At 51.9% G+C, this 70370-nt stretch overlaps 1 protein-coding gene across 2 annotated transcripts; it reads left to right on the top strand.

Moving 5' to 3' along the window:
• The first annotated feature begins 29516 nt into the window (after positions 1–29516).
• On the top strand, positions 29517–57094 carry TRIM29 (tripartite motif containing 29). Of its 2 annotated transcripts, XM_006044897.4 has the most exons (10): positions 29517–30518; positions 39872–39967; positions 40401–40634; positions 42163–42361; positions 44953–45051; positions 47591–47674; positions 49821–49916; positions 51170–51268; positions 52716–52792; positions 55869–57094. In XM_006044897.4, the coding sequence occupies exons 1-10, from the start codon at positions 29715–29717 to the stop codon at positions 55929–55931; spliced, it is 1851 nt and encodes a 616-aa protein (XP_006044959.4). In that variant the 5' UTR covers positions 29517–29714; the 3' UTR covers positions 55932–57094. The 2 variants fall into 2 exon arrangements, with proteins under 2 accessions (XP_006044959.4, XP_006044960.4); XM_006044898.4 differs by lacking the exon at positions 51170–51268 and having other exon boundaries at positions 29523–30518.
• The last annotated feature ends 13276 nt before the right edge of the window (positions 57095–70370 follow it).

A 70370-nucleotide genomic window follows, 5' to 3' on the forward strand; every position in this document is an offset into this window, starting at 1 on the left:
ATAAAAGCTGCATATTCCCCAAAAGCAAGTTTTGAAAATGCTAGACTCTTTGAAGCTCGGTGTTTAACTGCCACTCCTTCCCCGCACTTAATAGGCAACCAAGCCCCTTGGCTTGCTCACAGGGCTCCCACCTGGGGCAATTTCCCTCCTCCGAGCATTTGAGGCCCTTGTGTGCTTCTTGCAGCTGAGCATGAAAGGGAGGCCTTGGTCCGCACACAGCGAAGAGTAGCCACCCCCAGGGGCAGTGGTTGTGGAGCAAACAGGCTTGGAGGCTGGAGTGGATGAGAGCTGGGTGGGAAGGAAGCAGGGCAAGGCTTTGGAAGTCGGAAGGCGAATGGAGGTGAGAAATGGGACTGAGACCAAGAGTTCTTTTTCTCCTCTTCATTTATCTGAAAAAATTAGCATATATATAAATGCTAAAATAGGAATCTACTGAAAAGCAAGTCCCCTTTTATGAAGACTACCTGCCTCTTAAACTACTAGTAACAGCTTTTTGGGTACCATTCAGAGCTTTTCTATCCTTAAATGTATTTACTTTTTTTAATCTTTTGCTTCCCAGGTAGTGCAGTTGTAAAGAATCCACCTACCAATGCAGGAGACACAAGAGATGCCAGTTGGATCCCTGGGTCGAGAAGATCCCCTGGAGTAGGAAATGGCAACCCACTCTAGTATTCTTGCGTGGAAAATCCCATAGACAGAGGAGCCTGGCAGGCTATAGTTCCTGGGGGTCACAAAGAGCCAGACACGACGGAGCAACCGAGCACACACACACACAAATGTATTTATTTCTTTTATTTTTTGCCATCAACAAGAACACAGAATACTCACTCTTCCATTATGACTTGTTCTTTTATTTTTTGATTTAAAAATTTATTTTTAATATCTTATATATAGTTATATTGCCATATATAACTTGTTCTTGGTATATCTTAGAGTTCTTCATATAAATCTACTTCATTTATATGCACGAAGTAGATTTATATGAAGAACTCTAAGATATACTAAGACCAAGTCATATATGGCAATATAAATATGGAGAAGGGCATGGCAGTCCATTCCAGTATTCTTGCCTGGAGAATCCCAAGGACAGAGGAGTCTGGTGGGCTACCATCCACAGAGTTGCACAGAGCTGGACACGACTGAAGCAATTTAGCATGCACACAGGGGTCACATTATTCCTAGATGGGGTAGGGAAGGGATGGAAGGTTGACAGACAATTTTCCCCCCACTTCGGTTGCAATCTTGGCCAAAAAACAACCTGAGCAAAGTCTGTGAGCTTAAAGGACACACCTCTGACAAGGCAATTCCAGGGGATCTTCCCAACCAGGGTGGGATAGTTTCCCAGCGGGTAACTGATGAATCATCTCCGGCTTTAGGATGCACAAAGAAAGATGTTCTTGTTTGTTTTTTGGCTTCTTTCTTCTTTTTTTTCTCCCCCTGTGGAATAGTCTGTCCTCTTTTTTTTTAAGTTTTATATTAGAGTTGATATATAAGAATCTATCCTCCTAGTGATATTTTTCTGGGCTGAGCACTTCTTGCTTCTCCTGAACAGACCTACACAGAGGAGGGACTGCCAGGCTCAGGAGGTGCCAGCTGGTCTAGCGAGCCCTCCCCCACAGGCTTCCCAGCTCCATTCACCGAACGGCAATGGTGCTGGGATCATTGTAGGATTTAACTTTTCAAAGACTTTCGTAGTGGAAGTTCCATTGCATTTCAGCTGTGCTGCTGCTGCTGCTAAGTCACTTCAGTCGTGTCCGACTCTGTGTGACCCCATAGACAGCAGCCCACCAGGCTCCCCCATCCCTGGGATTCTCCAGGCAAGAACACTGGAGTGGGTTGCCATTTCCTTCTCCAATGCATGAAAGGAAAAGTGAAAGTGAAGTTGTTCAGTTGTGTCCGACTCTTAGCGACCCCATGGACTGCAGCCTACCAGGCTCCTCCATCCATAGGATTTTCCAGGCAAGAGTACCGGAGTGCGGTGCCATTGCCTTCTCCGTCAGCTGTGAGGGAAGTCAAACAAATACTGTTAGGTTAGGTGAGAAAACAGACCCAGGAAGGCTTCGTGATGGGGTGTGGCTGTGAAAAGGTATGGTTTGCCTGGTGAGAGTCTTGGGTTGAAGTCCTGTTCCGGCACCCAGGTGTTAGCAGGGTGCTCTGGGGCCTCTGGGGAAGCTTTTGGACAGGATGGTCTTGCAGGCTCTCCCCATCAAGGATGTGGTTTGATGACTATCCAAGGGCCTGCAGTTAGCTTGGGGGCAAGCTGGCTGTTCCTGGTTTGCTGGGCCACAGGGTGAAATCCAGCCTACAATGGCTCCAGGTGGCTACCACATCCTGTGTGGCTTCTGTAGAGGAAGCAGAGGGTCTGTCTCCTTTGGGTGACGGCAGACGGGTTTGAGGGGTGTGTGGAGAGGGGGCCAGGAAGCACAGCAGGGCTGGAACTGATGTCACTGGGCCAGGCTGCTCGGGAATATGCCACATCCCAACCCCTCGGGAAGGCATTGTGGGGAGAGCCCTGCTGGCCCATTAAAGCCCCTGTAATTCAGGCCGTCTGCCACCCCCCACCCCCCACCATAAAACCAGCCGGTCTCCTCCAGAGTCTGGTTCTCCAGATGGCCTTAGAACCTAATCAGAGCCAGACCCCTCCCTGGCCCCTTCCTCTTCCAAGGTCCGGTTATAGCCTTTGGCCATCTTGGCTCCCAGCCCCCTTAACCGCTTCTTCCCTGGCTCCCTTCCTCTTCCCAGTATCTCTGTTCTGTGGTGCCTTCACCACTCCGGTCCCCCAGATGAGGGTCACATAGAGGAGCCCATTCAAAGCCAAGTGTGATGTCCTGAGAGACTCTATTAATAGGTTGGGATTGGGAGGCCAGAGCTCCTCCCCTCGGGAAAACCCTGACTTGCCATGTGGCTTCTGGAAAGTTATTTAACCTTGTGGAACCTCAGTTTCCCTATCTTTGGCAACCAACATTTACATTTTAATAAAGAGCTTTCAAAAATGTTTTTCACCTGCAGAGCCTCATTTAATCTTTCAAAAGATAATTATGCTCTTTTAATTACCCTCACAGGGAGAAAGTTCATGAGAACGTGGGTTGTGGAGACTAGGAAGCAATACGTGGGTGACCAGTTACTCTGCCAGGCTGGGGAGGGCTCCCCACAGCAGGTGCCACAAGCCTCTCTGCAGGACGGTCAAGGCCGTCTGGGGGAGCGGGTGTGTGCTCAGTTGCTCGGTTGTGTCCGACTCTTTGCGGCCCCATGGACTCTTTGAGACCCGCCAGGCTCCTCTCTCCATGCGTTTTCCAGGCAAGAGTACTGGAGTGGGTTGTCATGGGAGGGGGCAGAATTTCCTAAAAGCTGTTCACCCCTGAGGAGGTCAGACAGCATCCAGGGGGCCACAGTATGTGAGTCCACACAGACAGTGACCTCCAGGCCACTCAGCTTAACCCGACGGAGTGAGGCATGGGTCGCGACAGGCCTTGTGCTTGCCAACAGTCACAGCCCATCTCCCCCGAAGACAAAACAGGCAGAAAGACGCTAAATAGTAGCAGCAAGGATTGACGCCAGACTCAGGAAAGTGAAAGCGTTAGTCCTATCCGACTCTCTGTGACCCCGTGGGTGATGTAGCCCACCAGGCTCCTCTGTCCGTGGAATTCTCCAGGCAAGAATACGGAGTAGGTTGTCATTCCCTTCTCCAGGGGATCTTCCTGAACCCAGGGATCAAATCTGGGTCTCCTGCATTTCAGGCAGATTCTTTACCACTGAACCACCAGGCAAAGCCCCTCAGACTCACCAAGGGCTCTGTCAAAGGGAGCCTGGGACAGCTGGTTGAGCAGGGCTGTGGCGACACCCTGTGGTGGGAATGAGGAACCACAGTCTGGTTCCCTGGGCTCGCTGATGGGGTAAAGCAGGGATGCGGCTTATTTGAGTTCACACCTGTGCTGGGCAGGTACTTTCCCCAGCCAACCCTTGAATCTCCGAACTGCCTGCTCCTCTGTGTTCACTCTGATGTTCAATTACACCTCCTCTCTCCTCAGCTTTAAGACAGCCTTCCCTGGGCCAACTGCAGGGAGGAGAGTGAGGATCCAGTCTTCACCACCCCACAGGCCAGAGCTAATGACCAGCAGGAGGGATTGTAGTTAGATACCAAAGGGACTTACTGGGTGGAAGATGGCTCCGTGGTGGCAGAGAAATCCTTCTGCCTAGGTCAAGTTTGGTGACAGAAGGTAAAGGAAGGGGACAGGCTGTTTCTTAAGTGAAGTCGCTCAGTCGTGTCCGACTCTTTGCAACCCCATGGACTGTAGCCTACCAGGCTCCTCTGTCCATGGGATTTTCCAGGCAATAGTACTAGGGTGGATTGCCATTTCCTTCTCCAGGGGATCTTCCCTACCCAGAGCTCGAACCCGGGTCTCCCGTATTGTAGACAGATGCTTTACCGTCAGGCTGTTTCCTAGGGTGCTGAGATGACCACCTCAGGCTGGTCCCATTGCCAGTGGCCTGACACTGCTGTTCTGATGGACAGGATGAACACAGCAGACCATGTAGGCATTGCCTACCTAGTCCTCAGCCCTTAAATGTCAAGGCCAAGCTCTTCTCAGCATCTCGCTGTAGCCAATGAGCCTCCTCCAGCATCCTTGCACCACAGACTTGCTGAGGACACTGACTCAGGCTGGGAGCTGACTGGGAGGGGTGAGCTGGGTACCTTACACTGGCTGAGGGTAAGGCTGCTGAGCTGTGTGGGTTGTGGGTCATAGTAACAAGACTAACATTCACCATGCACTCTCCTGTGCCCGCAGCTGTGTGCCCACAATCCCTCACGGTGACCCTATGCGGTCGATCTGTTATTTCCTCCACTTTACAGATGAGAAAGTGAGACACAGAGAAATTAAGGAGCTGGCACCAAGCTACACAGCTGGAAGATGGTGGGGCCACGATCTGACTCCCCAGCCCACACGTGTCACCATTACACCTGCCTGCCAGATAGGATGGTTGGGCTGGACCACAAGTGGGGCTGTGAGGTCAGCAGAGGCAGAGCTGGAGCAGGAAAGGGGGCTCCAGCTCTCGGTGGGCAGTAGGGTCCTGGGGAGATGGGAGTGGGCTGTGAGGGAGGGAAAGGCAGCCATGGCATTGGGCCCCTTGGAGAGGCTGAGCACTCATGCTCAGAAGGGCTCGAGGTGGTACAGTCTCACCGGCCCAAGAGCAGAGTTCCCACCTGTGGGGAGGGCACACCCATGTTCCAAGAATGAGTTACAGGTGTTTTAAGACAGACCTCTCCCCCATCCCATCCTCCAGATGGCCGCAGGTTCCTGGGGGACCTGCTGCCCCTCCCCCAGCATAGCCTCTGGCTGGAAGCAGCCTCTCACTTAGCTTCAGTGGGCCACGCCATGCCCCACGTCATCACTTTCACATGTGCCGGCCTGTGATGAAGTTCGGGAAGCTCTGGCTTAGCCAGGAGCCCACATGGTCTCTGAATCCTTCCAGGAGCTCAGAGCAGTAGATGCTGCGTCAACAGCCGCCACTACGGCTTCTCCAGTGCCAGGCACAGACAGTCATCCCTACACTGGAGCGCCTGGGGACCCTGTGAGGTGGGTGGGGTTGGGGAGGACTGGCTGCCAGGGGGGCTTTCTGCCCTGGAGTTGAACTAGTTGAAGTCCATGAAGCTCAGGGCATCTCCTGTGGGAAGCTTGTTTCCTCCATCCAGCACCTTCTAGCTGTGTGATCCTGGGCAGGTGACCTCCCTGGGCCCAGATTCCTCATCAGGAAAATGAAGAACCCCCATCCACCTCTGGAGAGTACTTGTGAGCATTAAATGAACTTTCCAGTCTTGCTCTGGGCCAGCCGATGGTTGGTGTCAGGGATGGGAAGTGCGTGAGTATACCGCGGGGCTTGTGGACAGAGACAGGAGGGGACCCAGAGGCCAGGAAACGGACCCAGAGACAGAAACCGAGGTATTTAATGAAGGAATGGAGCTGGACACTGAGCCCGTGCAAAGCGCACCACCGGGTAAAAAACCTGCGGGACCTCCCTTTAGAAGAGGAACGATCCCCATGCTCCGGAGTTTAGAAGCGCCCTCTGCCTCCCTGTTTGGCTTGTCAGTCTCCTCACCCATCCCAAACTCTTTTGGGGGGCCAGACAAAACGTCCTGGAGTCTGGGCCCCTGCCACCCTGAGACGCTAACGCGGCAGCAAACTCAGGTCCCCGATTCGCCCGTCGCGGGAGAACCCGAGGGCACACATAAGCCCCATTCCAGCGTTGGGGGATGAAACAGGCCTCTGTGAGGGGCGGGAGCAGCCATCAAAGCCGAGCGAGCCGGGGCAGGTCTGGAAGCCATGAGAGCCTGGGCGCCGCCGGCTTCCCACCGCGGCCACCGCTCCCACGTGCGCCGCCCCAGCCTCGCCACACGGGGGCGCCCAACCTGCCGTGCGAGCCCTCCGCTCTACTTCTCTGCACCTCCCTCCTCCCCCTTTTAACTTCAGAGATGAGGCCACTCCTTACTTGGGTGGCGGGCTTCCCTGGTGGCTCAGCTGGTAAAGAATCCTCCTGCAATGAGGGAAGATCCCCTGGAGAAGGGAACGGCTACCCACTCCAGTATTCTGGCCTGGAGAATTCTATGGACTGTATACCCCATGGGGTCTCAAAGAACGGACAGGACTGAGCGACTTTCACTGCTTGGGTAGCACTTTTACAGCTTTGGGGAGCACCTTTTGCTCCATTTGACTCATTTGCTCTGCATCATAAACTGAGAACATATGAGGATGCCACTCAGCGATGTCAAGTGGCCCCTTTATTCAATAAGCATCTGCGGTGTGCTAAGCTCTGAGGACCCAAAGACCTGGCTGCACTTTGCAGGGCGTGGGGCTGTCTTAAGGACTGGGGTCTTATTCCTGAGGGCAGTAAGGAGTGCTGGAAGAATTTAGGTAGGCCAAGCATGTGAAGAAGGGAAGCAATGGCAAGTTCAAATGTATGTTTCAGAAAGATCCCCTGGCTGCTGCATGGAGAATGCTTTGAAGTGAGCCAGAGGCATTGTGGGGAGGGCAGCAGGAGGCTCCCGAGAAGTCCAGGGTCACACAAATGCAAAATCCAATGGAGCATCTCAGAGTCCTGTGGGACAACATTAAGCAATCTAGCATGAATGTATCTGGAGCCCAGGAAGGAAAGGAGAGAGAGAGAATGGATATGAAAAATATTTAAAGAAATAATGGCTCAAAACTGTACAAATTTAGTGAAACACCTCAATTTAGAGACCTAAGAAGCTCAGTGAACCCTAAGCAAAGTAAGCATATGGAAAACCACATGTAGGAACAGATGATCAAGCTGATAAACCCCAGAGTATAGAAAATATACTAAAAACTTCATGAGAGGAACAATGATACAGGGTTGGCCAACTTCTCATAAACGATGGAGGCCAGGACACAACTGAGCAGTGTTTTCAAAATGCTGGAAGAGAAAAGGAAAAAAAAAAAACCCTGCCAACTCAGCATTCAGCAAAATTGTCCTCAGTAATGAAGGACAACTGAATGAATTTTAAGAAACACAAAGTGAATTCATTAACCATCACATGTAACACTACAGAAAATGTTAAAGGAAGTTTTTCAGATGGAAAGGAAATGATACCAGATGGTAAAACAGATTTATAGGAAAAATTAAGATCATTTTTAATTGATAAATATGTGGGTATAATATAGAAGACTATATGTATTATTTTCTTTTCTTAAATTCTTTAAAAGGCATGCTGCTGCTGCTGCTGCTAAGTCGCTTCAGTCGTGTCCGACTCTGTGCGACCCCATAGACGGCAGCCCACCAGGCTCCCCCGTCCCTGGGATTCTCCAGGCAAGAACACTGGAGTGGGTTGCCATTTCCTTCTCCAATGCATGAAAGTGAAAAAATAAAGTGAAGTCGCTCAATCGTGTCCGACACCTAGCGACCCCATGGACTGCAGCCCACCAGGCCCCTCCGTCAATGGGATTTTCCAGGCAAGAGTACTTGAGTGGGTTGCCATTGCCTTCTCCGGCTATTTAAAGCAAAAATTATAACACCGTGCTGAGGGGTCTGTTACATATGTAGATTAATATATGTGGCAAATGCAACACAAACTATGAGGGTAAGTATAAATGGAAGTGTCTTGATACAAGATGCTTATATATTCTTTGCGTGAAGCAGTACAATATTAACTCTCTCCAGGTGGTGCAATGGTAAAGAATCCGCCTGCCAATGCAGGAGACGCAAGAGATGTGGGTTTGATCCCTGGGTCAGAAATACTCCCTGGAGTAGGAAATGGCAACCCACTCCAGTAGTCTTGCCTGGAGAATCCCATGGACAGAGGAGCCTGGTGGTCTATAATCACAGTTGGACATATCTGAACACATACACACACACACACACAGATTGTGGTAAATTAAAGATACATATTATAATACCTGGAACAACTCCTAAAAATGCAAAGACATATAGTTATAAAGCTTATAGAGGAACCACAATAAAACCTTCTAAAATATCTTATTAATTCTAAATAAATCAGGAAAGAACAAATGAACAAGAAAACAGATGAAATAAATACAAAACATACAGGAAGTGGTAGACCTAAACCCAAATTTATCAATAATTAAATGTAGTTTGATTAATTATTAATAAAATTGGTGAATTAAACATTTTAATTAAAAAGTATAGATTGTCTGACTGCAGAAAGAAGCAGAGCCCAGGTATATATTGACTGTAAGAAGTGCACTTTGAATACAAAGAGACAAAATGGGAGTAAAAGGCTGGAAAAAGATATACCATTTGTGATAATTAGTTTTATGTGTCAATTTGATTAGTGACTAATTATTTAATTAAATCTAATCCAGGTGTTGCTGTGAAGGTATTTTGTAGATGTGATTAACATCTACATTCAGTTGACCTTGAGTAAGGGAGATTACCCTCTATAATCTGGGTGGACTTCATCAAATTAGCTGAAAGGCCTTAAGAGCGAAATTAAGGTTTGCTGAAGAAAGAAAAAATTTTGCCTGTGACCCACAGCTTCAACATCTGCCTGAAAGTTTCCAGCCTTCCAGCCTGCCCGATGCTACAGGTTTCAGACTTCCCAACCCCTACAATCACATCAGCTAATTGCTTGAAATAAATCTCTTATCAATTTCTCTTTTTATATAAGAAAATACGGATAAAGAAATATTGTTATAGATCTCCAGAAGGTTCTATTTCTACTAGATCTCTAATGTAGCATTTATACACAACTCATAGGAAAGCTGGAGTGACTATATCAATCTCAGACAAAATAAACTTCAAGCCAGAGGTTATTACTGGAATTAAAATGAATATTTCATAATGATAAAAGGGTCAATACATAAAGAAAGCATGATAATTATAAATCTGTAGTGAAGTATAGTAACAAAATAATTATGTATAATCTGTACTAAATTTAGTAACAGAGCTTCAAAATACATGAAGCAAACATGTATTTTGAGAAGAAAAGAGAGAAATACACAAGCTCACAATCATAGTTGCAAATCTCATCACTCTTCTCTCAGAACAACTGGACAGAAATTCAGTTAGAATATAAAAGATCGACTTTTATAGAATATTACCCATAACATTTTTCACCCAAGTGTCCATGGAGCATTCACTGAGATGGATCATATGCTAGGCAAAATAGGATCCCAGTAAATTCCATAAGACTGAAACAAGATTGAGGATGTTTTCTGACCAAAAGGGAATTAATTTGAAAGTCAACAAGATATTTAGAAAAATTCCAAATATTTTAAAGTGGAATAATACAGCTTTGAGTAACTTGTGAATCAAAGGAAAAGGGCTTCCCAGGTGGCAGAGTCAAAAGAATCTGCTTGCCAATGAGGGGCTCGGGAGATGTTGGTTCAACCCCTAGGTTGGAAAGATCCTCTGAAGTAGGAAATGGCAACTCATTCTAGTCTTCTTGTCTGGAAAATTCCATGGACAGAGAAGCCTGGCAGGCTACAGTCAATGGGGTTGCAAAGAGTCAGACATGATTAGTGACTGAGCACACACACAGGAAAATCTAAAAGGGAAAATAAAGTGTTTTGAACTAAAAAATAATGAAAATATATCAAAATTCATAGGATGCAATATTTAGAAAAAACTTTACACTTTTAAATGATTCTGTTAGCTAATAATAATGGCTTAAAATCAATCATCTACATTTTCATCTTCAAAAAACTGGAAAGAGAGGAAAAATTTAACTGAAAATAAGTCGAAGAAAGGAAATAATAAAGGGGAGAATCAATAAAATAGAAAACAAAGGATAGAGAAAAATAATGAAACCAAAATTTGGGGGAAAATTAATATGATTAATAAACCTCTATCAACTGACCAGGAAACAGGGAGACAATATCAAGTATCAGCATCTAGAATTATAGAGGAATATTCCCACAGATCCTACAGGACATCAAAAGGATAATGAGGGACGATTATGAATAACTTTATGCCAGTAAATTTGACTGCCTAGATGAATCACATTCTTTGAAAAAACCCAACATACCAAAACAGACATAAAAGAAATAGAAAATCAAAATAGTTCTATACCTATCCAGTACCTTGAATTTGTTCAAGGTACAAAACTTCTCTGCAGAGGAAATGCCAAGCCCAAGTAGTTTCACTGGTGAGTTCATCAAATATTTAAGGAAGAAATTGTACCAACCATCTTTCAGAAACTGTGGTATAAAGGAAAACTTCTCAGTTCTTTTCATGGCTCCAACATAACCCTGAGCCCAAATTTGACAAAGAAAAGAAGATTATAGACCAACATCTCTCATAAACATACACACAAGAACCCTAACAAAGTATTTACAAATTGAACTGAACAATATATAAAAAGGATCATACATCTGACTGTATGATTTATCCATTTCACATTTGTAAATCAATTATTATAATCCACGTATTCATAGGATAAAGGAGAACATCCATATCATTATCTCTATAAATGCACACAAAAAACATTTGACAGAATTCCACCTATTCATGATAAAAACTGTGAGAAAACTAGGGTAACAAGAGAGTTTCTCTGTCTGATCAAGGGCACTATATGAAACCTACAGCTAAAGCCAACTTTATTGGTGAAAGATTGAACGCTTTTCTCATAAGATCAGGATGTCTACTTTTATTACTTCTGTTTAACATTGTACTGAAGATTATAGACATCCTTTTACAGATGATGTGATAGTTTATGTGAATAAAAACCTTACTAGAACTAGTGAATGAACCTAGCAAGTTTACTTCAACAGTATTATACAGAACAACAGCATTATACATAAGAAAATACTTAGGAAAATTTTTAACAAAAGATATTCAAGAACTATGTACTGAAAATTACAAAATATTGCTGAGTAAAATTTTAAAAGACCTAAATAAGTGGAGAGTTACATAACATTTATGAATTGAAAGACTCAACCTTGATGTCATTTTTGCCAAATTAATCTGTAGATTTAATATATTAAATAGTTCTATTCATAATCCTAGAAGTGTTTGTTAATAACATTTTATAAGCTATAGAGTTTAGTCTAAAGTTCAAAGGACCAAAATAATCCTAAAAAAGCAAAACAAAACGGAAGAGTTTATACTAGATTACCTTAAGTCTTACTGTAAAGCTGCAGCAATTAAGACAGTGGTGTATTGATGTAAGGATAGACAAATTGATCAATGAAACACAATAGAGATTCTAGAAAGACTTGTACTCACACAGTTAATTGATTTTGAACAGAGGTGTAAAAGTAATTATGAGAAGAAAAAATCTTTCAATAAGTGGTCCTGAAACAGGGGATGTCTTTATCCAGAAAAAAAGCTTTGACACCTGAACTTTATATCTTATATCAAAAAATTTGAGTTGAGCCATAGACCTAAATGTAGCAGCTTACACTATAATTTTTTTTGTTTAAATTCAGCATAAGAGAGAATATTTTTGAGACCGAAAAGTAAGCAAGGAGTTCTTGTGTGTGTGTGTGTGTTTAGTCGCTCAGTCATGTCCAACTCTTTGTGACCCCACAGACTGTGGCCCAGCAGGCTCCTCTGTCCATGGGATTTCCCAGGCAAGAATATTGGAGTGGGTTACCATTTTCTCCTCCAGGGGAATCTTCCCTGAACCGAGGATTGAACCTACTTCTCCTGCGTCTCCTGTGTTGGCCAGTGGATTCTTTACTGCTTGAGTTATCTGGGAAGCCCAAGAGTTCTTGAACAAGACCCAAAAGTCGATAATCAAAAAAGAAAAAAAAAAAAGATAAAATATGTTTCAATAAAATTAAAAGAAAAAACTTTACTCATCAATAAACACTTCTGCTTTCATCATGATGGAGTGACTTGGACCAGATCTGCCTTGTCACCTTAAACAACTAGAAAACTGGAAAAAATATATGAAATAATGTTTTTCAAGTATTAGAAGAAAATAGTCAGCACAGGGCTGTAATAGTTGAGATAAGGGAAACAGCTGAAATGAGTCCTACAAATAAATACCTTGCTTTATTGCCTGGAGGCAGTTTCCAGGTCATAGAAGAGGAAGAGAGAAGCTGAGTAGGGCCTGGGTGAATTGAGGAGACAGTGACTGGAGTTGAGGAAAGGCAAGGAGCAGGACTTGGAGGACAGAGTACCAAAGAGGAGGAATCTACGCAGACAGAGTTCTGGAGATGTACAGAGGTGTCCCTTGCTTCACTCCTCGATCTGCAACCTGTGAGAGGAAATGACCCAAAGCTTGGGAAAGGATCATCAGAAAGCAATGGGCAAAACAATTTCTGCTGCTGCTGCTGCTGCGTCACTTCAGTCGTGTCCGACTCTGTGTGACCCCAGAGACGGCAGCCCACCAGTCTCCCCCATCCCTGGGATTCTCCAGGCAAGCACACTGGCGTGGGTTGCCATTTCCTTCTCTAGAGCCCGCATAAAAATTAGAACTTGTGATCCCACCAGCCCGAGTTAAGAAACCTTACACTACCTGGGACATTGGGTAGAATGGTCAAAAAGGGTATTGTCTTAAGAGTGCAGCTAAGTCAATTCTATCTAAAGGCTGCTGTGGACACACTTTAAAGAAGCTTAAATGCAAGTCTTGAAATTTTTAATAACAGCTGAATTTAACAACAGGTTCATAAAATTCCTAAAAATTTAACAGTAGACTCGCATGAGTCAGTACAAGCCAGTTCTGATATACCAATGATTCTACTAAACATTTAAGTTAAAAATAGTACCAATTCTATAAAAAACTTTTATAAAAAATAAAAGAGGAAGGAACATTTCCAAACTTATTTTAGAAAGCCAGCATTATCTGGATACCAAAATGAGACAAAGACATTATAAGGGAAAAGAACCGCTAAGACTACAAAGCACTGTCACTCAATAACATAGGTACAGAGGGCCTTTCCTGGTGGCCCAGTGGTTAAGAATCTACCTTTTAACGTATGGGATGAGGGTTCAATCCCTGGTCCAGGAACTAAGATCCTGCATCCCGTGGGGCAACGTAGCTGCAACTAGAGAAAGCCTGCATACCTCAACAAAGACCCAGTGCATCCAAAAAAAAAAAAGATACAGGAATACTTAATACAATTTTAGCAAAGAAATTTCAACAATATGTAAAAAGGATAACAAACCATGCCCAAATGGCCTTTAATCCAGAATTCAAGGTTGTTTTATTTATTTATATTTTTTAAAGATTTTTTGATGTGGACCACTTTTTTTTCCCTGGTGGCTCAGTTGGTAGAGAATCCACCTGCAATGTGGGAGACCTGGGTTCAATCCCTGGGTTGGGAAGATCCCCTGGAGAAGGGAACGGCTACCCACTCCAGTATTCTGGCCTGGAGAATTCCATAGACTATACAGCCCATGGGGTTGCAAAGAGTAGGACACAACTGAGCAACTTTCACTTTCACTTTCTTTCACTTTTCAAAGTTCTTATTGAGTTTGTTCTGTTTTACATTTTGGTTTTTTGACCTTGAAGCATGTGAGATCTTAGCTCTCTGTGCTGTGTTTAGTTGCTCATTGGTGTCCGACTCTTTGTGACCCCATGGACTGTAGCCCGCCAGGTTCCTCTGTCCATGGGATTCTCCAGGCAAGAATACTGGAGTGAGTAGCCATTCCCTTCTCCAAGAGATCTTCCTGATCCAGGGATGGCACCTAGGTTTCCTGCATTGTAGGCAGATTCTTTACTGCCCCCCTCCAGGGTATCTTCCCAACCCAGGGATCAAACCCAGGTCTCCCACAGGGCAGGTAGATTCTTTTACCATCTGAGCCACCAGCAAAGCCCCAGAATACTGGAGTGGATAACCTATTCCTTCTCCAGGGGATTTTCCCAACTCAGGAGTTGAACTGGGATCTCCTGCATTGCAGGCTGATTCTTTACCAGTTGAGCTTACCAGGGAAGCCCTTAACTCCCTGATCATGGGTCAAACCCATGCCACCTGCATTGAAAGGCGATGTCTTAACTCTGGACTGGCAGGGAAGTCCCATCAAGGTTGCTTTAATATTCAAAAGTCAATCTATGCTCTATCATATGTGGTAGACAGAATATCCACGTCTGAATCCCAGAACTGGTGGACATGCTGCTTTCAGTAACATAAGAGATTCTGCAGACGTGATTAAGGATTTTGAGATGGAAGGGAATTCTCTCTTAGAGCCTGCAAAAGGAAGGTAGCCCTGCCAACGTCTTGACTTTAGCCCAGTAAGACCCATTTTGAACTCCAAATCTCCAGACTGGTAAAATAATAAATCTGCGTTGTTTTTTAAGCCACTAAGTTTGTTACAGCAGCAGGAAGAAGCTAAGTAGAACACAAACACACCATTTAAACAGTCTTAAAAGAAGCAACACATGGATCATGCCAGTTGATGCCAAGGAAGCTTTTGACCAAATTTAGCATAGATCCATGACAAAACCTTAGCAAACTGGGAATAGATGGAAACTTACACAACCTGAGAAAAGGATGTCTACAAAATATCTTAAGAGTTAACCTCATAGTTAAGTGGTGAAAGTCTGAATGTTTTCCCTCTCAGATCAGAAACAAGGGAACCTGTTAAAACTATTCTCTCCCTCCAGTTTTATTGAGATATAATTGGCACATAAGATTGTATTAGTTTAAGGTGTATGAGATAATGATTATATGTATATATATATATTGTAAAATGATCACCACAATAAATTTAGTTAATACCCATCACTTCACATAGTTAAATATTTTTTTCTTGTGATGGGGATTTTAAGATCTGTTCTCTAAGAAACTTTCAAACATACATTGTTGTTACCTGTAGCCACTGTAGTTGAACATTACACCACCAGAACTTACTAATACTATAAATTGGACATCTTGACCACCTTCACCATTTCCACCATGCCCGAACCTCTTTTATAACTATTATTTATTACTCTATTCAACAGTGTACTTAAGGTCGTCGACAACATGATAATTCAAGTAAAAGAATTAAAAGGCATGTTGTTTTTAAGGGAAGATTTGAAATTTTCTTTATTTACAGTCAACATGATTGTCTATGTAGAAAAAGCTTAAGGAATCTATAGAAAAGCTAGGGGACTAGAACTAACAAATAAGTTTAGCAAGGTTTCAAGATACAAGCTTGATATACAAAAATGAATTGTATTTCTATATACTAGAAACTGGAAATTTAAATTAAAAATAACATTTATAATAGCATGAAACAGGAAACATTTAGGGACAAATTAGCAAAATTTATAAAGTATGCTGAAAACTATAAAATATTGCTGGGAGGAATTAAGATTTAAGTAAATAGAGAGACCACGTTCATGAATCAGAATACTTGATATTGTTAGGATCTCAATTTTCCTCAAATCAATCTACGGATCTAACATATTCCCAGTCAAAATCTCAGCAGGTGTTTTGAAAATTTGACAAGCTGATTCTGAAATTTATGTGGAAATGGAAAGGACTATAATTGTTAAAACAAATTTTATGAAAAACAAGGAACAAGATTGGAGGAATTACTACCTGATTTCAAGACTTACAATAACGTTACAATGATGAAGACAGTACATATTGGTGTAGAATAGAAATTTGGATCAGTGGATCAGACTAGAGTGTCCAGAAATACTTACACATCTAAAGCTAATTGACTTTTCACAAGGGTGCCAAGGTAAATCAGTGAGGGAAATAGCAGTCTTTTTCAACAAATGGTGCTGGAATATTTGGATGTCTATGTATAAGAAAAAACAATGACTCTTGTCTCATACAATCAACAACAACTTGAAATGGTGGGTCAAAGACCTGGAATTTTTGTGATCTTGAGTTAACCAAGACTTCTTAGGATTCAGAAAGGACAACTTCTAATAAGAAAAAAAATCAATGTATTGGACTTCATCAAAATGAAAACATTTTGCTTTTTTAAAAAAGACATTGTCAAAAAAGTAAAAAGGCAAGCCACAATGGGGTAGAAAATATTGCAACTCATATGTCTAATAAAGGACTTGGATCCAGAGTATGCATGAGAAACTTCCCACTCAGTAGCAAGACAAATTAAAAAGTGATCAAAAGATTAAAAATTGAGCAAAAGATCTGGCAAGACATCTCACCAATAAAGGCAAGCAAATAGCAAATAAGATGTGAAAAGAAGCTAGACATCTTTAGTCACTGTGCTTTGTAGCTCAGTCATGTCCAACTCTGTGACCCCATGGACTGTGGCTCTCTCTGACTGTATTCTCTCTTTGTAGACCCCATAGACCAGGCTCCTCTGTCCATGGGGATTCTCCAGGCAAGAATACTGGAGTGGGTTGGCATTTCCTTCACCAGCCCAGGAATTGAACTGGGGTTTCCTGCATAGCCTGTGGGCATATGCTAAGTTGCTTCAGTTGTGTTGGACTCTGTACAACCTCATGGACTGAAGCCCACCAGGCTCCCTGTCCCTGGGATTCTCCAGGCAAGAACACTGGAGTGGGTTGCCATTTCCTTCTCTGATGCATGAAAGTGAAAAGTGAAAGTGAAATCACTCAGTCGTGTCCAATTCTTCTCGACCCCATGGACTGCAGCCCACCAGGCCCCTCCGTCCATGGGATTTTCCAGGCAAGAGTACTGGAGTGGGGTGCCATTGCTTTCTCTGCTTATCTAAATTATGCCTTGATAAATCTGATAAAAGGATACCATTAAGAAAATTAATAGGCCACAGATTTGGAGAAAATATTCAGAAAACACGTATCCAACAAAGGACAGACTAGAATAAACAAAGAACTCCTACGATTCAATAATAAAAAGACAAGCAAGACCATTAGAAATGGGCGAGAGGTTTGGATAGGTTCTTCACAAAAGATGTACGAACACCAATGGCACGTTAAACATTGCTTGACATCATTAATGTAGTGCAAATTGCAAGCGATACATACCAACCTTAATGGCTAAATTTAAAAGCCTGACAACCACTGAATGTTGACGAGACTGTGGAGCAGCTGGAACACACACAAGTTGCTGGTGGGAATGCAAACCAGTGCACCCACTCTGGAAAACGGTTTGATAGTTTCTCATAAAGTTAAACATACACCTATACACCTACTCTTGGACTTGGTAATTCTGCTCCTAGGTATTTATCCAAGAGAAATGAAAACATATGCCCACAAAAACAACTGTTCATAAAAGTTTTATTCATACTAGTCACATACTGGAAACAGGCCAAATGTTCATCAACAGGAGACTTGCTAGATAAATTCTGATACATTCCTACCCTGGAGTACCAGTCAGCAATGGAAAAGAAATTAACTACGGATGTATGTGGGTTTCCCAGGTGGCTCAGTGATAAAGAACCCACCTGCTAATGCAGGAGATGTAAGAGACATGGGTTTGATCTCTGGATAGGAAAGATCCCCTAGAAAAGGAAATGGCAACCCACTCCAGTATTCTTGCCTGGAAAATCCCATGGACAGAGGAGCCTGGCATGCTATAGACCATGGGGTTGAAAGAGTCGGACATGACTTAGTGATTAAACAACAGCAACTGATGTATGCATCAAGATGTGTGAGTCTCAAAAATAATATGCGGAGAGAAAGGAGAAAGACACTCAGGAGTACATATTCTATGATTCCACTTATGTGAAGTTCCAGATTAGGCAAAACTATTGTTAGCTACAGATTAGGTCAGTTTAGGGTGGAGGTAGGTGGTGGGCTTGACTTGAAATGAACATGGAGAATTTCCCTGTGAGATGATTATGTACCATATTGTGACAGGATTGGGGGTTACTTGGATATAAACATTTATCGACGTGATACACCTATATTTGTACATTTTAATGCAAGTAAATTTCCCTAAAAAACAGACATGTCAAAAAACAATAAGAATTGAGTGGGTGAGAATATAATGAAAGAAAAATGGCACAGTGAGATAATTGTTGCAGCGGGGCGATGGGTGTACAGGGATTTAAATTATATCATTATGTTTACTTTGTGTATTTTTGAAGTTTTCCGTAATAAAAAGTGAAATAAAATAAAAGGAAAGAAAAGCATAATGATGCCTCCTGGAGCCGTTGTGCGTTCATATGAGACATCGTTGGGAAAAGGATTTTGGAGGCTGGGGAGTGTATTTTGACATGAGCTTTCTCCGTTGGATCTGCCTTCCTTTCCGTCTCATTTACTCTAGTTCTTGCTGTCTGCTGCACTCTTGTTCTTTGTCCTTCCTGAAGCTCTGCTTTCTTTTCTCTTTCCAGCCTGCCTACTCCCTTCCTTCTCCTGTTAGCCCATCGCCTTTTGTCCATTGATGGTTCCAGATCTGCTGCAGGGGGCTCTGGTGGCACTGGTCTGGGTGAGGGTGATGTCTTTTTTTTTTATGTATTTTATTTAGGGACTTCCCCAGTGGCTCAGTGGATAAAGAATCTGCCTGCAATGCAAGAGACACAGGAGACCCGGGTTCGACCCCTGGATCAGGAAGATCCTCTGGAGGAGGAAATGGTAACCCACTCCAGTATTCTTGCCTGGAAAATACCATGGACAGAGGAGCCTGGCATGCTATATAGACCATGGGGTCGCAAGAGTCGGACATGACTTAGTGACTAAATAACGACTGACCTCAGGGCTACAGTCCGTGAGGTCACAGACTCAGACACGACAGAGCACCTAAACATGCACATATATTTATTTATGTGGTCTTAGTCACAGCATGTGGGATCTTCGCTGTGGCATGAGGGATCTTTTTTTTTTTTTCTTTCTTTTTTGAAGTTGTGGCATGTGAATCTTTAATTGTAGCACATGGGATCTAGTTCTCTAGTTCCCCAACCAGGGATCGAACCTGGGCCGCCTGCATTGGGAGTGTGAGGTCTTAGCCGCCGGACCACAGGGAAGTCCTGAGGACGGTGTCCTGAAGGCGTGGCCGCACAGCTAGCAGCCTGCCGTGGGGAGGTCAGGGAGGGGTGCTGCCGCTCGCTTTCTCCTCTCGCTCCCAGGGCTCGGCCACCGTGTGCCTCCCGGGGAGGAGGCTGGCTGCTCCTGCTGCTTTGCTGTCCCAGAGCCAGCACGGCAACCGGACGGACGGGCTGCCTTTGCCCGGACACGTCTCCTCTACCTGGCTTCTCTGAAAACTCTCAGATTTGAGGGAAATTTGAGCCAGGTTCCCAAGCCCTAAACCCCAGCTCATCTCCTTTCTGGAGCCGCCCTGCCTTATCCCGGCTTCCAATGGGTCACTGCCTCATCAGCATCTCAGCCCTGGTACCCTGAGTTGTTCTTGCCAAGACCAGCTGAGTGCCCGGCGCTGTTGCAGAAACTGTGGGCTTTAGGGGGCACGGCACACAAGATGCCTAGAGTCTGCTCGTTCACTTTTTCTGTTCTGTTTTAATCATCCAGGAACTCAACAGATATTTATCAGGCCACCCACTGTGAGCTGGGCACCCAGTGAGACCCTGATGACCATAGAGATAGCCTGGTGGCCGGAGGAACGGAAGGTTACAGGGTGGTGTGATGGGGTAGCCGCTGGGGAACTAGGAGAGTGGGGGGAGAGGGCGGGATGGGAGGAGGGGGAGGGGAGGAAGGGAGGGGTCACACGGCCTGGCTTGGGGTGAGGGGGTGTCAGGAAGCGATTCTTGGAGGAAATGCCAACTAAGCTAAGCCCCAAAGTGGGTGGAGTGGCAAAGAGGCTTGTGAAACAGCTGCAGGCTGAGTGCACCTTGGCAGGGCCTTCTGGGAGCTGCAGAAGTTTCAGTCTGGCTAGACTTCAGGTGTGAGGGGTGGGTCGGGCTGGGAGATGTGGGCTGGAGAGCCCGCGGCTCCCCCCCCAGAGCTGCCAGACCCGTGTGCCTCTCTCAAGGCAGTGTTGCTTCTGCCTGAACCACAGGGGCTCCAGGGTGGCTGGAGCCAGCCTCCCCTGAGCAGCACAGGACTTGAGTGGGATGGAGCTGAGCGGGGGCGCCTGGGTGCTCCCTGCTCCCCCTCAGCGGTCCTCCCCGCCTGGAGCCCTCAGGCTGGGCAATGATTCAGGCAGAGCTGGGCTTGCCTCCTTTCATGTGACCCACGCCTTCTGCCTCTGTGGGATCAGGGAGACTTCTCTGCCCCCTTTGCCTTTCAGGGAACACTCTGGTTTCCGTTCCGGTTCCGGTTCTAGTTCCAATTCTGATTCAGGTTCCAACTCTGGTTCTGGGCTCAGCTGGACCCACAGGTGAGGCCAAGCACAGGAGCCAGGTCTTGTCAAGGCCAGGAAAGCAGATTCTGACTTCAGCGCCTTCTCCTGGGGAAGGGCCTCCCCCATCCCTGAGCCAGGATGGTGAGACAGGCTGTGGGTGAACTTCTCAGCAGTGGAGGCTGGAAAGAAGAAATAGAAGACGTGGAAGGAGTTTTGTGAGACATCACAAAGGTAGCTGTTAAGACTCTAAAATCTTGGCTCAGAAGAAGCAAATTTAATAGTCCAGTTTAAGGGATTAGAAGGAGGGTTCTGGAGTCAGATAATGTACAGTTCAAAACCCAGTTCTGCTACTTATTATCCTTGTAACCTTGGGCAAGCTACTTAGTCTCTCTGTGTCTCAATCGCCTCCTCAGTAACATGGGGAGAATGAAACCTCATAAGATTATGGGAGGGCTGAGTCAGATAATCCATGTTAAGCGCTTAGCATGGTTCCAGCTACATGGTCAAGTGTTACTCGCTCAGTCGTGTCCGACTCTTTGCAACTCCATGGACTGTAGCCCCACCAGGCTCCTCTGTCCATAGAGTTCCCCAGGCAAGAATACTGGAGTGGGTAAGCCATTCCCTGCTCCAGGGGATCTTCCCAGCCCGGGAATTGAACCCTAGGTCTCCTGCATTGCAGACAGATTCCTTACCATCTGAGCCACCAGGGAAGGCTTAATAAGTAATTAGGATGCTATTTATTGATATTATTTCCTGCAATCTCTCTGATAGACAGGTGAGTGACCCTTGCCTGCCACCTAATGGGGGCCTCTCAGGGGTTTATACACACCCGAATCAACCCCTCCATGGAATGAGAGAGCTGCAGAATGGGGGTGCTCTCTAGCCCTCGGAGGTCTCAGGAGCATACCCAGGCAGAGCCTTCTCTCTGTGACCGATCCCTTTGCTCCACAGGGCTCCTGCTGAGTGACCCCCTCAGGGCAGCGAAGGGCTGCTGAATCAGCCTCACCACACCCGTTCTGTCTGCTCTTGGGTTGTTGTTTTTTTCCTTTCTTCCTGTACGGAGGTCATCCAACCCATTTCCTACCGAAAGGCAGGTCTGTGACAATCCCACCCTGCATTCCCTGCCCCCCGGCCCTGCACCCCCCAAGTCCTCTAAAGCAGAGGGTATCTCATGCAAGGCAGACACCCTGCAGTCTGACTTCAGTCCCTCTAGATGGGCTGTTAGCCTGGGCCCTCTTGTTTGGGCCTCTAGAGAGGTGGAGAGAAGCTGGCCAGCCTTCATCCAAATAACCCTCCTGAGGTTAGGAAGGGTGTCATTAAGCCATTCCTCTCCAGGCTAAATAATCCCAGGGGCCTTTAACCCTTTCCTCTCAGGTTCTATTTTCTAAGCCTTTAATTATTTTCACTGCCCTCTCTGTATTTTAGGATGCCACCCTACAATCATGGAATTTCAGAGCTGGAAGGTACATAGGAGAGGCATGGAGGAGCCAGACGCAGAGGGTCAGGCCCTGCCCGGTCCAGTTGCCAGCATGGGAGTGAAGTCCAGTCAACCCCTCTTCACGACCCCCTTCCCCATCCTTCCTGCAGCCAGGGAGAGCTCTGCTCATTTCCCTTTAGAGCACAAATTGATTGAGCTGTTCTGGGGAGTTATGTGCTGTCAAGGCATTTTCAGAATTGTGACCTCCTTAATCCCTCCACGGTCCTGCCAGGCAGCCTCATTTTGTAGGCAAGGAAACTGGCTCTGAGAGATTAAATAATTTGCCCAAATTTACACTCGAAGAAAGTTCCAGAGCTCTCCTGCCCAGAGTCCCTGCTCCTGCTACTCCCACCCCAGATCCCACGGTGCCCAGAGAGAGCCAGTTCCCATGGGCCTTTCTGGAAGCATCTCCCTCGAGGAGAGCCTGTCAAACTCCAGGGAGGCCAGCGCCAGGCTGCAACAGGAATCGGTCAGGATTCAACAGAGAAACAGACCCAACAGGAGATATGTTTGTCTCTGTATCTCTCTATATTTATATAAAGAGGTTCATTTATACATCTTTATCTTTACATCACCCCTTCATGGGTCACAGCCTTGCCATGATGTGAAGGGGCTTGTGTAACTCAGTGAAGCTGAGAGCCGTGCCGTTCAGGGCCACCCAGGACGGACGGGCTATAGTGAAGAATTCTGACAAAACGGGGGCCAGTGGAGAAGGAAATGGCAACCCACTCCAATATTCTTGCCTGAAGAACCCCACGGACAGTATGAGAAGGCAAAAAGATATGACACTGGAAGATGAGACCTCCAGGCTGGGAGGTGTCCAATAGGCTGCTGGGGAAGAGCAGAGGTCTGTTACTAATAGCTCCAGAAGGAGTGAAGCAGCTGGGCCAAAGCAGGAATGATGCTCAGTGGTGGATGTGTCTGGTGGTGAAAGTCATACCGTAAAGAACAATATTGCATAGGAACGTGGATAGTTAGATAGCATCACTGACTCAATGGACATGAATTTGAGCAAAGTCCAGGAGACAGTGGAGGACAAAGGAGCCTGGTGTGCTGCAGCCCGTGGGGTCACCAAGAGTCAAACACAACTTAGGGACTGAGCAACAATAGCAATTTTTATATCAAGGGATTTATTTCAAGGAATTGGCTCATGCGATTGTGGGGGATGGTAAGTGGCAGGTTGGCAACTCAGGCAGGAGTTGATGGCAGGTTTTAAGGCAGAATTTCTTCTTCTCCAAGAAACCTCAGTTTTTACGGTGAAGGCCTTTCCAATGATTTGATGAGACCTGACCACATTAAAGCAGATAATCTTCTTCACTTAAAGTCCACTGACTGTAATGTAACCACATCTACAAAATATCTTCACAGCAACACCTAGATTAGTGTCTGACTCAATAACTGGGTATTATAGCTTTAGCAAGTTGACACGGAAAACTGCACATCCCGCCCTCCTTTATGAGTGTCAATGGAGAGAAGTTGGCTTGATCCAGTGGGTATTTTCCCCAGAGTTCAAGGCAAGTGCTGGGAAGGTGCCAAGGATGGCAGAACCCTCCTGGGCCTGCCAGGAGGCAGGTGCTAGGTGCTAGGTCCCAGGTCAGGGTTATCCCAACCAGATCTGTACCAGACTTCTTCTCCCTGGGGAGGCCCTGATCTCTATTTGATAGCTTCGTTTAAGACTCGGTGACTTTTAAGGGGGCAGAAGACTAGTAAGGAGTAAAGGGCAGTCCTTGGAATAGGATCAAGAGGATTTTCACCTGAATCTGAGGGACTGGGCAGGCCAAGAGTCCTTGAGGGTGGGAACCATGTCTCAGCGCTCCGTATCCCAGGGCTGGGACCATGGCCCATGGGAGAGGTGCTACACATGTCTGTTTCTTTCCCTTCATCACCCTCCCCAGCAGGTGCCTTAAATATTCTAGGCAGGTAGAAATTAGACCTGTTTTTAAAGTTCTTCCTGTAAGAAAATTTGATAGCAGAAACAGTAGTTCCTGATCTAGAGAGTTATTTTTCTTTTTCCTCTGTCTCCTTCTCCCTCTTCTTCTCTTTCTTCTCATTCACCAAAAGGTTCAACCTTTAGTTTTAGAATAAATAAGTCCCAGGAACATGAGGTGCAGCATGGTGACAATAGGTAATAATACCATCATGTATGTTTGAAAGTTTTTAAGAGAGTAGATCTTAAGAGTTCTCATCACAAGAAAAAGAAATTAGAGAGTTCTTAGTATATAATTGAAACCCCTCCAATTTCACAACAAACTCTGTAGGACTAGAATAGCAGAAATGAGTAAATAAGACCTCAGAAATTCTAGTGTTGCTATAAAGTTTTGAGCTCAGACAGTAAAGAATCTTTCTGCAATGCAGGAGACTTGGGTTTGATCCCTGGGTCGGGAAGTTCTCCTGGAGAAGGAAATAGCAACCCACTTCAATATTCTTGCCTGGAAAATTCCATGGACAGAGGAGCCTGGAGGGCTACAGTTCATGAGGTCGCAAGGAATTGAACACAACTGAATGGTTAACACACAAAGTTTTGAACCACCACAGCCTTCTGGCTGCTGTCTATAACCAGAGGCACAGAAAGACAGAGATACAGGCACAAAAGACCCGTGCCAGCACTGAGAGTGGACCAGAGCCCTCCTCTCTTGGACACAACTGCCCCTTAGCTTAGCTTTCTCAGGGCATGAGGCTCAGATAGATTCAAAGAAGATGTTCCTGCAGCAAATAGTCCCAAAGCTTGAAACTGAATGGCTGAGGGAGGTCGTGACATCTTTTTCTTTGCAGATCTTTTAGAGAACGTTTTTAGATACAGTTTGCTCAGAGGCAAGGGATGGACCCGCTGGCCGCTCCCTCCCAACCTTGGGATCCCAAAGGGGCGGGAGGAGCTTTCTCTTTTTAAAGGGGTTTCCTCTTTCATCTGAAGGTGACTGGGGAGGGAATCAGGTGCCGCCAGGCTGCAGAGGTGGGTGGGTGCGGCTGCTCCACCCGCTGAATCAAGGGAGGCTTCCAGGAGGGGAATGGCTTGGAGATGCCTCATGAAAGAAGGCTGGAAGGAGGCTTGGGATTGGCTGACCAGTGTGCGTGGGAAGAAGGGACTCGGTGGGGGCTGGCTAGCTGGACATACTTAGTTTGAAGAAGAAGGATTCTCCCTGGCTTCACAGGACTCCTTTGGAAGCCACACCTGCCAGCTCTTCTCACCTCCTAACCCTTGCAAGGGATGGGGTTGGGGCTGGCAGCCACTCACATTCCACCATCACTTGGTATAGGGAGAAACATTGCAGCAAGAAGGCTTTAAGCCAGACCAGAGGGAGGACTGGATAAGGAGGGAGATGAGTGATGGAGGGGCTTCCATGGACCCCTTTCTTTCAAAGCCTTTAAAAACAAAGTTTCTTCTGCTCCCAGGAGACCCCTTGCCTCCAAGCCACAGTGATGGATGTGACAGCCTTTGGGGGCTTTTGGCCAGCTTGCATGTGACACATAGGTTCTGCTAGCATCAGGAAATGCCCTTTTGCGGAGCCTGTGCAACAGATTTGGGATCAAGAGCAGCTAGTTCCTAGCAGATGGTGCCACATGTTGTTTTGGGGGCCGCAATGGGAGAACTGGAGTGAGGGTTTGGGGGAGCCCTGGGAGCAATCATGTTGCCGTGGATGGTCCCCAGTGCCCACCCCAAACCTCAGTACTCCAGAAGTTAAGGTAGGGGTTAGGGTAGAAATCCTTCCTCTTTAGCTCAGCCCTGGGGCTGGTGTGCATGGAGTCATGGTGTCCCTGGAGACACAATTGTTTCTTTGGCTTTTCCTTTTCAACTTTTGGATTCTAGGGGATTCCTAGGACACTCCAACTAGAGTCCACCATACATTTGGAGTGAGGAAGGGCTGGTGCCCCGTCTGGGTGGACCAAAACTCTGAGCAACCAACATGGACTGAGAATTCAACTGAATAAATTATCTGCTGAGTCAAGTCAAATGCTGCCTCTGTCTGGTCAGAGAGGACACCTCTGTGCATGGGAAGTGAGCTGTGCTCAGCCTGGTTGGAGGGATCGCCTCTCACAGCACGGCCTGGACTCTTCCCTCCCCTGGGCAGCTCAGGCCTCTCACATGGATTTCTCTCATTCACGGTCATACCAGATTCATATGATTGACTCGCTGGTTTGTTTTCCCACTGGATTGGAAGCTCCCCCACCACGAGATCTGGGATTCATTCATGCAGTGTGGTCAGTCCCTTGTTTAGAGCCTGGCATGTGGTAGGATGCTGAAGAAATATCAATGTGAATGAATGAGTAATTAACACCATCAGGTGATCTGAGACAAATACCCCTGAGTAGGACAGACAGTGATGTTTCAGGGGTTCAGAGGAGGGAGCAATCTGTGTGCCTGGGTCAGGGGGGAAAGCCTTGTGGAAGAGATAAGGTAGCCTTATCTTCCACTGCCTTGAAATCACTTGAACCCATTTTCCTCTCTCAGGACAGTTGAGAGTTGAATTCTCCATCATCCTTTTTTTTTTTTCTGTCCCCCCACTCCTACATTAATTCATATACCCAGTTACCCACCAATCCCCTGTGATGTTCTGGACTGGCTCACAATTGCCTGACCCTGTCGGGAGCTGACCGTATTCATGTCTTCCCAGCCCATCTCACGTTGGTGGCTTGAAATTGGCCAGGGTAGAAGAAACTGGCAAACACTATAAACCAGTGCTTTTTTTGCTCTGGAAGAGATAGTTGCTAAGTGTTTATCAGCACATTTGCCTATCTACTATCTGTCCATGTGTTACTGTCCACTGCCTTCCTTCCTTTCTCTTCCTTCTCTCCTTTCCACAAATCTTCCTTCCTTCCCTTCCCTTCCTTTTTTAAAATTACTTTATCCAGTTCCCCACTTACCTACTCATCCATCCATCCACCATCCTTCTGCCATCCATCTATCAATCCTTCATCCTACGACCCACTCACCCATCAGCCATACATCCGTTAATATTATCCATCCATCCACCCATTCATTTCCAACTGAGATCCATCTAACTTTTGTTTCTTCTATATATTCACCCACATATCCATCCATCCACTCATCCATCCATCTATCCATCCATCCTTCCACAAATGCTTTCTGAGCATCTTCTCTGTGTCAGCCTATTTTTCAGGTTCAGAATCTTTCCTAGACTTCTGAAAGATGGAGCGTGAACTCTAAGACTAGCAGAGGCCTCCTCATTAGGGAGGGGCAGCCGGCACTGTTGTGGGGTTCATAAGCAGAACACTTTGCTTTTCCCCTTCTGCTGCTGCTTGCCCTCTCTGCTTTTTGCTCCTTACAGCCTGTTCTCGCAGGGCCCAGGAGACACCAGCAGGGGAAGGAGCAGTATGGCTCCGCCTCTGTCTCTCTTCCTTTCCCTCCACACCTCAGCCAAGAGCCCAGTGGAAGTGGGCCTGACTTAAAAAAAAAAAAAAATTTTTTTTTTTTAATTTATTTCGGCTGTGCCAGGTCTTAGCTGCAGCATGTGAGATTTTTGTCGTGGCATGCCAACTTTAAGTTGTGGCATTTGGGATCTTTAGTTTTGCGGCATGTGGCATCTAGTTCCCTGACCGGGGATGAAACCTGGGCCCCCTGCCTTGGGAGTGCAGAGTCTCAGCCACTGGTCCACCAAAGAAGTCCTGAGCAAGACTTTTTGAGAAAGTGTTTCCTGCCCCCAGAAGCCCCCATGAACTCTTAGACTACTCACCAGTGACTTCAAACAAGACGGGGCTCCTATGGAGCCTGAGAACAGAGACACAAGGTGAGAGGGAATGCCCATGATGAAGCAGCACTCTCCACCCCCACACCTCCTCTTAAAACTCTGGCTGCTTGGGGAGCTAAGCTTGTCTCTGCTCTCCTTCCCAGGAGCTGTTGTTGCAGAGGATTAGCTGTTCGGCCTGGTGAGCCAAAGGGGCGGGGGCTCCCAGAGTTTGACCTGGATTCAAGGGGAAGGAAACCCACTCCCCTACACACAGCCTGGAACCTGCCACCCCAGCCACTCCCACCTCTGCTCTGTCTAGTCCAGCCCGCCTGGGAGAGGCACAGCCCTTCCCTTGGTGGGGGCCCTGAGGACGCTGCCACCTGGCCTGGCACTGCTTGTGTTCCTGTCCCTCACTACTGTCTCCCTGTCCTTTGGATCCAAGCAGGTTCTGACTTGCTCTGATAGAAATAACATAAAGCCATAAGCATCTCGTTAGGGCTGCTGGGTGGGATGTGACTTCCTGAAGCCGTCTTCCATTGAGATAGTCAGGTGGCTGTTGGTTCTCAAAGGCCCTGGGTTCAAGTTTTAGCTCCACCACTTGATGCAGGCCAGCATGTTGCCTTCTTAGAGCTTCAGTTTTCTCATCTATTAAATGGAGATGTTTGAATATGTTGTTGGAAGCTTGCATGTGTGTGTGTGTGTGTGTGTGTGTGCACTAAGTCGCTTCAGTCTTGTCCGACTCATTGGGACACTATGGGCTATAGCTGCCAGGCTCCTCCGTCCATGGGATTCTCCAGGAAAGAATACTGGAGTGGGTTGCCATGCCCTCCTCCAGGGGATCTTCCTGACCCAAGGATTGAATCCATATCTCCTGTGGCTTCTGCATTGCAGGCAGATTCTTTAACACTGAGGCACCAGGGAAGACCCTTGAAAGGTTTATATAAACTTTCAAGGTTATATAAGTGAGCTCATATAGGTAACATACATGACACAGTGCCTGGAAGTTGGCACATAGGGTTCCAGAGTCAGTAACTGCTGCTAAGTCACTTCAGTCGTGTCCGACTCTGTGCGACCCCATAGACGGCAGCCCACCAGGCTCCCCCGTCCCTCGGATTCTCCAGGCAAGAACACTGGAGTGGGTTGCCATTTCCTTCTCCAGTGCATGAAAGTGAAAAGTGAAAGTGAAGTCGCTCAGTCCTGTCTGACTCTTAGCGACCCCATGGACTGCATCTTACCAGGCTCCTCCGCCCATGGGATTTTTCAGGCACGAGTACTGGAGTGGGGTGCCATTGCCTTCTCTGGAATCAGTAACTACCTCACTTCAAAGCCTGAAATCCAAATCAAGTGGAACCCATCATTCCTTTTAAGACAGGAAGTCAAACACAATATTGTAAAACAATTATCCTCTAATTTAAAAAAATACTAAACTTTTTGATGGAAATTAAAAAAAAAAAAAAAAAAAAAAAAGATAAGAAGCAACTCCAGTGTCTCAGGGCGGCAGGGGGATATTCCTCTGAAACCCAGGCCATCAAGTTACAAGATTGTTTGGCTTGTGTGACCCAGTTAAATAGCCCTGTGTCCTGTGGGCCTCTGTGGACACCTCACCTTCTGTCCCACGGCTGGCTTGGCTCAGCGAAGCCTGCCCACCTGTGAGGACAGAGGCTCCCGCTTTCCTGATGAGAAGAAAGTGCATCAGAAGGAAGCAGTCCAACTGGTTGCTGAGCCGTGGAAAATAATTAAACTGGGGAAGAATAAAAACACTTCTTTAAAAAACCAGGTTAGGTATGAATGTGCAGGGCGTGGCCCCTCTGTATAATTAGCCCCTCTGCTGGCTCTGGGAGCCGCCTGCCTCTCCCGCCTGCCCGTTGTGTCAGGCCCTCCTCTCGGCTCCCGGTAGGTGTGTCTCAGGCTCCGTGGCTACCTGTCTCACTCCTGCAGAGGTGCCGCCGCCCAAGAGGTCACCCACCCGAACCCCCAGCACGCCGACACAGACCAGCCAGGTGAGCCGCGATGGAAGCTGCAGGCGCCTCCAGGAGCAATGGGGCCAGCCCGGAAGTCAGGGATGTCCGCAGCCCCCTGAGCACCAACGGCAGCCTGGAGAATGGGGTCAAAGCTGAAGGCAAAGAGGCCAAGACTGCCAACGGGCACGGCGGGGAGGTGGCCGAGGGCAAGGGCGCAGGTGGCGCCCTGAAGCCGGGCGAAGGCAAGAGCTCCCTGTTCTCCGGCAGCGAGTGGCGGCGGCCCATCATCCAGTTTGTCGAGTCGGTGGATGACAAGGGCTCCAGCTACTTCAGCATGGACTCTGGGGAAGGCAGGAGGTCGCCCTATGCCGGGCTCCAGCTGGGGGCTGCCAAGAAGCCTCCTGTCACCTTTGCCGAGAAGGGGGAGCCGCGCAGATCCATATTCTCAGAGCCCCGGAAGCCCTCGGTGTCCATCGTGGAGCCCGGGGATGTCCGGCGGAACAGCTACCCTCGGGGCGACTCCAGCACCCTCCTGCGCTCGAGGTCGGGCTCCGAGGAGGTCCTGTGTGACTCGTGCATCGGCAACAAGCAGAAGGCCGTCAAGTCCTGCCTGGTGTGCCAGGCCTCCTTCTGCGAGCTGCACCTCAAGCCCCACCTGGAGGGCGCCGCCTTCCGTGACCACCAGCTGCTCGAGCCCATCCGGGACTTCGAGGCCCGCAAGTGCCCCCTGCACGGCAAGACCATGGAGCTCTTCTGTCAGACAGACCAGACCTGTATCTGCTACCTCTGCATGTTCCAGGAGCACAAGAACCATAGCACCGTGACCGTGGAAGAGGCCAAGGCCGAGAAGGAGGTAAGAGCTGGCCTCCCTCGCAGTAAGCTCCCACCTCATCTTCTCCACTGGGCGCTCCCAGGGTCTGGGGCTTACCTCTCTGCTGTTCCTGGTTCTTTCAGGAAACAGTTCTTTCCCCTCCTACCCCCAGAATGGGAGTCAGAGATGGTTCCCCAATCCTCTACGGCCTCAGAAGTCAAGTCATCTCCTAAATGAACAAAGAGGGGCTCAGCAAAGATGGGGGCCTTGGCCAAGGTCATAGGATAAATTCAAGTCAGGCCAGGAAATCAGCATTCCATCCTGGGCTCTCTGCCTGGCTGGGTGCTTCTTCCTTCCTTTCTACTTAGGTGCTAAGTCACTCAGTCGTGTCCAACTCTTTGTGACTCCATGGACTGTAGCCCACCAGGCTCCTCTATCCATGGAATTATCCAGGCAAGAATACTGGAGTGGGTTGCCATCGCTTTCTCCAGGGGATCTTCCCCACCCAGGGGTCAAACCCGGGTCTTCTGCCTTGCAGGCAGATTCTTTAGTATCTGAGCCACTGGGAAAGCCACCTCTTTCTACTTAAGGGAGAGAGAATTCTTCCTAGCTGAGGAGGACTGGCTCGTGGGGATTAGTCATGGGTGAGGAGGAGGGAATTTGGGGACCACATCAAGACCCTTTCTTCCCTGACCTCGGAGTTGGTCTCTGTAGGACAGTGGCTCCTTTTTGTTCTGTCGGATCCCCCAGCCAGTCTTGACACACCCAGCAGCCTCCTTTATCTTTCCCTCAGCTGGACCTTCAGTGCTTTGTGTGTGTGGCCATTGCCTATAGGTGGACACTCGTAGTGAGGGTTGGAGTTGGTGGGGAGGGGTGTACATATGTGTGTGTGCGTGTGTGTGTTTTATATGTACGTGGTGTTTATATCTGTACATGGATGTTTGCATATGACTGTATATGTGGCAGGTAAGTGTGTTTGCATGCGTTCTGTGTACGTGATTCTGCCTGTGCTTCTGCGGGGAGGAGCAGAGGCGTGTGGAGGCTTGTGAATGTGGTAAATCTTTCTCCTGGAGAGGGTGTGCTGGGATAAGGGCTCGTCTGTGGCTCCACAGATGCTGGGACTGCTCCCCCCTCAACAACACAGCCCCCTGACACGGGGCGGCCAGGGGTCAGCCGGGGTCAGCCATGCTCATTGTCAAGGCAGGGGACTCTGCTTTCTGCACCCCACAGAATGGGGCAGCATAGCCCCCCGCTCTGTGCCCAGCCTTCCTGACCTGAAGTCTGTGGGTCACTCTTTCCTATCCATACTCCTGGGCAGGAGAGACGAGTCAGAGATGACAAAAGACTCAAAGAGCCTTTTCAGGAGCCTTATTTGGCCCAGGAAAAAAAGGTGGTCCGAGTCTCCCTAACTCCCTGACCCCAGCCTGGCTTCAGGCTTCAGACAGGGAGATGGAGATGGGGCAGGGGCCATGGATCTCCTCCAGGATTTCACTTACGGAATCAAAACAGAATGCGGGTTAATTATCCTCAACCACCACAATCAAGAAATTGCAGAGCCCCAGGCTGGGTTTTAGGAGACCTCAGCTCCAGTTCTAGTTTTTCCTCGAGCCAGCTGTAAGACAGGGGGCAAGTCCCTCATGTTCTCTCAGGCTTGGTTTCCCTTCCCGTGAAACTAAGGGATTGGACTAGATTGGAAGTTTTCAAATGACCCCCTGGAGTCTGAAGATTCTTAGGAATGTCTCTGAGACGTCAGGGATGAGGAGGGGGGCAAACTGAGGCCAAGAAGGCAGGAACCCGGGTTCCTATCACTACTGCAAGCAGCTGTGCCATGCTCGCGCTCAGTCATGTCCGAATCTTTGCAACCCTTTGGAAGTAGACCGCCAGGCTCTTCTGTCCATGGGATTTTCCAGCACCTGCCCACTCTGGTAGTGTTGACTGGAGAATCCCATGGAAACAGAACCTGATGGGCTACAGTCCATGGGGTCACAGAAGAGTCGGACACGACTTAGTGACTGAACAACAACAACTCTTATTTATTTGTTATATGTGTAGGGCTTGGTCCCAAATTTTATTTGAAACCAGGGTATCTCCACTTAAGAAAAGCCTGAGTGCCCCAGAGGACAGGACACTCTTGGGCAGTTTTCTCTGGCAATACCTGGGACTTGGAGTTCATACTCTAGGGCTCGTGATGTAGGTCAAGAGGCAGAGCTCACACGCACAAACCAGTCTGGGGTGCATCCGCCTAGTTACACAGCAGCGGCTATAAGTAAACACCAACTTGCAGAGGACAGAATGCTAGGCTGGATGGAGAATGAGCAATCTTGCCATCTCCTCTCCACCTTGCATGGGGACATAGGCCCAGAGGAAGGAAGGGACCTGTCTAGGCTCAGTGCTTAAGGAAGAAGCCCCCTGAGTCCTCTTCCAGTGTTTGAGAACAACTGGGGGAAGAGGGATGGGATTCAGGAGGTGTGTGCCTTACAGGGGCTCAGGGAGAAATGTCTGATCCATTGGAGTGACTTAAATGGTGGGAGCTTCAGACTGTGTGTGTGCGTGCGTGTGTGTGTTGCAGCATAGGTAGGCAGGGAAGGGTGGTGCTGAGCAGCTGAGTGGAGACAGAGATGGAGTGGAGCTCTTTGTCCAAGCCTAGCCCCGCTGGAATGGCAGACACTGGGGGCGTTGGCACAGAGCAACCTTAGGTAGCTTGACAGATCAAAGTGAATGAGCCTGTCAGCCCTGACATCTTCAGAGGCAGCCCCTGCAGACCCAAACATCAGCCTACACACAACTTTTTTTGCAAGAAGTCCTGTCCAGAACCTGTTCTGCAGGCTGGTAGGTGAGGCCCCTGATGAGGCCATCACTGATCTATCATGGTTTCTTGCATGAGACTGTAGACAACACCCTGGGCTGCAGTGCGTTTGGGCCTCCTCTCTGCAGAATCCGAGCAGAGGTGGTGTTGGAGAAAGGCTACTCGGCGTGCCGCCAACATGACAGGCCTTCCTCTGCCGACCCAAGATCAGAAGGTTTCCAGTTCCACTCTGAATGTCACAAGGAGGGTCCACAGATGTCCTGAACTGTACTCCTCTGCCTCTGGCTTAGACTGATGAGATTTCTGTTGTTGTTTAGTTGCTAAGTCGTGTCTGACTCTTTTGTGACCCCATGGACGGTAGCCCCCCAGGCTCCACTGTCCACGGGATTTCCAAGGCAAGAATACTGGAGTGGGTTGCCATGCCCTGCTCCAGGGGATCTTCCCAACCCAGGGATCAAACCCACGTCTCTTACGTCTGTTGCATTGGCAGGCGGGTTCTTTACCACTAGCACCAACTGGGAAGCCCTTGCAATGTATACATCCATCTTTTTCTGTATCTCAGGGTCTGTCTTCTGTCTCTCCCAAGTACCTTCTGCTGCATCGGGTCAGAGTGGAGGATTCCTGGCCACGACAGGGTAGTCTGCCATTTTGTGGGTTCTCTGGGCTCTAGGTTGGCAGTCTGGCCAGGCATGGGGAGGAGCACTCAGGACAAGCATTGCTCTGGAGGGCGAGGTCCTAACTCAGAAGTGCGGCTCAAATTCAACACCTCGGCCGCTCTCCTGACGCCATCGCTTGGCTCAGCACCTTTCTGCTGCAGTGTCTGTGGCTTTGCCTCTGGTCTCGTTGCTCAGTTTTTTCATGAGCCATGGCCAGCTGCTGGCCATGGGCAATTGCTGGTCTTTGAGCTTTGGGAGATGTGCTGGTCTGGGCTTTGGGGGCTCTCTGGGTGGACCACCATGACCAAGTTCAGGAAGAGGAGCCAAGTGGCTAAAGGCCTGGAATGGGGTTGGGGGGTGTCTGGGACCACTCTTCTTGGAGATATTGGGGGGAAAACTGCCCCTGGAAAGGGTGAGTGAGAAAGGAGGTGGGATGACCTCTGTGGGTGCTGAGGAGGAAAGGACCAAATGAGAGAAGTATAGAGATAGGAAATGGAGAAAGAGAGTGCCAGGCAGGAGGGCAGGAGATGGCTCATCTTTTTGGAGTACATTGATGTGCCAGGCGCTGGCCTGGGCATTTACACCGTTACTCCTGACAACAGTCCCACGGATGGGAGTATCTGCACCTATATTATAGGTGACGAAATGGGATCTGAAATGCCTAGAGACTTAACCAGTGTTACAGCGCTGGGGGTGGCTGAGCTGGGGGTGGCCGAGCTGGGATTCAAACTCAGTGTGGCCATAGCCCAGCCTGTCCTCTCTCACTATTTTACATGGTTGAGGCCATGTAACCATGTAACATTTTAAATGTTGTTTTCATAGGGTTGGCAGAGGCTCCTCGGGGTTCCCTGGGAGGTTCTGGTTCAGGGTACGAGATCTGCATTTTTAAGTTACCCTCAGGGATTCTAATGTGTAGCCAGGTTGGAAATCAGGAACCTAGTCCAGTTTTACCAAGACGAAATGGAGGCCTGGGAGGTGGGGTAACTTCTCAAGGGCCCACTGCTGGTCTGGAGTCCACTTGAATGATGCTTTTCCCTGCCCCCCATCTTGCCCCTTCCGCATCCTGACGTTCAAGGAAGCAGGAGGAACGGTGAGTCCAAACGAAGCCGACGAATACTGGGCTGGTTGACATCTGGGTGGGAATGGGGAAATCTATCCAGCATTTCAGATTCTTATCTAGATAATTACCATTTGTCTGGAAGTACAAATTTGGCAATTAACTGGCTCATTTGGCAAATGCCATAGCCAATGGCCCGTGTGGTTAATTCAGACCAGAGGAGGATCCTGGGCCCCATTTCCCCTTCCCTGGGGCAGCACAGGCACACCTGTCCAGGTGAGTGCTCTGGTGTGTCTGCACCTGAAGGCCCTGTCTGTCCCAGCCGAGGCACCACCAGCTGCTGGCCACCACTTTGCTCCCCCAAGGCCGGAAGGATTTCAAGGCTGGGTGGCCTACGCAGGGCCCGTCCCAGCCACAGAGAGAGAGGCAACAGGCGGAGTGTGGGAGAAGGGAACAAAGAAGGCATTTAGGGGCAGGTCTGGGCAAGGCAGAGGGGGTGAGCAGAAGGAAGTCAGAGGGAGGTGTAGACGGGGTGGAGCCGACAGGAGCTGAGGCCCCATCAGACATCAGGGGATTTAATCAGATTCCTAGGGAGGAGGGAAGGGCTTCCCAGGTAATGCTAGTGGTAAAGAACCCACCACCTGCCATGCAGAAGGCTTGAGAGACACAGGTTTGATCCCTGGGTCAGGAAGATCCCCTGGAGGAGGACATGGCAACCCACTCCAATATTCTTGCCTGGAGAATCCCATGGACAGAGGAGCTTGGTGGGCTAGAGTCCATAGGGTCGCAAAGAGTCGCACACGACTGAAATGACTTAGCAAGCCCAGGGCAGAGAAGGAGAAAGCGGGGCCTTAGGGGGTGATGGGGAGGTGTGGGGAGGACAGGGAGAAAGGCAGAATCCATGAATTGCCCCACCTATGAGGTAGCGGGTGGGGAGGCCTGGCACTACGACGTCCTGGGTGATACAGAGAACAGCCCAGGGGTTGAGGCCATGTAACCGAGCCGAGTCCTGTCTCTGTGTCGTGGTCCTCCCATTTCCTCACTGGGAGAACTCAGGCAAGCTCCTCAATCTGCCTCGGCCTTGGTTTCTGTACCTGTACAATGGGGACAACACGGCTTACCTCCCCAGGGGGCTTTTGAGATGAAAGGAGAAATGCAGACACACAGTGGATGCTCAGCAAAGCAGTTAGGGTCCTTCCTTCTATGGTGGCAGGAGAACCCAGGATTTCAGAACCTTCATATGTTACACTGTTTTCTGACTCCTGCCTCATCTAGCTTTTGTGCAGCCTGGCCAGAGGGAAAAATTGCCAAGGACTAAATGGATGCTGTTTACATCCCCAGAGGTCTCAGCCCCAAACCCTTCTCTCCTAACAGGGTAGCACCCTTCTAGTAGCACAGAACTCAGAGCCCAAGGTCCCTTCCAAGATGCCACTGTGCTTGGCAAGTCAGGGCTTGCGAGGCCTCCACTCCACCCGTGTTGACTTCCCCAGTGCCCCAAAGAAACCAGGAGACCGGTCTCCCCCGCCCTGACTGATGCGTCCACCCACGGCTGCAGACAGCAAGGCTCCGCTTTTAACCCTGCCCGTGCATATTTCCAGATGGCTGGCAGCCTCTCCCTCCACCCCTCCCAGGTCACTGGCCAGCATCTCTGGCTCTCCTCGGCACATCCCCTCCTACTAGCCTCCCTCTTCCCAGCCTCTCTTACACAGGCTGGACCCCAGGGGCTGACTCCTGCTGCCCTTGGCTGAGGCTCTTCACTGTTTTAAAGCCCCTGGACTCCCCCTCCTCTGGATTCAGTGCCATCTTCCTCCCTCTTGGCCAGTGAGTCTGTGCCCTTGTGGGTAAGACATTCCCAATGCACAGACCTCTGTGCGTTCCACTGGCTCCTCACCTCCCCCTTCTCTAGGAAAACCTTCTACCACTCACAGGGGGTAGCCCGCCTGCACCCCGTTTATCTTCCTTCTGTTCTGTTTTCCCCCAACATCCTCCAATCTTCAGTTATCCACCATCTAGTCTCTACATCCTCAGGGCTTCCCTGGTAGCTCAGATGGTAAAGAATCCACCTGCAATGCAGGAGACCTGGGTTCAATCCCTCAGTCGAGACGATCCCCTGGAGAAGGGCATGTCTACCCACTCCAGTATTCTTGCCTGGAGAATCCCATGGACAGAAGAGCCTGGTGGGCTACAGTCTATGGGGTCACAAAGAGTCGGACACGACTGAGCAACTTTCACTTCAGTTCACATTCTCAGCCTGATGTCTTGACCTCCCTCCTTTCTGTACACTTCACTCTGTATCCTGATGGTGTACATACCACACCTGGACCCCAGCACACACCATCCAAACCACTGAACACCACCAGGACCCACCTGCTCATCCCTGCCTGCTCCCCCACTTACCTGTGCTCTGTGGGCCTGCCTGCCTCCCTGTCCTCTCCCTTCCGAGCTCCAGCCCATGGAAGGTGCCTGACAGAGCAGTGGTGATGGGAGCAGTGGTCAGTGCTTTTCTCTAGAGTCTCACCTGCCTGGGAAGTGGTCCTCTTCCTACCTCCATGAAAGACGGAGTGACTGGGGCATGGAGGAGTTTAGTAACTTGTGAAGGCCACCTGCCTGGAGGTGGTGGTAACTGGATTCGAACCTCTGGACTCCCAGTCCTGGGATTCCCCCAGGCTTGTTTCATGGAAGAGTTGCCCTGTCACCGCTGCCCCAGGCCTGGGGAGTGAATGCACGTTTGCTCTCTGCTTTCCTTGTTCTGGGTGCGAGGTGGGGGTGAGGAACCCCAGTGCCAGCCACTCATCTCTGAGCTGGTGACAACATCTCAGCTGCAGGGGGAGGTGGATTCCAGCGTCCCCCACCCAAACCCTCCTCAGGCCTCACTTGCTGCAGATGAGGGGGTGAGGGGGTTATCCAGGAATGGGAAAGTTGCCCAGCACTGTTCAGCCTTTAGGCTTCTTTCTCACAGCTTGGACCCATTACCAGTCCCAGGCTTCTCAGGAACCTTCCAGGCCACCAGCTCTGCCCACCTGTGTTTTGGGCTCTTGGCTCTGCCCGCCTCCTGCAGAGTCTCCACTGTCCACGTGGGGTCTTTTTGTCTCTGCTCTCCACCCTCCCTCCACCCTGTCTGTGGACAGCTGGCTTCTCCCAGCCTTTGTCCAGAGATTGGGCCAAACCCCCATCCTCATCTGCTTTTATTCCTCTTTACAAACATTTCCTGTCTTGGCTGGTGGCATTTTCCATGTTGTGGGATTTCTCGTGTGTAGCTGGTGGGGCGCTGGCTTCCTGAGAAGAACTGAGAGTCTGCAGCCCAGAGAGCCCCAGGGTGTGGGCAGAGGGGCGGGGTGGGAATCTGGGGCTTCGGGTCTGGGAGCTTTTCGGCTCCCGCCCCAGTCCTTCCCACCTGCCCCACCAGCTTCTCAGTGCTTTTTTCCACAAAAGCCAGGATGTTCTCTCCTCCATCAGTCCACTTCCCTGGGTCTCTGCACCAGGGACCCACCAGCACCCCCTGGCCTGGGGAGGCATCCAGGAATTGTGACGTGTGCGCACAGCTGCTCAGGACTCCTTGCCAGCACAGCTCACATTCCTGGTAGTTTGTGGCATCCACATCTTGATTCTTCTTGTGTTTCCTCAAGGAGATGGCTGGAAAGGGTTGGGACTCTGTTCAAAATCCAGTGTAACGGGGAGACCTTGAGCACTCTGGGGTGCTCTCAGATGCTGTCTTCCTGCTTTCAGGTGGAGATCATCCACCTGCCTTTCAAACTGGAAGGTGTTTTGGGAGCACCAGTGGGGAACCCACAGAACCAAAGAGGTGCCTCTTGGCTGGACTGGATTGGCCTTAGCTTCATGAGGGCTTCCCCAGTGGCTCAACGGGTAGAGAATCTGCCTGCAAAGCAGAAGATGTGGGTTCGATTCCTGGGTTAGGAAGATTCCCCTGGAGAAGGAAATGGCAATCCACTTGAGTATTCCTGCCTGGGAGATCCCATGGACAGAGGAGCCTGAAGGGCTACAGTCCACGGGGTCACAGAGTCAGACTCAGCTGAGTGACAGCATCCATATGGTTCATGCTCCCCCTTTTGTGTTGTAGCTGCTTTTCAGAGAAGGGCGTTTCTCCAACAGAAGGAAGGAAGGAAGCTATTATCCACACTTTCCATATCAGAACTTATGTCCCAGTTCACTCCTGATAGATCCTCTTCCCAACCCACCCCAGACCCTGACAGCCCATATTCTCTTCCTGAGCAGGGAACCTAGACCCTCTCTTTCCCTTCTCCCATCCACCCTCACTGCCTCGCTCACTGGCCTCTCTCCTCCCCCAGGGATTCGAATAAAGTCCCAATCTTGCCCAGACTGCAAACTGGGCTCCATTTCCCATAAACAGGTTTATAGCTGTGCCTGCCCAGACAGACTCCCCACTGGCGGCAACCCAGACTCCTGCTTGCAACACAAGCCTCACGTCATGTCATAGAAATGCTGTACCCTCTTACTGCCATGGGACGCTCCCTGGGCTGGGCTGGGCTGAGCTGGGCTGGGTCCCCTTTCTCCTGTAAGCTGCTCTCCAATGGCTCCAGGTCCATTGAAAGGAGTGGGAACCCCCTAATGAGCTTCCTTCCTGCTCACATTGGGTGGAGGGCCTGGTAGAGGGTCCGCCTTACAAAGACATGGCTGGGTTGCCCAGTCTCAGAGCCCAGAGTTTACAATGAGGTGGCGCTTGACTTGTTGCTGGATCCTTGGTGACTGGCACAGTGCCTGGCATATTCAAGGGCCCAGTGAGTGTTGGTTGAATGAAGGGCAGAGTGATGATTTGTGGGCCCTCCTCCCTGACTCTCTGGATCTTTTCCACTTCCTCCCCCTGACTTCTCCTCCAACCCCGGCTCCTTCCCTACAGACGGAGCTGTCACTGCAAAAGGAGCAGTTGCAGCTCAAGATCATTGAGATAGAAGATGAAGCTGAGAAGTGGCAGAAGGAGAAGGACCGCATCAAGGTGAGCAGCGCCCAGGGTCTCCCCCCCAATTGGTGTGGCCTGGAGAAGGCAGGCCTGGGCCTGGGCTCTTGCTCTTGAACCTGGCTACATAAACAGCTCATCAGTTCACTTTCTGAATGATGCTTGGTTCTGGCTGAGGCTTCAGTGGACACACCCTGACTCCTCTGGAACTTTTGGACCCATAGAGTTGCCCAAGCGTGGAATGATGGTTCATGTCAACCCATTGAGTGGGGGGAGCTGCTGATGGATAAGGAAGGGTGAGCTGTAAAATCACCCTGGCCATCTCTATCAAGAGATAGGATCCCTCAGTGATGCCTTTGAATGAGATTCTTGGCTGAACAGGCTTGCAGGGTGGGGGCAGTAGAAATGCCCTGACTCTATGCTGGGAACATAAAGATGCACCCCCTCCCCTCTCCCCTCACTCTGGACCCAGAGCTTCACCACCAATGAGAAGGCCATCCTGGAGCAGAGCTTCCAGGACCTGGTGCGGGACCTGGAGAAGCAGAAGGAGGAAGTGAGGGCTGCGCTGGAGCAGCGGGAGCAGGATGCAGTGGACCAGGTGAAGGTGATCGTGGATGCTCTGGAAGAGAGGGCCAAGGTGCTGCAGGACGACAAGCAGATCAGGGAGCAGCTGCACAGCATCAGCGACTCTGTGCTGTTCCTGCAGGTAATGAGCAACTCTGCTGCCACTCAGCCCCTCACTCCTTCCATCCCACTCAGCCCCCGACTCCTTCCATCCCATCCAGTCCCTCACTCCTTCCATCACACTCAGCCCCTCATTCCTTCCATCCCATCCAGCCCCCCACTCTTTCCATCCCACTCAGCCCCTCATTCCTTCCATCCCATCCAGCCCCTCACTCCTTCCATCCCACTCAGCCCCCCACTCCTTCCATCCCATCCAGCCCCCCACTTCTTCCATCCCACTCAGCCCCTCATTCCTTCCATCCCATCCAGTCCCTCACTCCTTCCATCTACTTACCCAAACCCTCATCCACTGTCCATCCATCCATGTATCCACCACTCATCATCCATCCATCCCTCTAAGCTCCATTCCATCTGTCTACTTAATTTCCATCTGAGCCATCCTGCCTACTTTAAAGATGGCACACAAAGATCACCATGTACCAACTATGTATTAATAGTACTTCAGGCTTAGTACTTCAGGAAATAGCTCTGTGATAGATTAGCGATGCCTGCTTTGGGTATGGAAGGGTGGCAAGTAAGCATGTGGATTTGCTTTCTTTGATCTGGTCTGTCCATCCGTTCCTCCATCCTTCCATCTGCTAGAGTATTTTGGGCACTATACACCCAGTACTGTTTTAGGTGCTGTGGAGACTAGAAAGGTAGAAGATGTAGTTTTTGCCCTCAAGGAACTGCAATCCAGCTGGGAAGATAAGACACGCACAATTAGAGAATATAGAAGAGTGTGTAATTAAGTGATAAAGCCTATGGTTCAGGAGATAAGTGCCTGTGGAAGCTCTGGGAAGGGCAGACAGGATGGAGACAGTTTTGTGGAGGCAGTGGAATTTGAACTGGGTCTTGAAAGCTCGTTAGGATTTGAAAAGAAGAAGAGAGTCTCCAGTAAGGGAGAAAGGAGGTAAGACGTGCCAAAGAATAGAGGCAGGACTGAGTGGTCACACACAGGGGAAGAGACCACTGTGACTGACCCACAATGCTAGTAATTCCTTGCCTTTCTCTGGTGGTTTCACCCCAAAGACTTTGCAGCTTGTGTTGCTCCCATAAACCCAAATAAAACCCTATGGGTAGGCACCGTGCATCCAGTTTAAGAGATGGGAGCCACGGAGTCACATATCTCACTGCTAGTGCCATCAGGGATATTAGCATCTAGTGGATTTTATTTAGTTATTTTTTTTTAAGTTAATTTTATTTTTTGGCTCGTGGGGATCTTAGTTCCCCAACCAGGGATTAAGCCCGTGCCCTCAGCAGTGAAAGCACGGAGTCTTAACCACTGGACCGCCAGGGAAGTCCCCATCTAGTGGATTTTAGTCAAACCCTCTCATTTTACGGAAGAATAAGAAATGCGTCCCCACTGAGGAAAAGTGAGGCCAGTTACTAGCCGAGCTGGATGTGGACCCCACCTCCTCTGGCTCCCGGATGAATCTTCCAGCTAGACTGTGGGTCCCCGTGGCTCCTAAAGACCCAGGACACTAATGGCTTCTTTCGTTTGCTGGTAGGAATTCGGTGCTTTGATGAGCAGTTACTCCCTGCCCCCACCCCTGCCCACCTACCACGTTCTGCTGGAGGGAGAGGGCCTGGGGCAGGCTCTGGGCAACTGCAAGGACGACCTGCTTAACGTGTGCATGCGCCACGTCGAGAAGATGTGCAAGGCGGACCTGAGCCGCAACTTCATTGAGAGGAACCACATGGAGAATGGTAAGTCCCCTCCTGCAGGCAGGCCCCAAGGCCGTGGAGGTTTTCTCCCAGGTCAGTTCCTGCTGCTTGGCTCAGGCTGGCACCCCACCAGCTGGGACCTCACTGTTTCCAGCCTCCAAACTCACCTAAGGGTGTCTGGACAAGGACTCAGAGATGGTACCCTCCTCTCTCGAAGTTGCTGCCCAAGGTATGCAGCTATTACAAGGGGCCTCCGGGGAGCATCCCAGGCACTGGCTAGGGAGATGCACCGCTAGCGACAAATGTCTTCTCCCTGGATTGTTCATCAAACTCGGGGGTTGGTTTTACAGCTCTGTGTCTGACTAGGAGACCTAAGCCAGGAGCCGTGTGGATGCTGCAAATTGTAAGGGCCAGACTGCAATCTGGTGGCTTTGTAGGCTCCAGGGGACATGACCTAGAACTGCATGCATGCTTGGAGGGAGAATTTGCCTGTCATCATGGCCGTGCTGAGCAGTGTTGAGCCCAGAGGTGGACTTGGCCTGGTGGACTGGCTGGGCGTGGTTGAGCACATGTCTCGGTGACTCACCAGCTCCCCTGAAGTCAGCTCTCTATTGAATCACACTGTCCTCTGCAGAGGCATCTGAATCATCTTCATAGAAAGCCTCCAAACATGAGAAACTGCCCCGTTAAGTGCTTTTCCACCAGTCCCAGCCCATCCCTTTAGGGCCCGAAGCTGGACACTTTCCCCAAGCTCCACCCGGTGGCCCAGACCTTGAGGATGCAGCCTAGTTAATGACTTCTAGCTGCAACACCCAGATGAAGTGACCCTGTCTTTGGTCTCCAAAGGGAGTATGTGATTCTTTGGGGCATGAGGAGGGGGTGTGGTGCGCTGAGGGGCTGGGACTCAAGGTCTGATGTCTGTATATCTTGGGAATGTTGACATCACATACTGTCCCCGGGAGATGTGAGGGACATTGCCACCCTGAAGACAGATAAGCCACTGCCACAAGACAGTCATTTGGCTTCAAGGGGCACTTGGGTCCTGAAATCCTCCTAATGACAATGGCAGTGACCCTGACAGGGATGGCCCTCTGTGATCCGGTGCTCCCTGGATGCTGGCTTTGTGTAAGCGCCTCCCTTGTATTATCTTAGTCTCCCGGCGGGATGTATTACATCTCACAGAAGGAGATTTTCAAAGGGCACATGGCTAAGCAGGGGGCCGAGCTGGGTTTCAGGCTCTGTTATTCAAACCCTCCGCCCACATCTTCTCATTGGAGAAGCTGCTGCTCGTGGTGGTCTGCAGAGGAGTAGGGGGTGTGAGGGTCAGGCTCCCTGGGGCACAAAACTGCTGGGGGAGCTCCTCAGCTGAGGTCGGGCCAGACCCATGAAGACGGCCTTGGCTGCGTTGGGGTGGCCTGCGAGCCTCACGGGCGCAGGGACCCCCGCCTCCCACCGCCACTCGCCCACGTGCCGTTTCCAGGTCATGACTGGCCGTGGCCTCTGCGCAGGTGTGGCCCTGAGCCTGCACAAGGTGTGCGGGGAGACCGCTGCTGGGCACAGTATGCGCCGTGCTGACGTCAGCGGCTCTACACCTGTGCCCGGGGCCCTGGGCCTCCGAGTCAGCGTTTTGTCACTGCTGTGCTGCTGGGAGCGTGTCTGGATGTAGGAGGTGGGAGGTGGGTGGCCGGCGAGTCAGACCTTGGGGTGACCATCCTCTCTTCCTTGATGGCGGTCTGTCCACCCAGCTAGGGGCTCAGTTCTCACCATCAAAGGTGCGGGGGCTGAGAGACACCAGGGCATCTCCCTCCTGGGCTTGGTGGGGAGGGAGCTGGACCAATATCAAAGGGGATGTTTGTTTGTCATGACGTGCCTACTGTGCGCCAGGCCCCTGCTTGGCCCACGTGATGGAGATGAAGGGTGAGGGTCTAAGTCCCCCACTCCTCCTCTTGCCCAGGAGAGAGGGAGAGGGAAGGGAAGTAGCAAGAGAGAGGAATGGGGTGGAGGGCAAGCGTGGAGCCACAGGTCTGTTCAGGTTCAGGGCTCTGCTGGTGGGTGCCAGGAGGGGGTAGTCGGTGCCCCTTCTGAGTAGCTCACTCCCCTCTGCACAGTTCCACTCAGCCACTTGGATCCTTGGGCCTGGAGGCCAGTGCTGGGACCTCATTCCATCCCTTGTGCTGTCAGCAGTGGCTGGGACAAAGCCAGAAAGTGGGCATGGGGGCTCGAATCCCAAATCTGCCTTTATGGGCCATGTGACACTGGGCAGTGGCTTCACTCACCTCCTGAGCCCCAATCTTCCTATCTGCCACCCTGGTATCTTCATACCAGCCCAAGGGTTGATGGACACATCAGACAAGAAATGGAACTCAGTAGCACCTTGTTAGTTGCAAAGTGCTGTGCTCACCGTCTCCTCATAGGAACCAGTCCCAGCAAGGCCGGATGGCCCACTGAGCCCTTCCCTCACCCACCAGGAGCTCAGGGCCAGAGCGGGTGCAGGGCAGGGGGCCACGGTCTCTGAGGTTGGGGGCCTCGCCTCTCCCTGGGGCAGAGGGGCCACAGGCTGACTCAGTGATGCCCCAGTGGGCCAGCTCGTCCTCCCACCTGTCCCTCTGCTGACCCGAGCTCTCTCCTCCCAGGTGGTGACCATCGCTACATCAACAACTACAGTAACAGCTACTCCAGCGAGTGGGCTCCAGACGCCATGAAGAGGTACTCCATGTATCTGACGCCCAAGGGTAAGAGAAGGGAGCGGGTCCTGCCGCTGAGAGCAGGTCCAGGAGAGACGTAGCCCAGTTCCCCAGGGGGTGACCCTCGTGGACTTGCCTGGGAAGGTCCTTGCCTGGACCTGCCTGTTGTTTAACGCCAAGTCATGTCTGACTCTTTTGTAACCCCATGCACTGTAGCCAGCCAGGCTTCTCTGTCCATGGGACTTCCCAGGCAAGAATCCTGGAGTGGGTGGCCGTTTCCTTCTCCAGGGGATCTTCCCACGTCAGGGATCTAACCCATGTCTCCTGCGTCTCTACCACTGATCCACCCGGGAGGCCCTGTGCCTGCTTACTGATGCAGTCACCAGCACCTCCTCTTGCTCTGCATTTGGCATCTGCTCCACTGGTTTCCCTGCCCTGGGCCACCCCCCGCCCCCACCTCCAGCCCACACCTCCTTCTCTTTCCTTCCAGAGGGACTCCTGACAGTCTCATCCACGTCCATCCACCAGGCTGAGCTGCGTTTTGCTTCTGCTTAGATTTCTGTAGTCCTGGAGGAGGGCTGGCTCCTCCAGAACCATCCTGCTCCTCAAGGCAGTGGGGGCAGGGATCAAGGGCTGCTCTTGTAAATTCCTCACTCCCCCTCCCCCAGGCAGCCAGCCCTCCCTCCCAGGCCCGGGTGAGGGCCAGCCTGATGGGCGGCTGCCCAGCTGGGTGAGGGAAGAGACCAGCGCCGGCCTGTCCTTGCCCTGCGGTAGCCCGTCACATTCTTTGGCATCAGCAACAAACAGACCACTGTGATGCTTGTTACATAAGGGTGGGTGTGCCCGGTAGACAGAGGGGTGCATGCACGTGTGTGTTGTGGAGGTCAGGGGTCAGGAGAAGAGAGGGTATGTAGGGAAGGGGGAGACAGGAGAGTTGGGGAAGACACCAGGGGCCGGGAGGGGGAGCCTTGAGGCCCTGGGCACTGACTCACACCCTCAGACACTCATGCACAGCGGGAGGGACCCCAGAGGGTATTTGGAGAGGTGAGCTCAGCAGAGAGGAACCTCAGCCGCCCCACCCAACGTCAAAACAACACCTGGGTTTCCGACAAGGCAGCTGGGCGCAGGTATCCTGCCCTACATTCCTAGTAGGGGCCAGCCAGGTCTGGGCCGGCGAGTTCTACTTCCTTCCCTCCCCCAGGGCGCTGTCCTTCATGCCTAGTTCTCTGGGAAGATGAGCTGTGTTAATCAGCTGTCCCAGCATCCCCGGCTATGGTCCAGACCTTTGGCTCACCAGCTTCTGAGGACCAGACCCAGGGTGGTATCAGACCCCGACTGGCCCTGCGGGGTTGGCCTGCTCTGTTGCAGATGGAGGGGAGCCGAGTAATAATGGTGGGGGGGTTTGAGGAAGGGGCATGGACCCGCCCAGATGTCACTGGAGAGCCAGGGCCTGGTGGCCTTGGGCTGGTCACTGCCCCTTCGTATTCCTACCTGAGAAGGAGGGGGTTGGGCTCAGCTGCCAGGAGAGCCTCCAGTTCTGCGACCCGTGAGTCAGATTGTGACATTTGTAGGCAGAAGAAACAGGTTTATCCAGTCTCTGCCCCTGCACCCGGGGCAGGAAGGAGGAGGAAATCTGCCCTCTGGGGGCTCCCAGGCTCAAGACAGAGACAAGGGAGGGGCCAAGGACAGTCAGCACAGAGGTCAGGAAGCGGGGCCAGCGGCCCTAGTCCGGGAGCTTTGGGGCAGTGGGGCTGGGCAATGAGACTTCTGGAGGAGAGGTTAGTTTCCAGGCTCCCTGAAAGAGGGGCTGAGGGCTTGGTAGAGAGGGCATGGCTGTGATGGACAGAGGGTGAGGGCCGAGAGGGATGGACCGAAGGTGTGAAGGTTAGCATGCTTGCTCTCCTCCAGAACGGGAGTGGGGCTGGTTAGATAGGAGGGCAGGAGCCGATGCGCGCTCTGACGCACGCATGCGATGTCTTCATCTGTGAAGTGAGGGTGTGGAGCCCCTTTCTGCCTTTCTCCCCAGATGGTTGTGGAGCCCAAATAGGGGAGGGAGGGAAACCCATGCCATTTAGGGCCAATCCCCGGGGAAAGCATACCCAGGTGGGGAGGTATTCATGGTCCCAGCTCAGCAGCCCCTCCAGCTGGCAGCCCTCACTGCACCGCCGCCCCCATGGTGGTCCTGGCCCAGCTTCCTCACAGACACCCCACCTCTCACCCAGCCTCTAGGGTCTCAGCACGCAGGGCCTGGCGCAGCGGGGCTCTGGTGACCCTCAAAGCCCCTAATTAGGATGCCCACACATCTTAGTCCATTCAGGACTCTCCAAGTTTACACTGGTACCCTCAGCCTGACTACTAGCATCATCCCTCACTCTCAAAACTGCTCCGATCTGAATGGTAAATTACGTGGTCGCCTTATCCTAGACCCAAGGGTGCTGTTTTGGTGGTAGAACCCAGGTCCTGACCCAGGCTGTTTTGGGGGGGGCAAGGATTCCTGCTTGACACCCCTGAAATCAGAGCCACAGGCTCCCCGGCTGAGCCAGACCCCCTTTCTGGGATGACAGCCCCCTCCTCATCCCCTTCACAGGTGGGGCCAGGACCTCGTACCAGCCAGCCTCCCCCAGCCGCCTCTCCAAGGAGAAGAACTTCAACAACCTGTATGGTACCAAAGGTAGGAGGCGGCTCAGCAAGAGGGTGGCAGGGCCTCTGTGTGGGGCCATGCAAGCAGCAGGTGGGGGCTGGGTGATGGGCAGGGGGCTGGACTCCCCATATGAGGTGGACTTGGGGAGCTGAAGTGGAGTTGGCCTGGAGATGGGTAAGGAGGAGTCCTACCAAGCTTAGGGGGTGTTCATGTGTATGTGTGTCCGTGTGGTTTGCATGTGTGCCTGTGTGTACGCATGTGTGTGACATCATTCGGCTGAGGAAAGGCAGCCAGGCACCTCCACATCACTGGAATCCCTGAGTCCGTAAGGTCTTCTCCCTGAAGGATGAGTTGGGGAAAGCGGACCCCAGGGCGAGGTGTGTGAGGACTTCCCTCAGCAGGTGGCAGGCCAGGGGTTCACAGGGGACCTTTCCTGATTTGTGCACTCCTGTGTCAGAAAGTTGGACACTGGTTAAAACAGACTAGGGTAGCAGGCAAGGAAAAGTCAGGTGTGCTATGGGATGGGCCATCCCTGCAGACCCAGGAGGTATGGTTGCCAGGAGGCAAGCGGGCGACTTGTCCTTAAGACCCGGAAGGGGTGAAATGGGGGTGGAGACGTGCTTCCCTAGGGAGAGCTGCCAAGTGCAGGGTCCCCTCCTCTGCCCAAAGTGCGGAGGGCACTGCTCTGCCGAGGGCAGGGCCCAGCCTTTGATGGACCCAGATTCGGGGGGCTCCTGGGTGTGTGCCACATGCAGATGGGGAGGGGACTCGGGCCAGCTCCACCAGAGTCCCTGGGGACACAGCACCAGGGGTCTGGAGAAGCAAAGAAGGAAGTGGGGGTGTTGGTAGATCCGGAGATCTGGGGGTTGGGGCACCATGGACAGGGCAGTGCCCAGGCCTCTATGTCCAGGATTGGATTCGTCACAGGCACTGGACGCTGTGAGCTCTGTGAAGGCAGATGCTGGGTCTGTCCTGTTCCCCGCTAACACTTCAGGGTCCAGAAGGATGGGCTCAGCAAACATTTGTTTAATGGGAGGAAAAGGGGGTGATGAATGGATGGATGAGAGGGCAAAGAAAACGGACCCTTGGAGCCTTGGGTGGACATGCTTAGTGAGAGCCTTAATGCAGACTCTGTCAGAGATCCCTATGGGCGGGGGTTCATGATGGGGCAGGCGGCCAGCCCCCCACCCCCATCTGATTTCTGACCCCTTCCCCCCCCCCAGGCAGCAGCAGGAGAGCTCCAGGGCTGGGGGTGCCTCTGTGGCGTGAGCTCAACTGAGTGGAGCCGCCGTGCTCAGAGCTGCTGAAAGGGAGGGTTTGGAGTGGGCAGGCCTCCATGTGTGGGGGGTGGCGGGGTGGGGGGCTCTCGAATGCCCTCGTGGTGTCCCTGCCACACTGTCTCCAGTTCTTTTTATATCCATCTGCAAATGGAGCATCACAGCCTGCTTCAACCTGGCACACAGAATTTCAGGGATTGTAGCAGCTGCCTCTGTCTCCGACTTTTAGCTTGTGTTTGTGTTTATTTGTTCCTTCACTCATTCATTCATCCATCAGCCGGACAGTGAGCACCTTCCAGGAGCCAGGCTAGGTGCCGGGCACTGGGTGGAAGGCTGGGTCAGACGGGCACACCACCTGCCCCCACAGAGCCAGTGGGGGAGATGGACCATTCAACGTGTAATTACAGTGTGATACAGGGCATGGGGCTGAGACACACGCTGACTTGGGGGAGATGACGTGGAAGCTGATGCCTGAAGACCCAATGCATGAATTTACTAAGTGTCGGGGGGCAGGTGGACTCTCCTGTGCCAAAAGCCTGGGGCAAGAGTGAACCTGGTGTGCATCAGGAGCTCAGGGTGCAGCCTGGCTGGGGTGTTGAGTGAGGACGGGAAGGGGACGGGGAAAGCCAGGAAGTGGAGGTGGTGGAGAGGGGTGGGAGCATCAGCTCAGGGAAGAGCTGAGGGTCTTATTAAGGACTTTGTTCCTTAATCTGAGAGTAAGGACAGGACGATGCTTTAGAAGGACAGCTTGATGGCAGGAAGGATTGGTCAGAGGTGTGATGAGGACTCAGCTGCCTCCTGGCTGGAGAGATTTGCAGAAATGGCCTCTGCTCACTGCCGAACCCCCCACCCCACGTGGCAGGCCGCCCAGGGCTGACTCTGCTTCCTTTCCCCACCAGGTAACTACACCTCCCGGGTCTGGGAATACTCCTCCACCATTCAGAGCTCTGAGGACAAGCCTGCGGTGCAAGGCAGCTCCTCCTTCTCCCTGAAAGGTGAGCTCACCCCCATCGGGCCCTTGTCTTCCGGGCTCTCTGTAAGCCCTGCCTCGGTCTCTGCTCACTATGCCCCGCCTCCATCAGGTCTCTGCTGTCAGGAGGGCTGGGCCACCGCTCACGGGTCCCTCAGGATGCACTGTGATACAGGGCTCAGTGTCGGGGGTGGGGGAGGCACACCACACCCTCTGTATCCCGTGCCCCGACATCCCCGGGGGCTTCCATCAGGCTTAACTCCCGAGTCTTCCTACTGCAGAAAGTTTATTTAACTTTGTCACCCAGTGACTCCCAGCCTCAGGTGACTCTAGAACCCTGTGGCCCAAGCACCTGTCAGCCTCCCACAGAGCCGGAGTCCTGCCAAGTCCCCTCTGGGCCGGGCGGACTACGTGATCTCGACGGCCTCCTTCCCGAGTCTGGTTCTGCCCCCATAGCTCTTTGACAAGACTGAGTGGTCGATGCCTCCTGTCCCCTGGGGTTGAGGTCATTCCAAGGGGCTGGCCTGAGCCAGACCCCAGCTCCCAATGGACCCGCAGCCCTCACGTTTCTTCCGAAAGGTCCACAGGGCAGCTCTGAGGGTGGAGGGAGCAGGTCTATCTGCCTTCTAGCTGGCAGACCTCTGGCCTGGGAGCCTGGATAAGCAGGCTGGGTGGGCTCGGGTGGGAAAGGCGCAGGTGGACCCCCAGGCAGCAGCCTCAGACAGTTGCTTATCCAGCTGCCCTTTCTGGGCTGGGTCCCGGCCTCTACCCAGGGTGGGATTCTGGGATCTACCCGCAAGGGGATATGACTAGAGGGTCCCAGACTGCAGGATCCCCAGATCAGGGTTGCGCTGGGACTTGCTCTGGCCTGTCTGGCTTCCAGCAGGTCCTACCCTGCTCTCTGGTCAAGTGTGGCTCAAAGGCCACCAAGCAGGAAAGATGGCCCCCTCTTAGGTGTGATTCAGAGCTTTCCTGCTCCTCAGCATCTCCCTGGCGGTCCACAGTCTCTCCAGGTGGGGGGCCCTTGCTCTAGGAGAGCCCCTCCTCAAATACACCAGGACCCCCGGGACGCTTGTTGTCATCTTCATGCAGATCTGCTCAGAACTGGCCTAGATGGGGGTCCTGGGCATGGGCTGCCCGGTGGCTCCCACCTGCATCTACTCTGGGGGTGCTGGGGAGGGCTGAGTGAGTGCTTCAAGAGCAGCAGTGCCCACAGGACGGGTGACCCCCTCTGGCCCCTCCTAGGACCAGTGCTAATGGCTCTCTCTCTCCTGGCAGGCACTGGGAAAGTCCCCTATCAGTTCACCACCTTGGGACAGGCCACCACAGAGTTTTCCAAACCACTGGACGGCAGTGGGCTGTTTAAAAATAATCCTGGTACCCGCCTGTTTTGCATCACCCCTCTTTTCTCTCCCACAGCAGGGCAATTGGAACATCCTACGGGGCTCTCTGCCACTTCTAGGGTGTCCTGGTCCCTCCCATCTCCCCAGAGCCCCCTGGCAGAGGATGCATGCCCCCCCACCATCCTAGCCTACCCGCCCCAGATAATCCCTGCTGTACAGGCTGGTCCCCTGGACCACACCCCACCCCACCCCATCCCCACCTCTCTCGTGGCTGGCCTGGGGTTTTCTTTCTGGGAACTGAGAAGTGACCTGAATTCCCCCCTTGTCTTAACCTCCCACTCAGGACCTGAGGGACCCTCTGCTTCCTCCTCTCCTTCCAAGGCTGCCCCCACCCCCAGATGCAGGGAGACAGCCAGGTTCTCTGCTCTGGCTCTGCCTCCTTGCCAAGTGTCTGCCTTGGGAAGGGCTAGCCTCGCTGGCAGCCAGGCAGTGCTGCAGGTGGTTCTGGGCCTGACCAGCTCATTGCCCTCAAGCAGCCCAGTGCAGGGCTCCAGCCTGCCCCTGCCAAGACAGACCTTATTAATTTCTTGAGCTCCTCTATGTCCAGGTCACAGTCTATTCCTTCCCAGGCAGCCTTGTCGGTCTCTGCAGGCTGAGGGCTGATACTGCTTTTCACAGTTCTGTGGATGGAGCCCCTTACAAACCAGCTGGGCTGGGGCAGAGGGATGGGGAGGTGGGCTCAGACAGCGCTGCCCCGGACTAGCATCTCCAGGACCCCAGACCTAGACAGCGCCCCATGGACTTGCTGTTTGAAACCTGGACCACAGCCACATTACTGCCACTCTCTGGGCCCCAGCCTCCTGCTTGGGAAGCAGGAAAGAGGAAAATGAACTGGGGAGGTGGGACAAGAGGGTAGGTTTCGAGTCCAGCACACCTGGGCCCCAGTTCTGACTGCTGATTATTATCTGTGCAGTCCAGGACAACAGGAACAGGGAAGACCTAGGTGGAGTCCAGCGCAGTGCCTGGCCGGAGGCAGGCCGGGCGATGGGGAGCCTCGTCCATGCAGGGGAGGGGTTGGGGAGTTGGAATGAGCACCTCGTGGCGGAGATGGGGCAGACTGTGCTTATAAAGGGGCTTTCCTGGGCTTTGGGGAGGGAAGGAGAGGGGCCTTTGGGGTAAGCCTGCGGGGGTGTGGGTGGCGATCCCTGCAAGTGGTGTGATCCTGGCCTGGATTTGGGGTGATACTCCCCTGCTGCCTGGCCCAGCCCACCTGGCCTGCTCCTCCTCCTTCTGTCTGCCTTGGTGCCTCCTCCCTCCGGCCTACCTCCTCAGGATTTTCCATGGCAATCCCCCGGCTACACTTGGTAATGGGCTGGATGGAGCTTGGAGGTCACTTTAGAGAGGGCATCTGTGCTGCTCCAGCCCAGAGCCCCTGACCACCAGCCTGTGCTCCCTCTGACTGGAGCCCCTTGTCTTCCCAGGCTACCCTTCCCTCATCAGGAGCCAGAGTCCCAAGGCCCAGCCCCAGACCTGGAAATCCAGCAAGCAGACTTTACTGGTGAGTGAGGACCGCCCGCCTGGGCACTAGCGTGTCCAGAGTGGGCCCTGAATGGGGCTCCCAGGGGCATCTGGTCATCACTTGTCCAGGGCCTGTGGGAACATGGTGATATCTCCTGGCCACAGGATGGAGAGAGGAGGCAGTGGCCTGAACACCAGCTTCCAGCAAAGGGTAGTAAAGAAAGACAAGGCCTGATAGGCAGGGGGCCTGGGTAAGCACAGATTTTCTGGGCCTTGATTTTCTAGTCTGTAAAGTGGGCAGTTTTTAAAATTTGCAGATGGTTGTTGGCTGCCTCTGCTTGTTGAATGGTGGCCAAAATGCTGAATATGGGGGACTGGCATCCTGGACACGATGCACCCCACTTCCCTGCGCAGTGCCTGGCCGGAGGCAGGCCGGGCGATGGGGAGCCTCGTCCATGCAGGGGAGGGGTTGGGGAGTTGGAATGAGCACCTCCTGGCGGAGATGGGGCAGACTGTGCTTATAAAGGGGCTTTCCTGGGCTTTGGGGAGGGAAGGAGAGGGGCCTTTGGGGTAAGCCTGCGGGGGTGTGGGTGGCGATCCCTGCAAGTGGTGTGATCCTGGCCTGGATTTGGGGTGATACTCCCCTGCTGCCTGTCTAGTTCTGACAGCATAGAGGCCATTGGGATGATAGTGTGGGTGAAACAGAGGCTGTGAAGTTGGGAATAGAGATATTTAAGATTCGATAGCTAATGTCGCTGAGTAGGGGCATCAAAGAGCAGAACAAGAAGGAGCATGGTCTTGGAGTCCAACCACCTGGTAGCTGTGGGACCCTGGATGAGTCAGAGCCCCTTTTGGGACTCCACAATGCAGTGCTGAGATGGGATTGATCTCTAATATCTGTAGATCTAACATACTGAGCCCCGCCCAAGACCTCAGTGATCAGGGGCTGTCCTTGATGGACAGCTGGAGGCTGGGCCTGTGGAGGCTGGGACTCCTCTTGGGAATGCTCTCTCCCAAGGCCTTTGCCAGGCCCTGCTGAAGGGGTCAGTCAGCTGCCTTGGATGGAGGTGGCTTTTGTGTGCACAGGGCCTGGAGCCCCTGGCTCCCTGCTGTCTTTGTATTTGGAGGTCAGAACATAGAGGTGATTTGCTCCTGGCTACAAAGAGTGACTGACGCTGGTTTAATTGGAAGAGAATCTTTAATTTGTTGGCGATGGAACTAAGTGATGGTTTGTGTAATTTGAACCAGGCCCAGGGCCACTGCAAGAGCAGGGCTGCAAAAAGCAGATATGGGAAGAAAAAGGAAGGCTTCTGTTCCTGGCTCAGTCCTTCCCCACCCGCCCCCTACTTTCTCATCATCCCAGAGCCCCAGTCCCAGCGCAGAAGACTCATGGCCACCTTGAGATGCCTGGCAGGGCAGGGTTCTGCGGTCCCCAGCTGGCACCAGCACAGTGGGGAGGATGCGGGCAGGTGCTAGTGTGGGCAGAGGCTGGCCTGGGAGTCAGGATGCCTGGGCTCTTGCCCCAGTCCTCTCACCAACTTGAGTCATTTTTCCCTGTGGCTCAGTTTTCCCATCTGTAACATGGGCAGATGGCCTGGATGATTTCCTAAGTCTTCTGACTTTCATGTGCTGTGACCCTGAGCCTGGGAGGAAACAGGTAGGGGATGGGTGTGTATGTGCTGGGAGCATCCTGCCCAGATGCTGTGGGGCTCTGTGCCCACCCACTGCTCGGCTCTCAATAAGACAGCACTATTCACTGACCTGCCATCCATTTGCTTGACCCAACCTTCCTTTAAGAAAGGCTTTGGCCATTTCTGGGTCTACCCACTTCACCTTACTGACTCTTCAGGGGTCCAGGCTGGCACCTGGGGATCAGGAGACTGGATCCAAGCCCTGCTCTCCTGCTAAGCAGCTGAGGAACTTTGGCCATCTCTCCTTGCCCTGAATCTCTGTCTCTTCCATTGTTTAATGAGTGGTTTAACCAAGGCCAGAGCTAAGTTCTCTGAGCCCTCGCGTTCCATAGGCCCCCAGTTCCACGGTGGACCAGATATAGGCAAGGAGCTACTGTAGACACAGATGTCCAGGCAGGCAGGCCCAGGGCAGCAGCTGGGGTCACCCTTGGGGTCTCCTGAGATCAATGGGGTGTGAAATGGGCCAAGGCTCTGACCCAGTTCAAGGGCAAAGCCACTTCCGGAGACCCTCTAGGGTCCAGGGCACTCCCAGGGGCAAGCTGCAGCTGAAATGTGCTCTTCTGTTGCAGCCTGGAAAGTGGTTGCTCAGGGCCCTGATGAAGTGATTGGGAGGAGAGGGGCGTGCTGATTTCATGAAATTGCTGCAGGATGTAATACACAGGGCTGGCAGGAAAGTTGTCACCCTCTCTGTCCTGAGAGATGCTTCCTGAATCCTGATGAGGGGACCAGGATGAGAGAGGTGGAGGGGCTTGCAAAGTGGGGAGGCCCCCAGTCTGTGTTGGGCTGGGCGGTGGTTCACCCTCTCCACACCTGCTCTGTCAGGGAGAATGATGCAGAGAGAGCAGAGGCCAACCCCTGAGACTCAGAAGTGCTACGTTGCCATGGGTGGAGGCAAGGGTTGAGTTCTGGAGCCAGGTTGCTGGGGTTCAAATCCCAGTGCCTCTGCTTACTCGCTAAGGGACCTTGGGTGAGTTGCTTAGCTTCTCTGTGCCTCGGTTTGTTCATGTATAAAATGGGTTTCCTAATAGTAACCCACTTAATTGAGTGGTTGTGGAAATTCAGTGAGTCCGTCTGTGGAAAGCCCTACACCAGGTCTGTAGAGTAGAGAACGCTGGATGAATGGGAGCTATGATGGTGCTGGGAGGGGCTTCCTGGGCATGGAGAGAGCATTTGACCAGGCTGAGGTTCAAGCTCACCCGTTAACTGGTGGGAAGAATTCTAATCAGGATGTGAACCCGGAGACTCTGATACCACTGGCGCCCACCCCAGTCCCAGGGTAGATGGAGCTCACAGGTTAGGCCACAGGGCCCTAGGGTTATTGGGGTTCAGATCACTGCTGCTTCCTGGTGGAGGTGAGGGTGTGGGGTCTGGCTGGCGGGCACACATGCCATCGGACCTCCTAACCACTCTCCTTTTCCCACACAGTCGCACTACCGGCCCTTCTACGTCAACAAAGGCAATGGGATCGGGTCCAACGAGGCCCCATGAGTTCCAGATGGGCTGGAGCGAGGCCCCACCACCCCTGCCCTCCCCGCTGGCTGCTCTCGCTACGCTTCTCATCTGCCCTCAGCCCGCTAGCTCAGGGCCGCCTGGCCGCCCCCTTCCTCCTCGTCAGCGCGCTCCATGCAGGCCTCTCCTGCTCTGTAACTAAGGGTCACCATCTTTCCTGTGCTCGGATGGAGGTGGGAGACAGCTGGGCTTTTCTCCCCTAACCCACCACCCTCCTGCTCTTGGGCAGGATTCGTGGGACCGGTGGTGGGTGCCCACGCAGTACTCGCCCACCTTCCCTGCCCGGCCCTGCTCTCTCCAGGCCTGTTGGCTACTTCTCTCCAAGGATCCCTATGCCATGATGCAGTCAGTAGGCACCTGGCCACAAGAGCTGCCTGCCTCCCATCCTCGTGAGCCACTTCTTCCTGGCAGCTTGCCCCCCGACCCAGGAGAAGACTGGCTCCATGTGCCCTGCTCGGGTCCTGCTGACCAGTGCCCAGCCTGGCAGGGCCGCAGCCCTTGGCCCCCACAAAGGGAAAGCTCCCAGTGCCTTGGGGTCACCCTGCCCAGCCTTGGGTCTCCCCACATCCACCGTTGAGTGTGTGGTCCCTGAGGACGGGCTCCCCTCACTGCCAGGAGGACCTTCGTCAGGATAGCCCTTTCTTCTGAGATAAGCCATTCCGTTGGCGTGACATACCCCACCCAGGAAGACAGCTGCTGGCCCAGCCTCTCTGAGGGAAATGTAGTTTACCTGCGGAATTTCATTAGTTCCATAATTGTGTTTCTCCCTGGCAATGGGAAGCGAGCAGGCAGGCAAGAGTGTGGTGGGGCTGGCAGCCAGAGGCGCTTATATTCAAGGGTGCCTGCACCCTGCCCACACCCTCACCCACTGCCCCCTCCAGAGTCTTCCTCCTCCCGCCAACTGCTCTCCACGTTGCATGTTGTCATGGGGCCTCCTGGAGAGGAGCCCAATCCAGGAGCACCAACGCAGGGTCATCCCTCCTCTCACCGACCCCTGCCAAGGGCCATGGGGGCCTCGGGGAGCGGGGCCAGATCTCAGGGGTGGAAGAGGGGACGGGAGGAAGGGAGGATGGGGGGGAGGTACGGGGGAGGGAGACATTCAGCTTGGGCTTTCCCCTCCTGAATAAACCGTTGATCATTCACTTCTTTGTATTGAACCACCATTTCCCTCAGGGTTACCAGAGGGACTGGCTGTAGTTCTTCTGAACCCACTTTTTCCACCGCTGACGAGCATGTGGTCGTCTCCTTTCTTTCCCCCAGAAGACGTGGTTCCTCTTAGCCTCCCTCCCACCCCTCCCCACCCCACAGAGTCCCTAGTGGACAGTGCTCCCAGCCCACTCCACCCCACCTGAGTTCCTAGAGGGCAGTGCTCCCAGCCCACTCCACTCCATCTGAGTCCCTGGTGGGCAGTGCTCCCACTCTTCCCCATCCCACCTGAGTCCCTAGTGGGCAGTGCTCCCAGCCATCCCCATCCAACCTGAGTCCTTAGTGGGCAGTGCTCCCAGCCCTCCCCATGCCCACCTGAGTCCCTAGTGGGCAGTGCAGGAGACTGGACGTTCCTGAAGTTGCCTGGTTAACACTGAACAGAAGGGAGGACAATGGGGTGGGGTCCAGGGGATCACCGGCACACCAAGAGGGCTGCGAGAGCTTGGAGCCTCCAGCAAGCTTACCCCCGAGGCCCCAGGGGGAGCAGGGCCCGCAGGCGGGCATGGAGGCCAGGCAGAGGCTTCAGACCTGAGAGTCTTCTTTGTAGAAGGAGGGCTTCTTGGGCTTGAGGAGCACAGAGCTGAGACTTGGCAGGGAAGCTTGGCTCCTAAGGGTAGTGCCATCCTGAGCTTGGGCCATGGGGAAAGGAGAGAGGCCTTCCCGTCCCTGGGGACATGGAGAGGCCTGGAGAGGCAGTCAGGGAAGGCTCCCTGGAAGAGGCAAGCAAGACAGAAGGAAGCATAACTTGGCAGGGAAGGAAAAAAGTGCAAGAAAATTGCATTCACCTCTTCTCCGGTATCGCTGGGAGCCCCCAGGTCCCCCCATTTTCATGGCCCTCTTTGCTCCCCACCAGGGCCCAAACAACACTGAGGGAGAAGCCCCACCCACCTCAGGAAAAGAGCCTCAGTGAGCTCCCTGTTGGCCCATCACGGAGGGGCAACCCCTCCTCCCCTCCCTGCCCTGCTGGGCCAGGCAGCTTTGGGAGGCCAGCCAGCAGCCAGACTTCCCAGAATGGGGCTCCTTGAAATCAGGGGAGATGAATAAGAGGGGGATGAGGAGGAAAGAGGGGAAGGAAGGAAGGGAGAACCCTCTGGCATTATCAGGAAGGAGAGCCGACCCCCAGAGAGATGCTCTGCTATCTGGCGCCCCTCCTTGAGGTCTGGGGGCCCAGTGTCCCAGGCTCAGCTGCTGCTCCCTGCAGTCCTGGGGCTGATTCCATGAGCAGTGCCCCCGACGAGTGTCCCCTGCCCAGCAGGTCCATCTCAGTGGGCGCCCAGTGCCCCACAGCCTCCCGCCACCTTCTTTAGGACCTGCCCTCCCTATGGGTGTGATGGTAAGGAGAGCCACTGCCCTGGGCCCCAGGGACACCCAGATCCTCTGAGAAAGGGCTTGGTTGCCCACAGTTTGAGCCCTTCCCCAAGCCCGCCAGCTGAGGAGGGGTCCTGTCCCCCTATCCTGCTGAGAGCCACGAGGCAGCTGGGCCCCTGCGTGTCCGAGGCCTGGATCTCCCTGGGAGCAGCCGCTTGCAGCCTGGAGGCCAGAAAGGTGGGAAGAGAGAGGGCAGCAGGGTCCAGAGGCCCTGGCCCTCTGCTGGGCCCGGATGGAGCACCGTGTTCCCCCACCATCCCCATTGTTTCCATTACCGCCTGAGCTGTGATTATAAAGCAATCAAGGGAATCCTTTCTTCCCACTTCTTAGAAAGCCTCCCTCCTCAGAGTGAGTGAAAACATGGGGACTAACTCAGGCCCCAAGTGGCTCAGGGAACAGAGGAGGCATCTCTCCGCAGAAAGGGAGAGAAAGAGAAGCAAGACGCTGTTTCTATTCTGGTTCCTCTGAGGCCCATGCTCCCTTATGTCCTGGCCTCACCAGGTGGTTCCGGGGGTGCTGTGGGTAGCCTGTGGGCACAGAGGTGAGGACCCCCAGGGTCTGGGCTGGGTGAGGAGGGAGCAGGAAGACAGGCTGGGCAGCAGAGATTTCCTGATTTATCACTTTGGGCTGTGTGATCTGCTTGCCCTCTCTGATCCCAACTTCCCCATCTATGAAAGTCGCTCAGTCGTGTCCAACTCTTTGTGACCCCATGGACTATACAGTCCATGGAATTCCCTAGGCCAGAATACTGGAGTAGGTAGCCTTTCCCTTCTCCAGGGGACTGTTCCAACCTAGGGATCGAACCCAGGTCTCCTGCGGGCAGATTCTTTACTAGCTGAGCCACAAGGGAAGCCCATCTATAGGAGATGTTTTCAATGGATCATTCCTGAGGTCCTCTCCCAGCTCTGACAGTCTGTGCGGCAAAGATCACAGTGAAGAGTGGTTAGAAGGGACTGGAAAATGCAGCTTGGTCCCAGGTTGGGGCACTGTGATCAGAACTGGACCCCCAAGTCCCCGAGACTCCCCTAATCCAGCCGGCTGCCCCACTTCACCTTTAGATCCGACAACAGTTAGCTTGGGGCATCCTCAAAGAGACTCCTCCCCTGTTCAGAAGGTGGGGAGACTGGAACCTTAGAAGCGTTGAGCTCTTCACTGGGCCTGGATCATCAGGACCCACCAGAATGTGGACTCCGTGGAGTTTTGTTCTCCTGGAGGAATGGGATCCTGTGGACAGGGCTTGGGGGCTGAGAAGCAGCTGTCTGGGGGAGAAGGCAAGGCAGTGGGGGTGAAAGAAACAAAAGAAGAGTTGGGGAGCGGTCCAGGGAAGGGGGGATCTGGGACACGCCATTGTGTGGGGAGCAGATACAGGCTCCTGAGTTTGAAGTACAGAGTTTGGAGCCGGACTGTACTGCTCACCAGCTGTGTGACCTTGGCGAGCTCCCTGACCAAGGGAGGGTAAATCCCATAAGGGTGTCTTACAGGATTCCCTGGTGGCTCAGATGGTAAAGAAACTGCCTGTAATGCAGAAGACCCAGGGAGCAGGAAATGGTTACCCACTCCAGTATTCTTGCCTGGAGAATCCCATGGACAGAGGAGCCTGGCGGGCTACAGTCGGCGGGGTCACAGAGCCGGACATAACTGAGGTACTCACACACACACACAGAATTGTTGGGAATGTGTGCAAAGCACCGGGAACAGCAGGTGCTCAATAAATGATATGATTATTGCTGTCCAGTCAACATTCAAGCTAGGTTTTCTGGTCCTTTTAACCTTTCGCCATTGGACGGGAGAGGCCAGTGAGCCATTGGGCATTTTCCTGGACTCCTTTCCCAGCCCCAGAAGCAGTCCCAGGGCTCCCTGCAGTTCACGGCATGGCCGGTAGGTGGCAGCATTTCTCCACAGTTAATGGGCAACAAGCCTCCCTCCCCCTAGCCCTGCAGTCAGGACGGGCACCGCAAGGGGAGCCCCTTTCTTGCCTCTTTTCTGCATTAGTCAAGTAGACCCTGTAGTCTTAGGCTGGAACGTGATGACAGGTGAGCAGGAAGGAGGGTCTTGCTTCATCCCACCAAAGTCTGTCCATCCTGGCTTGAGGTTGTAGTGTGGTTCACGGGTTGGGTCCCTTCTATGTGGGCTCTGCTGCCCTTGGGTTGGCTCTGTGGGCCTCAGGAAGGGGGCCGAGTGGGTGCCTCAGGGTCACTTCTACAGCCCCTGAAGGCAGGACTCTGTACAAGGCAGACCCCGATTGAAGTGCAGGATGGAAAGTCAGAGCCCTCGAAATCCAAGGTGAGAAAAAATGGAGAGTCTGCAAACTGCAGAACCCCTCAACATCTGTCATCCTCAGATTTCCCGCACATGGAACCGGGGTGGGGATTTGAACCTTCCTCCTGGTCGACTAGGCAGGGAGGGCAGAGGCCTGGGGAGGAGTGAGCACTTGGAGGTGAAGACGTGGGCTGAGTTCCTGCCCTGTCCTCATCTTCCCACCAAACCCTCAAATCGCCTCCCAGGAGTGACCCAGGCAGGTTTATCTTTCTGAGTAGTGACTATTGAGTTTGAAAATGAACAGTTGTTCAGCCACATAAACAAGAGAGATAAACGCTAATTGCTGGGTGGATGTGCCAACTTCTGGTTCCTAATTCATCACCTCGCCATGCTGAGGCTAAGAAGAGGCAAAGGAAGGAGGAAGGAGCCAGGGCCAGGACTCTGGGGACAACTAGACACCCTTGCAAGGGGGTGTGGCAGTGGGTGGCGGGAGCCAGGATCCCCTCCCCTGAGGATGAGAACAGTGCTCTGGGTCCCTGAGGCTCTCCAGGGAGGACAAGGAGCTGGGCGAGGGAGGGTGGGGAGGTCTCTGGCTAGCTCGTGGTTATTAGGAAATTAATTCTGAGTGGACTGATAATTTATTTCCTCACTGGCCTTGCAGTTGGCCTTGGGGAGCAAACTGTATTTCTCTGAGGTTGGTTCCATCCTCATGTCAAGACTCTCAGTGGACTGCAAAGCCAGCTGCTGATTGGCAACTTGCAGAAGGCAGATCTGGCAGTGGGAGGCGTGGGACTCCCTATTATTCCTCGAGAGGTGAGGCTGTGGGTCTTTGGTGGCTTAGGTGGGGACCTGTCTGGGGGGCGGGGGGATCTGGGCTAGATGACTTGAGTCCAGGATTGGGTCTGCGCGCAGGCCCAGGTGAGAGCAGAGGGGTAGGAGTGGGAATTGGTGTGGGAGCAGGGCTGGTGGGGGCTTCCTCACTCATTCTCAATATTAGAGGCATCTCAACATCCTGGCCCTCTATGTTCTCATCTGTAAAATGGGGCTAGTAATTACAACCACTTGTGTGTTTTGTGAGGATTAAATGAAAGGAAGCAAGCAAAGCATTGCCCCAGTTCCTGACACCTTATCCCTCAATCAATAAATGCTCTGGGAGTGGGCGTCAGGCCTTTGCTGTCCTTTTCTGATGCTGATTTCACTGCTGGTGGTGGCAGAATCCAACCTCACCATTCCACAGGAGGGCCTTCCCATCCCTCAAGACCACCCACTGCAGTTCCTGGGCACTGGATGGGCCTGGACCCTTCCCGCCCTGAGTGGGTGTGCAGCCACAGGTCCTTCAACAGTATCTAGCAGAAAAGGCAATCTGAGAGAAGGATGAAGGCTGATGCGTCTCCTCCCAGTGCGAGGGGCTGGCTGCTACATGCACGGGTGGCTGGGGTAATTAATTTACACATTTCATCCTGCTTAAACTAATAAGCTTCTATATCCTCCTTCTCCACTGAGCCCGAGCCTTCGCAATGGGCCTGCCAGAGACATCACTCTGGCCTCAGGGAAGCTGTGGTGGTCCCCACTGCCATCCTGTGAGCTGAGCCCAAGGCTTGGAGGCCTTGTGTCTACACTTGTGAGCACAATGGTCCAGGTCAGCCTCAGAGGCCATCTCGGAGCACCCAGGCAACCACATGTCCATTTGGGAGGAAAGCGGGAAAAGCGAATCCATCCCCACAGCCTCACAGGCTCCTGGATCTGAAGATGCAGGATCTGGTACAAAGATGACTAGGCACAGAAAGACATCCTCTGAGCAGGGATAAGAAAGAGCTTCCAAGAAAGATGGTGAAGATAATGTAAGGAGATTGTTCTCCTGTTTTGTTAAAAAAAGGCAAAGACACCCAAGCGTGTTTGCTGGCAGGATAAAGCCTGGATGGGTTCACAGGAGACTGGCCGCCCCCAGGGAAGAGCTGGGCTGAAAGTCAGACAGAGGAAGACTTTTGCCCTCATCTTTCTGTACCTCTTGAGTCTTGAGCACTGTGAATGCATCACATATTCGGAAAACGTCAGTCATTCCACAACAAACAGGATTAAAAACCCAGTTCATGTCCAGCATATTTGTTGGTTACCCCTGTGTGCCTGAGAGTGTGGGAGGGTAAATCACAATGGTCCCTTCAAAGATGGGGTAGAAAGCAAGGAAAGTCCTGAGTGATAATGACTGGTGAACGGAACACCCTTGGGCTCACAGAGGAACCGCAGTGGGTAGTTTGGGAGCATCCTGGACAGCTTCCTGGAGGAAGGGAGCTTGAATCATTCTGAAGATAGTTTAGGAGTTTTTCTTTTTTTCCAAGATTTTTATATGTAGATCATTTTAAAGTCTTTATTGAATTTGCTACAATATTGCTTCTGTTTTATGTTTTTTTAGGCTACAAGCCATGTGGGAATCTTAGCTCCCTGACCAGGGATCGAACCTGCACCCCCTAAACTGGAAGGCAAAGTCTTAACCACTGAACCACCAGGGCAGTCCCAAGGTTGTGTCAGAGTCGATCAGCTGGAGAGGGGAGGGAAGGGCTGGATGGGGTTAAGTGTGAGTTCCTATTATGATGGCAAAACTTGGTGTACAGTTGGGCCCTTCCGTTCCCACCTGTAGCACGGGAAGAATCTGCGCAGGGAGACAGTAAGGACAGCCGTGCCAGCCCCTGGAATGTCAGTGATCCCTGACCCCTCGCCGTCCCAGAGCGGAAGTTGTAGGATCCAGGTCTGTGCCGGCTGCTGCTTCACAGAGAGACTGTCTCATTAGCTGAGGACAGCGGGCCAGCTCCTTCCGGCGGCTTCCCCCTACTTACGGATTCCACTTGTACGCTCCGATTCCAAATCCTGCAGGATTTAATATCCACTCTGTAATCTACTGGCACCAATAGGCATTATCTAACTAAACCTTAAATTGAAAATGCTAGGCTTCCATTTTCCCCACGCCGTAGGGAGAAGTCAGGGCTCTCCTCTTCTGGTGTAATTGAGTCTGGCACTAATTAAAGCGCTGTCTGTGCAGGCACACAGCCTGCCCCCTCCCCGACACACCCCAAAACACAGCCTGGGGTGACCTGGTCAGGCAGGGTCCTGGGCTGACAGTCTAGGAGCTACAAGTCCAGCCCTGTGTCTACCCCAAGTATCACTTGCTTTAAGCCTACTTCCTTTCCAGCTCAGTGGCTGTGCTGGCCATTCACTCACTCTCTCGTTTGCTCGTTCCTGCATCTATTAGGCACTTATTGCGGGCACAGAAGTGAAAGATGCGGAGACACAGTCAGCCTCTTCTCACCGCTGCCCCTCTTTGGCTGTGACAACCTCATATAATGCCAATTTCCAGGCCACACACCAGTTCATAGCGGAACCCGTGAGAAGGGGGAGGAAGAATAGCTAATGTCATAGATGCTATCCTTCACCAGACATGAGATAACTCTCTTTTTTACAAATTAAGCTTTTAATTTTGAAACACTGGAAGTTTCATGCGCAGTTGTGAGAAATGATGCAGAGAGAGCCCTGCGCCTTGTATCCAGTTCCCCTGGTGGTAGCATCCTGCAAAACCTTAGTACCATTTCACAGCAAGGGTACTGACAGGGACACAGTCGATATAGAGAGCGTCTCTGTCAGCAAAAGGATCTTTTCTGTTTCCCCTTGTAGGCGCCCTCATCTTCTCCTTCCTCCCTCTTCTCTGACCGCTGCCAACCCCTGATCCGTTCTCCTTTCTATCATTTTGGCATCAGGAGTGTCGAATGAACGGAATCGTAGAGTGTGTCATCTTGTGGGCTTGGCTCTGAGGATTCGTTTAACCCTCATAGCACATTGGCGACATGAGCATCCCCATCCCATTCCACAGAACTGCAAGCTGAAGTCAGGCCAGTGAATAACTTGGAGGTCGTCCTGCCCCCCAAGCCTGCCTCTCAACTAATACTGACCTGCAGGAATTGTTTGGAAACGATGGCCCTCCGATCTGCCCATGCCAGGGGAGCTCCCTCCACATTCAGGACACAGCCAGAGGTCCAGGCCTTGCATCCTTGGGTGTCATGGTCCCAGCCTGTTCAGCACAGCCTGAATTCTCAAGGGCAGCCCACCCTGGGACCTCTGAAGCGACAGAGATGGGGCTCCCTCCTTGTCTTGTCTGGAGGGGCTGGCGGAGGGCTCAGGTGCACTGTCTGCCTGACTGCACGACAGGCTGATTGCGATGCCCGGAGGAGTGTGTGTGTGTAGGGGGGAGGCTTATGCACTGAAGTCGCCCCCGACCCCGGCCCCAAGGCTGTCTAGGGCTCACAGCCCGAGATTGGGTCTCATGGCCCTCTGGTTGGGTCAGCCTTGGGGCCACGAAGGGTCAGCTCCAAATCAATGTCACTCGCAGAGCTAACCAAGCGTGGGATTGCTCAGCTTGCTAGAATGTGAGCGGCTCCCCGCCCCCCATGTCCCCCCCTCCCACCAGCCAGCCACAGGCCCCTCTGGCTCTCACCTGGATCTTGTGTCTGCTTTAAACTGACCTGGTCTCAAAGCCTCGGCTCCCACATCACTGTTGACAGGGCCTCATCTCCTTGTGGAGGCCTAAGCTGTTGGTTCCTGGGGAGGGGAATCTGGCTTTCTCTGCGTCCAGTGGGAGGGCTGGACAGGCCAGCGGGAGTGGTCATTCCCCAGACTCAACCCTGGGGCCAGGTGGGCAGGGCTGGGGCTCACCTGTGAGTATCTGAGTGCCAGAGGGAGAGGCTTGGAGTCAACGGTGGTCCACGCATCAGGAGTCTGCTGCAGAGCAAAACCAGGGCCAGTGCGAGAGGTTATGATGAGGGACAGGCGATTGTTATTCAAAGAAAGAAAGAATTTGCAGTAACTAGGAATCTCCAACAGTAGAGCAGATAGCTTTGCCAGTAGTGAGGTCCCCGTCAGTGGGGGCATGAATTCGTTCATTCATTTAACCCATGTTGATGGTCTACCTTGGAAGAGCAGCACATCCCTGTGGCTCTCAGCTCCAGTCCCGCGGTTCTGGGCTCTCCCCAGCCTGACATTGATGGCACCATAGTCTTGAGCAAGTTGTGCCTCTGTGGCCCCCCCTGCAAAATAGGAATAGTAGCCGTTCCTTACCTACCTCAGTGGGAAAACTGGACAGAGCCGCAGCTCCAGCACCGTCTGAGCACCAGCTAAACACGAGTGTGCTATTTTCCAGGTGCCATTATTTCTATTCTATAGATGAGTTACATAAACTCTCTGCTATTCAGTGCCTGAGTAGACACTTGAGCCCAAGTTGATCTCATTTAAGAGCCCACGGTCCTCCCCCTGGACCTTAAAGCTAGGCCTGGTTAGCAGCTCAAATCTGAGATGGAAGGACTGATAGCTAGAATATATAAAGAAACTTAACTCCAAAATTAAAAAAAAAACAAACCCAATTAGTGACTTCCCTGGTGGTCCAGTGGTTAAGAATCTGCCTTGTAATGCAGGGGACACCAGTTTGATTCCTGGTCAAGGAACTAAGATCCCATATGCTGTGGAGCAACTAAGCCTGCACCCCACAACTAGAGAGTCCGTGCACACAACGAAAGGTCCTGCATGATGAACAAGGATCCAGAGTGCCACAGCTAAGACTCAGTGCAGCCAAATAAATAAATAAATAAATAAAATTTTAAAAAGACAACCTAATTAGAAAGTGGGCAAAGTATCTGAATACATATTTCTCCAAGGAAATACACATGGCCGGTGAGCAAGTGAAGAGATTCTCAGCACTGTTAGTCATCAGGGAAACACAAATCAAACCCACAGTGAGGTACTGCTTCACACCCAGGATGGTGAGAATTGAAAAGACAGACAATAGTAGCCAGTGTTGTCAAGGAGGTGGAGTATTAGACCCTCATACACTGCTGGTGGGCTTCCCCGGTAGTTCTGGTTGTAAAGAACCTACCAGCCAATGTAGGAGACATAAGAGATAGGAGTTCAATCCGGGGTCAGGAAGATCCCCTGGAGAAGGAAATGGCAACCTACTCCAGTATTCTTGCCTGGGAAATCCCATGGACAGAGGAGCCTGGCGGGCTACAGTCCATGGGGTCACAAAGAGTTGGACACAACTTAGCCATTTAAGAGCACAACGCCATGTTGCTGCGGCTGCTGCTAAGTCGCTTCAGTCGTGTCCGACTCTGTGTGATCCCATAGACAGCAGCCCACCAGGCTCCGCCGTCCCTGGGATTCTCCAGGCAAGAACACTGGAGTGGGTTGCCATTTCCTTCTCCAATGCATGAAAGTGAAAAGTGAAAGTGAAGTCGCTCAGTCATATCCAACTCCTAGCGACCCCATGGACTGCTGCTCAACAGGCTCCTCCATCCATGGGATTTCCCAGGCAAGAGTGTGGAGTGGGGTGCCATTGCCTTCTCCGAACAGCACCATATAACCCAGCAATTCCACTCTTAGGTGGAATATACTCAGGAGAATAGAAAACATACATCCACACAAAAACGTGTACGCTAACATTTATAGCAGCTTTATTCATTACAGTTAAAGGGTAGAAATGAGCCAGCTATTCCTGCCTGTGTCCCAGCAACACCATCCAGCCGTGAAAGGAACGGGGTCCTGACATGTGCTACCACGCGGAGGAACCTCAAAAACATTAGGTTAAGTGAAAGAAGTCAGTCACCGAAGTCCACCTAGTATGCAATTCTGTTCCTACAAAAGTCCAGAATAAGCAAATCTGTGGGGACAGAAAGTAGGTTAATGGTTGCTTAGGGACGTGAGTGGGGCTGAAGGGATGGGGGGGTGATGGCTAAAAGGTACGAGTTTTCTTTTCGAGATGATGAAAATGTTCTAAAGTGAACTGTGGTAATGTTTGCACATGTTCATGAATAAACTAAATAAACCATTGGACTGTAGACTTTAAATGGGCGAATTATAGAGTATTTGGGTTGTGCCTCAACAAAACTGTTCAAAAAAGGGAAATAAATCCAGAGGGGAAAAAAATCTGAGGCTGAGGGGTGAGGTATGGGTGGAGACAGAGGCTGGGGAGTTGCTGATGGAGACAGTGGTGGGGGGCCTGTGACCTGGCTCAGAAAGGATTTCCCAAGGGATGGATGATGGACCCTGGGGGAATGCCTTCACAGGGGAGGGCTGGTGCACCGTTGGGAGGTGTCAGGGCAGGGGGAGGGCTCAGCCGGTGACCTCTGGCAGCCCTCAAACCCTCTAGCAGGAGAGGACTGGTCAGTGCTGGGTGAGGGGAGCTGGGGTTCTGATGCGGTGCCTGCGGTCCTGAGGAGCAGTGACTCTGCCCATCCATATATTTCCATGTGGAGATCACCATTAAAGATGTGACCTTGTGCATAGGGACAGAACTTGACCCGGTCAGTGTCCCACCAGCGGAGCACAATGCTGGGAGCACGAGTTCAGAGGCAGTGGACCTCTCTGACTCCAGGCTCCTTATTCAGGAGCCTGGGGTGCCATTTCTCCTTCCTAGGGTTGCCCTGAGTGAAATCAGATGCTGTGTTGAAAGCATCTGGTAAGAGTTCCAGTGTTGGGTGAAAACTGATCTCAGCTGGTCTTGGCATCAACCCTGTGGGTAGATGGGGCAGGTATCCCACGAGGTGTCTCAGAGGCCGTGCGTCGTGGTGACTTGTCTAAGGACAGATCACCAAGAGCGAGCGCAGAACGGGACTCTCATCCAGAATGCCTTGCACCTGGCACTGCGGCAGGGCTGACACTGTGCATGAATACTGTGATGAATGCCCTCATTTCACCTGCAGGACAGGTTTCTGCGTAAGTAGGATGGGTATCACTAGCCCCACCTTTTAAGAAGAAATTATGTATTTATTTATGGCTGTGCTGGGTCTTGCTTGCTGCGGAGGCTCTTCTCTCATTCTGGTGAGCAGGGGCTACTCTCTAGTTCTGGTGTGAAGGCTTCTCACTGCAGTGGCTTCTCTTGGTGCCGAGCCCAGGCTTTAGGGCCCACGGGCTCAGTAGCTGTGGCCCTAGGGCACAGGCTCAATAGTTGTGCATGGGCTTAGTTGCACCGCAGCATGTGGGATCTTCCTGGATCAAGGATTGAACCCGTGTCTCCTGCACTGGCAGGTGGATTCTTTTACCTCTAAGCCACCAGGGAAGCCCGAGCTCCATCTGATAGGTGGGAAAACTGAGAGTCAGGGACAAGTCTCCAAACATCAGAGCACCGGACCCCTGCTGACTTTAGCCCAGCCACACCCATGATCCTGGAGTGTTCCATGCTCCAAGATGCACAGATCAAAGGCCTTGAGATGAAAGTGGAGCCGGGGGGAGGTGAGGAGGGTGGAGGAAGCTGAGAGGTGGGTCTGTGCTAGGCTGAGTGTGGGTGGCTCTGTAGCCCCTTCTGCGGACCCCTCCTCCTCTCCCTGCTCAGGTGGGAAGCAAGGGGACAGAAGGCTTCACCAAGAGGGAAGGTGGCTGCATATTAAACGCAAATCGCACAAGCACTCTTGATAAACAGCAGGTAGCCTCGCTCCCACCAGCTAACAGGATTAATCTAAATGTACACAGACGCAGCTAGGCAAAATCAAAACACAGAACCCAGACTAAATTACACTGCTTAATGGCGGGGCCCTCGGAACCTCCAAACGTGTCACCAGACTTACTCGCCTGCTGCAGGGGTAAGGGTGGCAGGAGAAGACCGCATGTGATGTGGGCACATGGCACAGGGCTCAAGGGGACCGTGGAGGAGGGACCAGGGGTCAGGGCACTCAGGTAGCCATGGAGGGAGACAGGGCTGTCTCCATGGATCCACAGCCTCAGTGGTATATCCTGGAAGGCTGCGGCAGCCGCCCGCCAGTCCTGAAGAAGACGGACAGGCTCCGATGCTCTGTGACCAGCATCCCACTTGTCAGTCCTGCCTGATGAGAGACCTGCCTCCAGGGAACCTGACCCCAGGGTACCCACACAGAGAGGGCTGGGGACCTCTGCCCAGCGGTCTGGCATCTTGGGCCTTCATCTAGCCTCCACAGTGAGGGGCGGAAGAGGAAGGGGAACTCAACCCAGGTAACCACATTCAGTCCCCACTATGGCTAATATAATCTCACTTTTCAGATAAGGAAACTGAGACAGAGTTAGGTTTCAGATCTGTTGGCATCCAGAGTCTATGCTCTTGCATAGCCCCAAGCTTCCTCCTTAATCTCTGATGGCTTTGATGAGGTGCTGATCTGTCCCGGGTTTGTCTTGGGCGCAGGTGGGCTCCAAGAAGCTGCTTAAGTCCCCAGGCTCTAGAGCCCACTTCCTTTGCTTCAGCTCAGGACACCCATCACTTTAGTGATGTCCTCTGGCTGTCTAGTGAAACCAGTTGCTGTGGGCTTCCAAAGCCTCCATGGGGAGGGGACTCTTAGGGAAATGAGAAAAGCTGCGAAAATGACTTTCTGGGCCCCTTACCCTGGAGAGAACTGGGAGGGTCATCATGTCCATCTCTTGGCCAATGAGTGGCCGGCAAACCCCCCACCCCACACTCTGCCATTTCTTAAATCTTAGGAAGAGTAAATCCACTGCTAATGTTAACTGAGCACTAACTCTCTTCTGGGAGCTTTGCCAAGCCCTTTGAATCCATCCTGACTCCAAATGTGCCCAATGACCCTAGGGGGT

This window comes from Bubalus bubalis, chromosome 16 (genome assembly GCF_019923935.1).
Source record: "Bubalus bubalis isolate 160015118507 breed Murrah chromosome 16, NDDB_SH_1, whole genome shotgun sequence".
NCBI lineage: Eukaryota > Metazoa > Chordata > Mammalia > Artiodactyla > Bovidae > Bubalus > Bubalus bubalis.

Bases quoted from the DNA above. Each gene is read 5' to 3' on its own strand.
- TRIM29 (XM_006044897.4), top strand. From the start codon at position 29,715: ATGGAAGCTGCAGGCGCCTCCAGGAGCAATGGGGCCAGCCCGGAAGTC. The intron at 42,362-44,952 runs GTAAGTCCCCTC...CTCTCCTCCCAG, and splicing joins GAGGAACCACATGGAGAATG to GTGGTGACCATCGCTACATC. The intron at 45,052-47,590 runs GTAAGAGAAGGG...TCCCCTTCACAG, and splicing joins CATGTATCTGACGCCCAAGG to GTGGGGCCAGGACCTCGTAC.